This window comes from Molossus molossus, unplaced genomic scaffold (genome assembly GCF_014108415.1).
Source record: "Molossus molossus isolate mMolMol1 unplaced genomic scaffold, mMolMol1.p scaffold_m16_p_13, whole genome shotgun sequence".
In the NCBI taxonomy this organism is placed as follows: domain Eukaryota; kingdom Metazoa; phylum Chordata; class Mammalia; order Chiroptera; family Molossidae; genus Molossus; species Molossus molossus.
Genome location: NW_023425348.1, coordinates 68,919,278 through 68,991,366, shown reverse-complemented (window position 1 = coordinate 68,991,366; position 72,089 = coordinate 68,919,278).

The window sequence follows — 72,089 nt, the reverse complement described above, 5'->3', positions numbered from 1 at the left end:
TTACACTGAGTCATTCCCACCAAATTGTAAAGTCCAGTAAATTTCCTTTTGTATTTCTATACATGTAGTCATTATTGATTAATAAAATACAGCAGGTCCTCAAATAACATCACTTCATTTAACATTCTCATTATAATGTTGATGAGATGCTGCAGGAACTTAACTCTTCTTTGTATCAATTAACCTATGGTAAAGCTGGTATCATATATTGTTTCACTTAAAGTTGCAGAGCCCATTGATGATGTTAAGTGACGATGTATATCTTATTCTCTGAACAATATTGGAGTATTGTTGTCAATTTCTTGCTTTTTAAGTCTCCTACTGTATGTAGAAAAAGTCACTTATTCATTAACTCAGCAAATCCCTATTGGATTCCTTTGTTGTGCCAGGTACATGGCTAGACCGCAGGGTACAGTGATTAGCCAGACAATTCAGGGCCCCTGCAATCATGGGACTTACTGTTTAGGGGAACAAAAATATATTAAATAAACATTTGCACAATTCTGTATACAATTTTGAAGATCTTAGGTGCTGTGAACAAGGTTAATGGATATGCAGAGCATGAACTACAGAGGTCTGGATTTGTCAGTGGTCAAGGAAGTGCTACCTGACCAGATATTGGAATGGGTTGTAGCTGCCACTAAGGAACCCACTGTTGAAGCACTCCAGGCTTAGGGAACAGCAGATGTAAAAGTCTTCCGGCTGGAGAGAAAATACGATGCATTCGCTGAAAGTCAGTCATTAAAATGTGACCTTGTAATTTATGTGTACCACTTCTAAGATAATATATTCTACATGTAAATTTATAATAATTCACTTGACAATTTATGTTTTAAATCGAGAACACACTATGTATCAAGCACTGTGCCAAGGATACAAGGATCAAAATGGAATGTTCATTTCTTAAAAGCACATTTTAATGGAAAACCAAACCAACACAATGATGCTAATTATTGAGGACCATAGAAGCATAAATAAAAGGCAGATGATCCAGATGGCAGATTGTGAGCTAAGCCTAAGAGAACGTGACATTTCAGTTGGGATGTGAATGTAGATTAAATACTCAGCATCAGAGAAGTTCTCAAAACTCTTCATAGTCATAGGCAGACCTCTACTCTTAAGAACAGTCTTAAAAATCACATTTTAGGTAGAATTTTTATTAGATTTCCCCAGAGAATGTCTTATAAATAATTTTATGAATGTAACGTTGATTTTTGATAGCTTTAGGCTTGGCTAGAGATATTTTTCTAACTTTGTCTCTAAAAATGTAGCCCAAAGTTACACACACACACGCACACACGCACACACGCACACATGTATGCATATGATATAGAAATAGATACACATATATATATAGACAGAGACATATTGTCAAAAACATGTTTCAATCCACAAAATGTCTCTCTAAAATAGTCAAAACTCCATTTTGGAAATGTTGAGATACTGCTGATTAATGGTAGAGCCAAGACTAGAACACTTGGTCAGGTGTTGCTGTTTATTGGGTCTTTTCATTGAATCACTTAGAAACTGAAATTGCTAGCTGAGAAGTTATGAAGGATTTGCTGGAATCAACTTTGGTGAGATTTTCTTGGGAGAGATTTTGCAGCATATTTAATCAGGCGACCAAGAAACAACAGCTGCTTGTGTATGAAGCATCAGTAAAGCTGCTAAGATTTATATAATCTTTAGTGTTCAACAGATTGCTAGCATTTATAGGACAGTCAATGTCTGCCTATGCTCATATGCAGTCATATATGCTACCTTTCACTCTGCCTCTGAACAGAGGGGGCTTCCTAAGAGGGACATGTTTTGGAGAGAGATGGAATAAGAACTCGAGGACAGAGGACTTGGTGATCAAGTTCCTGGAATATGGTGATAATAAACTTTGCCCAATGGGAGGCAATGATGGTTGTACTCACTTATAATGGAAAACAATAGTTTTTCAGTATAGCCTATTGACGGGTTCAGCAGAATCATTTCTCTGACTATATGCCTTGTGGCCAAAGCAGTGTCCAAATATTTGTATGGTATGATCTAAGTATGGGGACATTTGTAACTCTATAATTATTTGCCACTCCATTGAAAAGCTGATGAATGTCAAATATCATTGGTTTTACTTTTCCCTTAACAGCACAACTAACGGATCCACACAAAAGAACTTTGAGATGTGGAACTGAAGAAACACAGATGGGACGGGATCTTAGAGATGATGCAAGCTGCACCACACACTTTGAAAGGAGGTCCTCATGGTCAGCAGAGACGACGCTGATAATAGCATGAAAAATCCAATGCTATCAACGCTTGGCCCAGTGCCTTCTCCACCATCTTCTACGGTCTTAAATCTCAGTTTGGTCTTAAATCTCAGTTCCTCAGTCTGGCATCGAGATTCTCAAGAAAATAGCTCTTTTTCTGTTCTAACTTTATATTTCGTGGTTTCCTAATATATACATCTCATCCTCAAATAGGTCATTTTTGTGTCCACCTCTAAGATTGGTTTCATATAGCCTCCCTTTCTTTTTATTGACAGCCCTCCACCTGCTCCACCATTCATTTCAAGATCCAAGTCAAAGCCCACCTACAATCATGAGCCTGAGTTAAAAATGATATCTACTTTATTCTGAATTTATAGGGCATATAGAGTGTGAGTCACCACACCAGCAGTGGTTTTAGATTGCTTATTAAAAACAGTATGATAAAGTGAAAAGAGCTTGGTCTTTGGAGTCAGGCAAGTATAGATTTTAATATCTAACTCTACCCTTTGCCCACTGTATATTATATATCAGTATATTAATAAGGACAGGCTTTGCTTTTCTGTAGTAGTAAATAAATCCCGAAATCTCAGTGACTTACTGCAAGGAATATTTATTTCTCACTCATACTAAGTCCACTGTGAATTGAGCAGCTTTTGAGGCTCAGAAACCTCTTCTAAAACAATGACTCAGGCATGAAGGTGGTTCATGTCCTGTGTCTCTACCATCTTCATATGTGGCCTCCACGTGTTTTCAGAAGAGAAAAGGATGTGGAGGTGTCATACAAGCTTATGACTGCCTTGTTCAGAAAGTATCTCTTCTCATTTCTGTTCCTATTTCATTGGCTAGAACTGGCTGGATGACTCTTCCTGACTTCAAGGCATCTGGGAACTAGAGCATGCCTGTGTGCCAAGAAGGAAATGAAAGCTGAATATGGGTGATCCTTAATGATTTTCCTTACAACAGTCATTTAAATTCACTAATATGCCCCTGATTGTTTCAGTCAAAACAAAGTGAGATAATACATTGTGGGATGCTGGTATCTGGCACACAGAAGTTCAATAAATGACAGTTGATCTAATCTTCTCTAAAAGAGTGTAAGACCCCCATACTTCTCTTTGGTACTGAGCACATGACTGGCTGAATATCATTAAGTTTATCAATTAAAATAAGAGAGTCCTCTGGGAATGCCTCCCCTGATACCAATCCTTGACTTGGTCTCATCTTCTCTTTAAATTTCTGTTGCTTCTACCCGACCAGTGTGGCTCAGTGGTTGAGTGTCGACCCAGGCAGGCACCAAGAGGTCACCGGCTTGATTCCGGGTCAGGAAACATGCCCAAGTTGTGGGCCTGATCCCCAGTGTGGGGCATGCAGGAGGCGGCCAATCGATGTTCTCTCTCATCGATGTTTCTATCTCTCTCTCCCTCTCCCTTCCTCTCTCTCTAAAATCAATAAAAAAATAAGAAAATAAGAAAGAGAGAGAGAGAAAGAAAGAAAGAAAGAAAGAAAGAAAGAAAGAAAGAAAGAAAGAGAGAAAGAGAGAAAAAGAAAAGGAAGGAAGGAAGGAAGGAAGGAAGGAAGGAAGGAAGGAAGGAAGGAAGGAAGGAAGGGAGAGAAAGACATTTCTGTTGCTTCTTTCCAAGATACAACATACATGATTTTGAGATGCTTTATTTAATGAATGTCCTACAACCTTATTCCCGTGTAATATGTCTTCTTAAGATTGCACACGGAATTTTATAGTTTTCGTGTATCTGAATTTATTCTTATCTGCTTACCTTGGAAACCAGAGTTATACATGGGCTATTCTTTGTTTTAGACTTTGGTGATAAATTCCTTAGGGTTGTAATCTCCTAAATAGATTATCTGCTCTGTCCTTGTGTTATATATACCTGGTGCTATGCATACTGTATGTTTATATACCTATGTAACATCCCATTAATTATAAATCCACTTAACTGAACTAAATGTAAACTATATTCTACAATAAATTGGGTTCCATCAACATGCATCTCTCTGTATGTTGATTCTATTCTATTTAAAGCATAATAATAAAGGCAGAAAAGAAAATGTAAATAAAAAATAATTTCATCCTGTTACAACTGTTTTAAACTGTTAACAATATGTTTGATTTTATTTTTCCCCCCACTTTCTATTTCTAAGAAGAAATAACTTCACACTCTGATCAGAGTGGGACAGTGGCAGGCTCATAGAGAACATGGGGTCCAAGGAAATTAGGAAAACACTGTGCTTATAACTTCTCCTTTCCTTTCTTTATGTCTTTGCCTTTTTCATCCACGGATCCCACCTCATCCCTGTTTTGAGGAATTAATTCTTCAGTTAGAGATAGAACTGGAAATGTCCTGGCTTTTCTCCATCTCCACCAGAGGGACTGAGCTTTAGCCACATCCTTGCTACGTGGAATCCTCCCTCACCTTCACTTCATCTTTCTTTCCTCCTTTATTCTTTACTTTCATTACCTCCCCACCCCTTTCTCTCTTTTTCCTGTCATTTTCGCTTTTTTAGTCTTTCTTAGCACCTATGCTTCAGACAGCATGAAGCCCAGTGGGGTGATGCACAGCACCAAAGACTTAGATTTTAGGAATTTTGCTCTTACAGTTTAGACTGAACACACGTCCATTTGGAGGAAGTCATTCCTAGCCACGAAGGGGTAGATGTCTCCATTTGGGCCAAAAGATAAGGACATTTTCTTAGCTGAGAGAAATTGCTTTGGGACTTTCCAGGAAACTCACCAAAATAAAAGACATTAACAGAGAAAGTGTAGTGAGAAAAATCTCCAGTATTTCTGCAGAATAAAGAGCTCTTGGGCTCGAATCATATCAGCGGATCACATTGGTGCCCTCAGTTCAGAATGGCTGAGAGGTGACTAATGGGTCACGCCAGAGTCTGGGACTCTTAGCTGTATCAACAAAACCATTGTAGTTTACTCGAGCATTTTCCTCTATGGAAAGACTGCTCCAGGTTCTTAACAAACAGAGAAGCCCGAAGGCCCTTACAAATATTATTCTTCATATATCCTTAGAAATATTGTTGAGAGCAGGGGAAACTTGTGCTGAGAATTTTCGGACTCTGACATTCAGAATTGCTTGGACTGATGGGAAGTCTGTGCAGCCTTCAGTGTTTCTGAATTGAGAGAAAAGAGTAAGCCTTCTCAGTAACATGAATGCCTACTTATTTCAATACCATAACTAACCCGGATCACATGGTTCTCCTGATTACATCCCTCCAAAGGCTTCCATCACCCTGAAAAGTGTAGTCTCGTTACCAGACTTCAAGGGAGGCACATTATCTGGCTCAACCTTACCTCCCTAAACTCATCTCCCACCACTTTGTCCACTCTTTATCCACTCTGGTCAAGGTGGCTTTCCTAGCAGGATGAGCAACTTACACCTGTTCTTCTGAGGTTTTCTGTTTTCAGATCCCAGGAGTCCTCAGCCCAACAACTGGTCCAGTTGGTCACTCCACTTTGAGAAGTTCTTGAAACACACCTCGTTCTTCCTCTGGGTCTTGGCACTTGTGCTTTTCTCTGCCTGGATTGGCATTTCCTGTTTCCAGGTGGCATGTGCTCTCACTTGTTTTTGAACTTTCCTTTCTTACCAGTTTACCTTGACTGGCCTTTGCTCCTGGGATCCCCTAAATCTGCCCGTCTTGAACTTCATAACACCTATTGCTCCCTGAAGTTGTGCTCTGTTTATCTTTATTTGTTGTTGAGTTCCTCTATCCGAACACAAGTCCTAGGACTTCAGAGACTTAGTGTATTTTGTTCATCTGTGTGTTCCTGGTGCCTAGAGAGGTGCTTTGACTTTAGTGGATGCTCAACAAATATTAGTTGAGAGGATCAATGAATAACGTTGAGAAGAAATTTAATTTGCAATTTGGTAACTAAAAATAGTTTATTGTGCTCAATTCACTTTCTAAATGCTTTGTTGTTAATTTGGATTCATTATATTATTATCAATGAATAGAAAACTAGAACTAATTGACAAAACAATAGGTAGAACTCCTGAACAATTTTAGAATATAAAGAATTCTGAAATGTCTTACATGCATTTTCTTTTTTCTTCAAGCAATTTGTCACGCTGGTAGAATGAATGGCCTTTATGGTATTTCTGAGATTACAAATGGCAACAGTGAAGCCATATAAGGCATTGACGTTGTGTCCATAGTCAGTTTCCCATTCTGAGTCATATTTTGACCAGTGAAGAGGGAAAAAATGCTAATTGTATATAATTCACTGGGTAGAAGAGCCTGGAGGAGATTAGTGAAAGAAAATTATATATGGATACTTTTGTTCTAAGTGCCTTGGCAAATTTTCTTTAATTGCAAAGCTGGGATCCTGATAAATTGATTTTAAAAATGTGGTAATGGTAGTGATTAATCTCTTCCTCCCCACGGTCCGTAGCACTGGGAGTGTGCCTTTATCAGAGCACTTAATCTATCTTGAATGAGAGATACGGATGAGAGGGTCTTCCTCATCCAACAGCTTGTGCAGCCCAGAGAACTGATAGGACTCTGATGCACTGAGCTTTTGTTTGTTTGCTTTTTAACATTTATATATATTTTTTTCTGTAACAATTATAATTGAGAGGCCATAAGTAGTCAACACATTTTGGTTGAATTGATAGGAGTAATTGCAGTCAATGGGAAAGAATGGCATCGTTGTCTAAAAGAGAAAAGTGAAGAGGAGAGTGCTTCTTCCATGCCCCTCTTATTTTCGTTCTCCTCTCATTTAGAGAGAAATAAAAACAAAACCCCAAAAAACCTGAGCTTTTGAGCCTTCTGGGTCCATAGGCAATATTCAAAAGAGAGTGGCAGCGGGGTTGAGTCATTAAATGAATGGCTTCAAAAAGTATTCACCTGTTACCCTGGGGTGCATGATACATTTTCCTACATCTTTGTTGAAACTCCATGTTGGCAGTCTTTAAAACATTTATATCAGCTAGATGCGTAAAAAAAAAAAAAATTCTCTCTTTCAGTTTTGATTTATCTGATTATCTGTAAGATTAAGTCTTTTCATATTTATTTGTCTTTGTTTTTCTTATTCTATAATCTATATTTTCATATATTTTGTCCTCTGTAAACTTGTCTTTTTTTTTTTTAAACTGATTTGAAGCAACTCTTTATATATCCTGGATATTCAAGCAGAAAGTTAAGGATGCTTATGCTAACCTATTTTTAAAAATTATTTGTATTAAGTTTTATGAGGGCAGAGGGCATAATTTATTTCTTAGACTTTCTGGAGTGTGTATTTTTCTTAAGGATGCTGTTGTCTACTGTAAAAGTGTAAGGTATTCTCCTGCGTTTTTCACAATATTAAGGTAATTTAGTTTTAGCTCTTTGATCCATCAGAAATTTAACTTAATGTATGTCTGCATTAAAGTCTTACTTTATTTATTTTCCTAATAAATAGCCAATTATCTGAACATAATTTATTTAATAGCCCATCTTTTCCTAAGAGATTTGAAATATCATTCCTGTACTAATTATATATGCATATATATTTAACTTTTAGTAGAAGACTAATGAATATACTTAAATATTTTTCTTCCATCTGAAGTTGAAATACACTCTCAAATTCTATGAAATTTCTTTTTTTTATTTTGATTGAAGTCATAATTACTTTGGGAAAAAGTTTCTGTCTATAATAATATGTCTTCCTGTTTATGAACTTGACATGCTACTCTATTTATGATGTTCTGTTTGATACTTTTCTTAATGTAAGCCTTGAACCTTTCACATTAGGTGCATTTCTATTCTGTTCTTTTTTTTTTTCTAAATTAAAAATTGGATTGATTTTTGTTCATAAATTTATATTTGGTCACTTCTGGCATATATAAATTCATTATTTTTTAAAATATATATATTTAGCAAGACTTTGTTGTTACTGAATTCTCTCATTAGTTCTTTGATCTCTTTAGGTGACTTTCTGGATTTTATAGGTAGATAGATAATCATATTATATGCAAATAGCCACAAGAGTTCTTTCTATTATTTATAACATTTCTTTTCCTTGTCTTCCTGCTTTGACTTGGATACCCAGTATATACTGAGTAGTAGCAATGATAGAAGACAACCTTGACCTGCCCCTGTCTTTAGGAGGAAGTGTCACTTATTCAGTGAATATTTATTAACATTTTATGGGCCAGAAACTTTTCTAGTTATTGTTAAATAAAACAATAACAGTTCACGTATTAATGGAGCTTCTATTCTCGTGGGAGAGGTACACAATACATAATAAATACACAAATTAGATTAGATGTTAGAAATTTCTATAGTTAGGAAAAAGGCAGCCAAGAATAAATAGATCAGGAGGCTTGGGAGTGTCAGGTGGTTGTGGGGTGGTGCAGGATACACCTCCCTGAGGCAGTGACGTTTGAGCAGGGCCCACAGGTAGTAGAGTTAGCCATGCCCATGTCTGGGGAAAGAGCATTGCAGGGAGGAAATGCCAGGTGGGATATGCCTGGTCCGTCTGCAGAGCCATCAGCAGGCCAGTGTGGCCCAGGCAGAGCAGAGCGAGTGACGGGCAGAGAAGAAGATGAGGTTAGGCAGGCCATGGGGAAGGCCACACGAAGCCACGAAGAAAAGGACGTTGGCTATAACTTTGTGAGAGACACGACAGTGTTTGGAGAGAAAAGTGACATAATATAACTTACATTTTAAAAAGACCACACTGATTGCTGTTTGAAGATTAGGTGACGGGGGCCAAGGTGTTATAAGATCAGGGAGACCACCTAGGAGATTGTTTCACTGATGCAGGCAGAGATGATGTGGGTCCGGGCCCAGTGGTGACAGTGAAAGTATGGAGAAATAGCCAGAGTATGGATGTGTAGGAGTCTTTCCTTATCCTTGGTTTCTCTTCTTGCAGTTTTAGGTCCTCATGGGAAACCATGGTCTGAAAACACTAAGCGGAAAATTTCACCTCAGTTCATCTCCTCCCTAGACAACGCATCACCTCACATATCACAAGAAGAAGGGTGAGTATGTTATCCTCATAATTAGCTAGTGATTAATATTAATAATGGAAAGACAGTAAAAGGGGAGGCCAGACATTGTAAGGATGGTCATCTGGCAGCTTCATCAGGAAGCTACAACTTCACACTCCACAGGAAACCGCGAGTACATTTCCTGTAGACCGCTGGGGGAAGGGATCGAACAAAGGGGGAGATGGATGCACGGGAATGAAGTCAGGGTGACCTGGTGAAGACGCTTGCCTTTCAGTCTAACCTGGAAAAAAGATAATTTGCTAGGGGAGTGAAGCTACTGAAAGTGGGTGAAATATTGAAGGGTTAATCTGTTACACTCCTGTTTATAATCCCTAGTCAAAGATTCTCTTTCTCTCCCTCTCTCTCGTGCTCTGTGACCAGCACTCCCCTGCCACGTGGCTTGAAGCAGCGGCATGGCCCATGGCCCATGGCCGTGCAGATCCTACGCACAATGGGCTGCAGCTGGGAACACAAGCTAAGCTAGCCAGATGCTGGGCTGGGTTGGGCTTCAGTATGAAGCAGAGACTCTGGGACTTAATTCTAGCCCTGCTGAGGACAAGATTGGACTTCTTCCATGTTGGGACAGAGGGAAATAAGACATGGGAAACCCAGAGGTTTAATTCCATGGAAATAAAGATTACTCGTCCTCTGAGAGTCTCAGGAAATTCCTTTCCTTGCAACATCGCAAGAATTCCACTAACAGGGGGGGGATACAAAAGGCACCCCACCAATAACAAGTAGTATACAATGAGATATTTTGAGAGACAGAAACCACATAACTTAAAAAAAATTTTATTAATGTATATTGTTATAATTGCTCTATTTTAATTTCAGTTATTGTTAATATCTTACTGTGTCTAATTGATAAATTAAACTTTATCATAAGTATGTATGTATAGGAAAAAATGTAGCTTATATCAGGTTTGGTATTATCTGTGGTTTCAGGCATCCACCAGGTGTTTTGAAACATCCTAAGTAGAAAAGGGGGCCTACTGTGCCTTGAAGGTGGAGCACACAGGGGTCCTGCTGAGCCAACAGTATAATGTGAAAGAGAGGCTTCTAAGCTGACATCCTAATGTCACTTTTTTCTTTCACAGCTGGAAGCTTGAGTTGTAATCAGCTGAGATTATGCAAGTCTGGAGATGGGACAGACATTCATGCGGTGAACTTGTGATGCTCGTGGACAGCCAATAACATGGTCAGGGAGGCAGTTGGATACATGGGTCTGGATTATAGCTGGGGATGCAAAACTGGGAGTCATCAGCATGGCTGGTATTCAGAACTACACGTACGAGTGAAATCCCCAAAGGAGAGCAGGTAGGACAGGCAAGTGACCCTAGGAATGAGTGACGAATATTCTAATGAGCAAAAGGGACCACGAGGAAGTGACCAGTGAGGGAGGAAGAAAACAAACAGAATGTGGGATCCTGGAGCCAGATGAAAAAAGTGTATCAATGTGCCAAATACTGTTTGGGTTTAAAATGTATTAGGAATTTAAATCCCTATTTCAAAAGAAACTTTATCATTTTTTTGTTTTTACAGAAACTTCTCATGGCATAGGAGGTGCCAACAGCCAGATGAAGACACCTGTCTCTGTCTGCATGTGGCGTCATAAGCAGTCATTTCCTAACCTGGCAGCGCTCCCTTGAGTGACATTTCCAACACCACCTAGAGGACCAGGAAGTTCAGTCAGGCTGGTGGTGCCACAGGGGGTCCGATCAAATCGCTCTTGGCAAATTCTTATTCAAGAAATAAGAGAAAATGGAAGATCCTGGGCATATGTCCCACGATACTATAGATAATTTTTTGGAAGTAACTGCTGATTTTGCAAACATGCAAAGTTTTCAAGCTTTGAATTATTTGGATCTGGAAGAAAATTGGAAGGAAAAAAAAAAAAGGCTTACTTTTTCTCTACTATAACTATTCACCCAGAATAAGGAAGAAATTAATTTTAATGATTTAAAATTTTATCATTTAGAAACATATTTTCCTCCATTATATGGGTATTTCAAATAGACCCCCCAAAAAACAGCTTCTAGTTCTCCTTTTCATGGCTGCATAGCTTTTCTCTCTGAATTTCTTCCTTCCCTCCTCCCTCCCCCTCCCTCTCTTCCTCTCTTCCTTCCTTCCTCCCTCCCCCCTCCCTCCTTCCTTCCTTTCTTCCTTTTTTTCTTCCTTCCTTTCTTTCTTCATCCCTCTTTCCCTCCTTCCTTCTTCCCACCTAATAATTAGTCAATACATAGAATATTCCAGGTCCTTAGCATACATCAGTACATTTTACAGACATGGTCCTGCCCTCATGGAAATCAGTCTGGTGGGAGGATCAGGTATTAAATTAAAACTTAGACAAAATGCTATAGGCAATGGAAATGGCCTATATAAAGTCGTAGAAAATGAACAAGCGTGTCTACTCTATTCTAGCTTTAGGTTCACAGCCCGTGCTCTATCACACAATGAATGATGCTCTTTCCGCAAGCTCCTGTTGGCCTCCTGTTCCCAAAGAAAAGGGCCTGCTGTTAAACACCACACAAAAAAATGTCGATGACATAAATAAATAACCCAATGTATTTTTACCCTACATCTTAGGTGATCTGTAAGCTAATAGAGCAAAAATGATGAATAATGGCCAGAGAGGCATTCATGTGTCTGCATTAATTAATAAACATCTGTTTCAATTTATATTATGCAAACATGATTATATTCTGTCCAAAAATGATCACTTGCACCCCCAGTGTAGAAGTACATTTGTGGGGGTATACGTTTGACTACCGTGACAGAGACCCAAAGTAGTAGACGTTTGAACAGAGAAGTCTGATTTCCTTTCATCAGACAGTCCGAGTATGAGCACACCAGAAGTATGAGCACACCGGAACAGGGATGGTGGCTCCACGTTGGGGACACAGTCTCTCTAGAGCCTGTTGCTCCCTGCTCTCTAGAATATTGTCTTGATCTGCATATTTCAAGAGGACTCATAGGGAATGGAAAATAAATAGGAGAAAATTATAACATTTCCCTTTAACAGAAGCAATCCAGAATGTTCTTACGTAATTCCTGCTCTTAAATCAGTACTTAGATGATTTGCCACAAGGCCACACCAAAATTGGGAAATATAGTCTTTATCTGCAGTTTTCGTATCAGCTGATTCAAACAACCATGGATCAAAAACAATTTTTTTTTTTAAATCCCAGAAAATTTTCAAAAGCAGAAGTTGAATTTGCCACACGCCTCGTACTATACGGAGTCCATGCGAGCGAGGTGACGTGGGGGCCTCCCGGGTGGTGGCCTCTGTGCCAGAGCCTATTTTATATAAGGGACTTGAGCATCTTGGCTTCGGGTGTTCCTGGAACCAATCCCCGGTGGACACTGAGGAGCGACGCAGCTGGGGAAAGCTAACACTCCCCACCACAGGAGAAAGGATGAAAACACTCTGATAGCTCAAAGGATACAAGAAGAGTGACACTAGGTTCTGAGCTCAAGGATACCAGGGTCCAGTGGGTTAAGAGGCAGCACAGATGTTGTAGAAGAAAGGCGATGTTTTGGGGATGGGGAGAGACCAGAAATGGAGTCTGTTCGGGGGATTACCATTATAGAAGAGATAACAGCTGAGCTAACTCTGAAGTATGTGTCAGATTTCAATAGGAAAAGGGGGTAAGAACCTTCCAGAAAGAAGAAGCCATGTTAATGCCGTATCCACACTTCATCTGTAGTCAGGTGGTTTAAAGAGTAATCTTAGTTACAAGTCTCAGTTAGAGCAATCAGTTTATTCATTTTTATGTGAAAGTGAATTCTCCAAGTTTTTGGATAATAACTAGCGCATTCCTGAGTGGTGAGATCCCACTTGATTGACCTAACAAAAGAGATAAAGCCAAGATTCTTCTTAGAACCATTAATCCACAAAGTATGTAGCCATACACATAACATTTCCTTTTATATTCTAAAGACATCCACAGAGTAAGGTAAACAGTGAAGTAGTATCTGTAAAATAATCCAGCTCAAGAATATCACAATTTATAAAAGTTGAATTAACTAGGCTCGGGCATGATTAGACTATACTAATCATAATTTTCAATAGTATATCAGTTTATGGTTTTTAAATGTATATTTTAACACATTATTAGTTGATCCTTGACATAAATTTTTTATGTAGATACAATTAGTCTTGTTATCTCCATTTTGAGGGTGAGGAAACCAGAGCTAAAAGACATTACGAAATCGATATCAAATATGAAGAGCTTCAGAAATGAGACTCAAACCCAAGACATACATGGACATAATGCATTCACTGTTGTGCAAAAATAAAATGGCCCAAGCATGTTTTCTCAGGGGGTGGGCAAAAGTCAAAACTAAACATCAAAAGTTAAATATTGATCATCTAAATATAGTTCCTGTTGGCTCTTTCCTAACCTTGCCATCATAAAAGGCATCTACACTTTCTTTTGTTCTCATTAACACACACACAAATGTTACTTAAGCAAAACAATGTAGTTCCTGGGAATTCTAGAGAAATTGGTACCACTCTCTCATTGTTTTAATTTATGTATAGATTTTTCTCAGGAATGAAATGCTAAAATATTCTGATATAGGATTCGTTCTATAAGGAGGTAGTTTAACAATTCATTCAATTTAGTCATAATATTTCAAAAATTGTGTCACTACAAAAGGCTATTGATAGAAGTATAGTAATAATTCATTTAAACACTATTAAGTCGGATTAACTTGAGATTTGGGTAAATTAGTTCAAAGTCTGAATTTAGATCATTTCAATAAAATATCTCTTCTTGAACATTTTAGTAAATAACAATGTGCATTCTAGTTGGAAATTCTGCTAGGTATATTTTAACACATGTTTTCAATTTGTAGCTCATACAAGCAATGCCTAAAGGGTTACTAAGCCAATCTTCTATATCCTGATTTAAAATATCCATTTGCTTAAAAGTCATTATTTTTCAGACTCATAATCACTGAAAAGACAAATTTTAGCCAAGACAAATGTTTATAATTTAAATTACCGAAATGAGTCAAGTTGTCATGTATTGAAGCCAATATGTGATGCCTTTGAAGCGTGGGTGATTTCTTATAATAATTATTGTTCCCTGTGCAACTGTATATGCTCCCACACACACCTCTCTACATCTACACGTGTTTGTGTACACAGACCGACTTCACAGCGACACTGAAATGTGGGTTTTGCATTCCCATTTACAGATGTCGGTGCTGAAGGTTCAAAGAGATTAAGTGACTTGGTAGAAGTCACACAGTTTGTAAGTGAGGGAAACAAATCAATCCCATGCCTGTGTGTGTTTAGAGTCTATGTATTTTCTACTATATCACAGTGTCTTCCTATATATGTGGATGACAATCTCAAAGGAAAGCTGTACCCTTATAAGAAAATCTAGGTTGGTTAGAAGTGTTCTATTTTTTGAGTGTTAATTACACAATTGTCTGAATTATAACTATTATTATGGACTTTTCTTTTGTTTTTTCACTTCTCTGTAGGTGAGGTGTAATTTCACAATAAAATGGTAAAATAAAGTTTGTGTCTTCTAAAGCAAGATCTTTGTGGCAAAGTAACGTATAAATCAGTTGGGTTTGGGTGATGCTCTGCTCTTAAGTAAACAGTCGTGGGTCTCAGTTTCCAGCAAGTCATTGCCTATGGGGTGAAGCAGAATAATGTGGAAAGATCTCATTATGTTGATTGAGGAGATGGAGATCTAAGGGAGGGAAAATGGGAGTGGCTGAAATAGGAAAACATTTATTGATCCTCAATGATTCGCAGCCAGGTGGGTTGCCGGGCATTTACTCCTAAAAACAACCATTAACAGTAATTTTAAGAGGCCTGCTTTTAGAGGATTTTAGTACATTTCTCACAACTAAGTGGCTTTATTTCGATTTACTTATAGATCTACCTGATAATCAAGTCTAAATAATTATTGAGGAAGCAAGGATTCAAGAGTCGAGAGCAGTCAAACAAATGGACGGTGAGGGGCACTAGTCACCGGTCCCAGGGTATCCACACTGCATTTTGTTCTGAGATTTGACCTACAATAAGTCCAAAAACCTATTATCTAGAGTGGCAAAGCGGGATTAAAACAACACCAAAGGCAGAAATGTTGGCTGCAAAATGATGCCAAAGATAAAACAGTCATCTGTATGTGGGCTGCCACTAATATGAGCAGGAATACATTGGCGGTCTGAGTAAACTGTGTTCTATCACCAGCTCTGTGTATCACTTCGATTCCCTTCCTGATAATTCGATTCTTCTTCATGTAAAAACAGGAGATGACTGTACGTGAAGATGCTATGGACAATGTGAAGACCTTTATAAACACGAGACGTTATTATTGTACGATTACAGTGCCCGATTGACAACAGGGCCAGCCGTTTCAACTACACCATTGCTTTTTCATTGAGATTCATTTCACTTGTAACTTCAGTTATATTGAAGATAATAAAAGGAAAATGGGGCTTGCTGTATCTGAATTAACTTTGGAGCAATCTTGCTGAAATATATACACTGGCTAAAATGAAGAGTGGAAATATAAAGTTTGAAAGCTAAATTTCCAATTGTGTATCCAGCCAATTTGATATTGTTGAGGTTTATTGAGTTCTAATGGGGGGGAGGGATTTTTGTGTAAAAATCCAACATAATTGGTACTATGATCTCTACATCTCTGATCAATTCTTGTTCATAATTTGTAATGGTGATTTTTCTTTCTAGAATAGGATCAGTTTTTATTATTTATTTATTTATTTCCCAGAGTTCTCCAGACAGGGTGTAAATAGAATTCTCAGAATGTCAAATGATGGGAAAAGAAATAAGGAGTGAGCACCTTAATTCTAGCTAAAGCAAAGCAGCTACAAAAGCAGTTATGTTGTTGTCAACTTCCTTTTGACTCAGTGCCCGTGGAAAATAACCATGCACTGTGACTAAGATGTCATGAAATAAAGCTTAGAAAGTCACTTGTTCAGTAAACTGACAACTGGACAAGTAGGCTGAGACCATAAAACGCAGACACCCGCAGAACAAATTTGCTTTCTGAATCAGAAACCAGCATTCAAACACACTGATCCTCTGAAGCATCTCTAATATTTACACAGTAATCCGATTTGGGAGCATCCTTATTTTTCTCTTTTCCACTGATTTAGTCACCTATTGGCAACTTCACGAGCTCCAGCAGGGGTCAGGAACCCCCCCGAAAGTAATTTGTGCTGAAATCACAGAGAATCAAGACGGAAAGTCTTCATTGGTGTGGCCAGTGCACACCCATGAACCTGGGGAAGCCATGATGTACTTTCTATCGCCCTGTGCAACCTGGGTTCATATGCCTCCTGAGAAGCTGGCTGAATCATTTTCTTGGAAGGAGTCATCATTTTGATAGACTTTCCTGCCAGGAAGTTTTATTTTCAACCAACATTTTGTTTTCTTTGTTTTCTGGTTAAGTCTTGTTTGATTATTCTTTGGGTCTGGGCAAAGAGGCTGATATTTGTAATAGTTATCCCTTCGATGCAGATCTTAGTTCAGATTGGCATCATTCTCGTTCTTCTGTGCTCCAAACTTTTTGCACACATGTTCTATGTAGAATTTTTTCCTTTAGTTTGAGTGTTGTTCTCTTGGTAATAAATGTCATTAGTTTTTTAAACGAAATCCAAGCTTTCTTGAACTTAGTGTTGCCAAAGCTATATAAGGATATATGATGACTATTTCCTTAATGTGACAGCAGACCCTGTGACTGACTGCCTGGTCACACGTTAAATGTCCCTTCTTACCTCATGGACATCTCCATTATAGCTTATGCTCCAGACATGCCCTTCATTAGGATTTTCTATTCCTAAGGAACAACATAATAATAAATTTCAACAAATAAGTCATTGGTAATAAATTGATTAGTTTTTTTTCACTATTCACACATTCGCAAGATGATGACTATTAATAAAATTGGAAGAAGACCCATTATCTTTGGGCAGAAGAAGCTGAGAGAGAGCAGTGCAGAACAACTAGCCAACAGAGAGTTCCCACTGTGTGCCAAACACAGGGAACTGTGGAGCAATTCTTTGACAACCCCAAGGAATTAGGGTACAACAGTGAATAAGACAGACAGGGTCCCATGTCATTAACCCCATGATAATTCAAGCTAGTTATTACCATTGTCCCCCATTCTCTCCATTTTATAGCTGAGCAAATTAAGCCATTTGTGCAAGACCATATAGCTGGAGAGGTAGATTAGATCCCCTATCTGCCTTATTTCAAAGAGAGAGTTGTTTCTTTTATACAACATAGTGCTCTGTCTGCTTTCACGTCCAGGTCAGCAAAGCTGGAATGGGACGTGTCTCTGACCTTCCATGGGTGCCATGCGTTCGTCCATATTCAAATTCCCTTCATCTCCCCCCTATTCCTGTGTGCTTGGAGGGACCTCCAAGCAATCATTGTGCCCAGTTTCCATGTGCTGCTCCTGGATCCCTGGCCATTTTGTGTTTCTTCCTACACTTCAGATGAGTCACAAAAGTAACACAAAAAGTATTCAGGGGAAATCACACCAGGATTTAGGATTTATATCTTAAGGACAAATGTTGGCTTATGATCTGTGCTAGGATGATTCAGAACACCCACTTCTACCAGCTCAAACAGAGACGTGGACTAACCTAGTGTGGCATAACCTAGGAAGCACTGGTCAATGAATGCGGATCTCTTGGTTCTACATATAAAGTGTGTGAACAGGAAAAGTCCCTTCACCTCACTTGGTCTCAGATGAGGCATTTTGATCACATTACTAATAAAACTAGACCTTCTCCTGAGTAACTACCTGTCCCTGTGATCCTAGACCTGCATTCATAATACAAGAAGCACAGTCAGAAAATTTTATTAAGGCCAAGAGATTTGTTAAGTAACAGGACAGGAGATCCACGAAGTAGAATAGAAATGGCCTGGATGGATAGTCCTATCATTTTGGTACAAAATGAGGAAGAATATCTCCTTTCCACTTTCCTGGAGCTTCGTGGGAATAGCTGTCACCTACAGTCATTGAAGAAACGGCCGCCATCACTTCTGGGATTGGGAACCAAGGGGGAAACAGAAGAAAACAAATCTTGTGGTTCCTCTTTTGTTCAGGGTAAGCATGTCTTTCGCGATAAGAGAACTTTTGTTTTATCTGCTTTGTCAGCCTCGTGATTTTTTAATTCAGTTATTGTGTGCTTTCTATCATGAAAGAGTTCTAGGCGAAGTATTGTGGATTTTGTAGAATCACAGACCTAATTTTAATTTAAACTCAGCTAAATAAAACTTCTCAAAACAAAGATATGTTTCTGCCAACATCTCTTTCTTACTTGGATTATTTATTGTGTATAGTCAGAATTAAAAAAAAAAAAATGGACCAATTTGATAAAACAGTCATGATCCTAGGTAGATATTAGAGAGATTAATGCTGCTTTCTTATTACAATATTCAAGTCTTCTTTTACATAAATTGTGAGAGGGGGAACTACGTGGAGGAGTTGGTTACATGTACATAGAAACATATGTCAATACAAATCTATGTGTATGCCTGTCTCTATGTATTGACCTACATTTATTAGTCAAACAGCAAAAGAAAATAGATTCCTGTTATAAAAGGCTCAACCAAAATTTGTCACACGGAGGGCTCTCTTTGTTCTTTGACTCATCCCCGAATGACCTGGGTACAAATGACAAAACTCTAAAGAGTTAAAAGTGTTTGTTTCACAGGAAATTGGAAGAAATTTATGTGCGCAAGTAAAGCTGAAAGGTCAAATGTGTGACTCACGTCTATTGACAGATGGAACGAGCATAACATAAGCAGACAGTGACTAGAAAACAAGCTGGTTGTGTGAAAGTATTTTTAGAGACTGATTTCTACCCAGCTGTGTCATCTATGAATGGGAGAAGTTTGAGAAAGTTACCTAGGGATGTCTGAGCTCAACCAAGTGAAAGTTAATGATACCAATTGGGCTGAAATAGTCACTTCGAACTTGGATATGCAAATGGAGCTGGTATTTGAACTAATTTGCAGGAAAGCTGTGTTGCTCTTTTATGACATCATCTTCTGTAGTAGGACCTCCTTTTAGTGTGGAAACCTCATGTTCAGAGTCCCTACTTCACTGATAATTCCAGAATGCACCAAAAAAAAAAAATTTTTTTTCTTTGGCAAATAGTATAATGACTAAGTGTGTGATCTATGATTTTGGACACTTCTTACATTTATTTCTGTGCCTCAGTTTTCTTTCTTTATCTATAAAAGGTGAATAATACCATGTTTCTCAAAGAGCTATTCATTAATGAGCCCTTCCTAAATGTCATGCACTTTTCTAGGCCAGGGGATAAAAATCCCTGCTCTCAAGCTGCTTGGGTTCTAGTTGAGGAGGAACAGAAAATCAATAAACAAATATGTAAAAATAAGTATATCAGGTAGTGACAGGTGCTATGGAGAATAATAAAGCTGGAAATTACTTTAATTATGGAGAATGCCATGCAGGGGCTGTTGTAGTGTTAAATCATTTTGAGGATCAGACACATGTTAGATTGGAAACAGTCAAGTTCATGAGAATTACTATTTGTCTCTTAATATGCCTGGTCAGTTAGGGTACGTCACCTCCCAGGCAAGGGTGATTAATGGGAGGATAAAGCCAAAAGGCTCCAATCTTTGTGCATTCTGGGAGTTGTAGTAGAGATACTCTAAGGTCTAAGGGACTCTGAATCTGGACTAACTCATGCCTGAAGAGTTCGGTAGCCCTGTGAACACCTCGAGTGACATGAAAGTAAATGCAATATAGAGACACACAGAGTAAAAAAGAGACATTATGTCCTTAGGGCACCTTTTGCGTTTCCACCTCAAATCTTATCTTCCTTTGGCCTTTTTTATTATGTAAGCCAATAGGTTTCCTTCATAGATTACTTTGGTTTAAATTGTGTTTTCTGTCATTTGCCACTAAAAAGTATTCTGAGAAGTGCCATGAGGTGTGGGCGGAAATCCCTGAGTACAGTAGTTCACTTTCATCCATCTTTCCCTTCAGGGTTTCCCCTGAGCTATGGTTGGAGAAAAGAGCTTCTGGATATGGTGATGGAACCCTCTCCTCATCTCCCCACCCTACACACAAACAACCAGGCTTGGAAACTCTGCACGGATCCCAGTCTCTTTGCTTAGAAGACGATGAAACTGAGCCTTAAAGAAGATTGTGCAGAGGAGGTAAGAAAGACAACACTTGAAACATTGTAGAAGAATTGCTTCTTATAGTCTCTCCTTATGATTGAACTTCTCAATGTAAACTTCATGTGGGCAAAGAACTTACTTGTTTTGTTTACTGTTATATTTCCTGGGCCTGTCATGGCTTCTGGCATATAATAGGGAGTCTGTATATATTTGATAAACACATAGAAGCACAAATAAATAATTATCATTAGATAATTTATGTTTATTTTTTGTGATACCCACAAAAAATCCTATTGAAATAGTGATACCCACTATTTCAATGGGATTTAGAGTAGAGTTGATCTTATATTTGCAAAGAACATCTCCCTAATCTTTCAGTTATGATCTTCCAGTTTATTGGATATTTCTTCTAATTGTGAGACAGATGTTTAACTAGCAAATTTCAACCTAGGATACTAAGTCCTCACTTTTAAAATTTTTTCTCCTGTGAAAAGTCCACTTGGAACACTATCACCTATATGCAGCATTTACTGATGTCACTTCACCTTGAACTGTCTGGACAGGATTAATTTATGGGCCAAAGTGTCAAAGTTCACCATAAGATTCCCTACTTATAAATGTGTACACAGCGTATGTCCTGTACTATTTCAGAAAAATAAAATAAGAGCTATATTCTTCATCCTTTTAGCTTTGTTCTGAAATGATCTTTAGCCACTTTCAAAGAAATGCCTTCCCTTATACAGAGATGAAGAGGAAAAGCAATGACTTATGTGTAAAAAGTTTGGTTTTATTATATAAACTCCAGGCTTCCTGAAGTTGAAACAATGGACACTTTTAGTGGTCTCTGTAAAAGGAGGGATCTGATCTATTATAAAAGTAAAATAACTTGTACTGACGAATAGTAACCTAATTTTAACCAATTTATAAACAACAATCTTATGTAATTAATTATCTTATTTCATTTTCCTTGTTCACAGTTTGCAATATTTAACCAAAAGTCCCTTGTAGTTTAGGGAAGTGGCTTTCATACCATTTTGACTGAATATTGCGAAGACATTTAACTCATAGCCACACATGTGCACACACACAATTAAAATGAAAATGTCTCGGAGCAATGCTGATTATGTGTAAAGCATTCTCATAGTTCCCATTTTATTCTAACATATGGCATTTCAATGATTGAAAAATACGAGTCCTGAAGTTTCTATCTACTCAATTTAGTGAGTTATAAAAAGCACGTGTAGAGAAATTCTCATAGTCAAGGTATAAAAATAATAGTAGTTATTAGTGTTGTTATTTATTATGCACAGTAAATTATGCATATATTATATATAATTATATTACTATATATTGCATACCCTATTATTATTTATTATTATTACCATGAAAGTCCTTCACTCCCCAAAAAGGGATACAGTACAACATAAAGCTCATAAATAAGACATGTGATGAGAAACAGTAGGCTTTAATTTTTAGTTGCCTCTGTGGCAGGTTGAGCTTTCCGACACGGCCACAGTGAGCTCTCTCATTCTCCGTGTTCTTTTTACAGGGTATTACACTCCCCTTATTAAAATATAGTATCTCTGGTCCCCTTGACGCTGTGTAGGCCTGTGTCTATGGTGAAAGTGACACTATGCAACTAGGTCATATTAAGCGATACAGTTTCTGCCTAGGGGCTCACCCTTAGAACACAGTCACAGGCTGTGAAGGGAAAGAAAGATGACAGAGAAAAGCCACATGGAGCTATTCTGGCCGGCAGCCCTCGTGCGGTCCAGCCACACTGACATCGTTGTCTGGAGCTGTGAATGGTGAGCTCTTAGCCCATTCCAGTCCTAGCCTTGAGTCACTTCAAGTCTTTGAGTCTCTCAGCTGAGACCTCAGACAGGGTCGAGCAGAGACAAGCCATCTGCGCTGTGCCTTTTCCAAATTCCTGACCCACAGAATACATGCGCGCGATAAAATACTTTTTGTTTTATACAGTTAAGTTTGGTTTTGTCTATTATGCAGCAATAACAACTTCTGATTCTAGTCACCTTTCAAAACATTACAAATTGCCAGTATTTCTGAAATAACACTAAGAGTGTGTATGAAATAAATTATCATTTTGAACCAAACTTTAGGAGTAGACCATGTATAAGCTAAGCCTAGCCCATCATTAACTGTAATTATTCCTTTTCAAATGTTGTTAAATTTTCTCATTTGAATTAATCAATTATCTTTGGAAGGACCTTCTAGCTTTCATAGAATAATGGAATGATAGAGACAGCAGGGCACACGTAATGTGTGCTGAAAGAGTTAATGCATAGCCAATTTTATTGTTAGAAATAAAATGTATGTGTACTCATGTGTTTCTAGTATGCACATCTAAGAACAATCAGTAAATTCAAAATCAAGAAACTGTCTATATACAGTTTGATGAGTAATCATTATTAATTTCATAATGGCCTGGGTGTCATTGTATGAGGGCTTAGACTGTGCCTGTTTATTCTCAGCTACATGTCTACTAACTAACAGAATACATATTTATTGAACGAATGAGGAAAATACTTCCTGGAGCAACCCACAAACCATTCTTCTTGCTCCCCCAGCACTGTCTCGTTCCTTCAAAGGAGTGAGACATGAATGAAATGCAAATTTAATTATAAAAATTAAACTGTGTAATCATTTTTATGAGTATGAGTGATTCGTAAAGAAACTAGGATAGCTTTATAAAAAATGAGTAGGTTTTCTTATCGATAGATGTATAAACACAAACCTTAATTAATTTTTAGTGATTTACTAGCCTTATTTTACTTTATGTAAGTTTGCTTAGTGTTATCCCTCTCTATAAAAATAATCAATAAGCATAATTTCCACATCTACATATCCTCGGGAAAACAATCACAGCTTAATTCTTGTGACTCCAGCATTTAAACAAAACATTCTACATTATTGTTTAAAACATCATGAATTTGATAGTAATTCTGTATAGAATGATTTATAAGTATAAACACTTTTAAAATATAAAGAAATCAGGAAGTATTATATTATTCTAGTATCTGTACCATCTCTGGTGTTTTTAGCTCCTAATTCCTGCTATGCAAATATATTGTATTTTTTCTTTATGTTGAAGAATATTTTTGAATATGATGGGAAATATAAAAACACAAGATGTTGCATTACAGAAATATGCTATTTAAAGCATCTCTGTGGATTTAAAAACTGTACTCACTGTACAGTTTGCGTGTTAAAAAAATCCTGTTTATAGCAACTGTACAAGGCTATTTTAACAACCACGCTTCCTTTTCCCTACTGTGAGTCTTTCAGATACTTAGTATCCAGTATCAAATGATCTTTTAAAAAGGGGTAAGTAAAATAAGCCAGTCAGAGAAAAACAAATACCGTATGATTTTACTTATATGCGGAATTTAAAGAACAACATAAATGAACAAAGAAAACAGAAACAGACACATAGACACAGAGAACAGACTGATGGTTGCCAAAGGGAAGGGGCTGGGAGCTGGGTGGAAAAGGTGAAGAGATTAAGTACAAATTGGTAGTTACAAAATAGTTATGGGGATATAAAATACAGCAAAGGGGATATAGTTAATGATATTGCAGTAACTATGTATGGTGCCAGGTGGGTACTAGAAATACTGGGGAAAACACTTTGTAAAATATCTGATTGTCTAACCACTATGCTGTACACTTGAAACTAATATAAAATAATATTAAATGTAAACTCTAATTAAAAATACAAAATTAAAAAAAGGATATGTGCCCTGGCTGGATTGGCTCAGTGGTAGAGTGTCGGCCCACGGACCAATGAGTTTCGAGTTTGATTCTGGCCAAGAGCATATACCCTGGTTGCAGTTCATCTCTGGCCCTGGTCAGGTCATGCGGGAGGCAACTAGTCGATGTGGCTCTATCACATCAATGTTTCTCTCTCTCTCTCTCTCTCTCTCTCTCTCTCCCTCCCTCCCACTTTATCTGATGACAAATAGAAAAGTACCCTTGGCTGAGGAATAAAAACAAAAACAAAAACAAAAAAAACACATTTAAAAAAAAAAAAGCTGGTGTGGCTCAGTGGTTCAGCATCAACCCTTGTACCAAGAGGTCACCGGTTCGATTCCTGGTCAGGGCACATGACCAGGTTGTGGGCCCAATCCCTAGTGGGGGGCATGTAGGAGGCAGCCAGTCGATGTTCTCTCTCATCCATGTTTCTATCTCTCTCTCCCTCTCCCTTCCTCTCTCTCTATAAATAAATAAATAAATAAATAAATAAATAAATAAATAAATGGGATATGTGTACCTGATACCAGTTTGTTTTTTAAATTAATTACCTGGGCATTGACGTTCAGCGCCATGCTAACCTAGCGCATAGTCATGTTTGTATGGCATTGCTAAATGGAGTACACTGCTTCACAAACTGCAGAATGCGGTAAGTGAAAAATAAACTTTAAAAATATACAGAGTAGCAGTGGGGTAAAGATGGGGGTGCGGGAACAGGGAGGAGGATCTCAATGGGAGAAAAAGGAGAAACATCTGTAACACTTTCAACAATAAAGATAAATTTTTAAAAAATTTAAAATTTATTTTTAGAGTTGAACAAATAATGATACAGTATAAAAGTTCTGCATGTAACAGAAGAAGTGCATAACAAAAAATGCTTTGTTTCTAAAGGCCAAGGAGGAGGACGGTGAGGGGGACATAGGGGAGACAGTGCTTTGAATAGGGGAGGTGGAAATTTCCATCCCAGAGCAAAAGTTTTAGCTCCTCCCTAGATGGGGGAGGAGACAGACTGGGGTGGCAGAGACTGTGGGCATGCCCAGAACCCTGGGTAAGAGAAATGCTGTGGGACCTCAAGTCAATAGGGGAGTTTGTATGGGGGTCATCTCAGAGCAAGCTTACAGCAGCAGCTTTAAGGAGCAAGATGGTAGGACTGGTTGTTCACAACAGCTTCATTTTTCATTAAAAAAATGACAGCCTCCCTGGATTAAGACTTCAGCCTCCTCCATATTTAAATCTCTGTAGGTAGAGTGTCCCCAAATAACTCAAACTGAAATTGCTAGATTCCACGGGTGGACACTTTGAAGCAATTAAATCTGATTTAGAGCCCAGCCTGTGTGGCTCAGTAGACTGAGCATCATCCCATGGACCGATCCCCAGTAGGGGGCACACAGAAGACAGCCAATCAATGTTTCTCTCTCACATTGATGTTACTATCTCTCTCTCCCTTCCTCTCTCTCTCTAAAAAATCAATAAAAATATATTTTAAATCTGGTTTAGAGAAAAAGATTTTCTTTTGCATTATTTGATTGTGAACTAAATTTCACACTTGTTCATATATTTATACACATATCTACAACTATATCCTTCTGAAAATATGATGAAGAGGAAGGGAGGGAGGGAGGGAGGGAGGGAGGGAGGGAGGGAGGGAGGGAGGGAGGGAGGGAGATATCCCTGACTATAGGTATTTGAAATGTAGGTAATTATTACTTCAATGATTCTTCAGAACATAAAATACAGAAACTATTTCAGCTTATAAATCTGGTCATTTGTCTTACTGTGGTTGCTAGTTCATTTTCACCACAGCAAAATTACATGTACATATTTCTTTAGATTTATTTTGATATAGTGTAAGGAATGATACTTATTCCTGCTCAACTGTCTCAAGGTAATTGTTCCTATAATTTTATTGCTCTGGGAGAACTATAAGTCCCATCTAGGCTACCAAGAAATCAAAACTTAAATATCATGCCAAACATGCACAAATATGACCATTCTTATGATTAATATATTTATCATATATCATCTTTGAAACATAACATAAATATGTTTTTCAAACTCTGGTTTAGAGAAGAGAAGCACTTAAAGGCTTTTTCCCCCCTTAGTAGAATGTTTTATATAGCAGTGAATTAATACAAATTATTCTACTTTCAAAGAGAATAAGTTATTCTCCACATTTCCAGACTGTTGAAAATGCAGCGACGCATTTTGTAATAACCAGCACTGGCATTTTTCAATCTGGCACCTTACAGCTCTTACTATTCCACATGGGTCTTGTTCAACAACCTGAGGCTTCTTTATGTACCAGAATTGGGATTTCCATAGTCAACTTCAGAATGTACATTTAATACATGCAAGTGCTGTTTTTCTGGCCAATAACATAATTTTACTAGTATCACTATCCTTGGTTTTGATGTCTGCAATTATTTAAATACTTCACTCATGTTTTTCTCTTAAATTAAGAAAAAAAATCACAAAGGCAAAAGGAAGGTTGAGGCTAGTGATAAAACAATAGTTTCCTTAACTTAATGAAACAGAGACAACGGTAATGTCATTAGGTTTCCAGAAAGAGGTGTTTCTTTAGCCTAAATTTAACCCTCACTGAACTCAAGCTGATTGCTGCTGACTATTTCATTTTGGAAACAAAACCAAAAATGATAGCATGTTAGAAAAAAAAATGTTGCTAAATGTTGAAGGAAAGATTCTATATTTTAATCCTATGCACACATAAATTCTCTGATGTGCAAGTCTTGTACCTGTTTGACTTTGCTACATGTCTTTGAGTCATGGGAAAAGTAGATACTGTGTTTCTCAATGTATCTTCCTTATCCTCGCATGTGCAGTGTAGACAGCATGGGTTTTGAATTTAGGAAATAATTTGGTTGCAAATCCTGATCTTCTACTCATGAGTAACCTTGGTCATCTTAGACTGTCTCATACCAGGGAGTTGTAAAGATGAAAGACAGATTTTAACGTGGCTTGTGTGGTGCTTACTTCTCTGCTCTTCAGGCCAACCTGTGTCCCACTGAGAATAGAATATCTTCCTTCTTCTTTTCTGCCTGTTTCAATATTATACATTTTGAAGGGCTTTGAGATCATCCCATCTCAGGTTTAAAATATATCTCAGACTACACACGCACACATCTTATAAATGTATATATTTATATAGATGATGTAGATATATTTTTGTTATCTATTTTTCCAGCTTTTTGAAATATAATTGATATATATAACATTCAGTAAGTTGAAGGTGTATAACATGTTGATTTGACACACTTATATGCTGCAATATGATTCCACTGTAGTATTATCTAATACTCCATAAGGTCGTATAATTGACTTTTCATAGTACAAACACCGAACAGCTACTCTCTGAGCAACTTTCAAGAACACAACACATTATCAATTACAATCACTATGCTGCACATTAGATCCCCAAAACCTATTCATCTTATAACTGGAGATTTGTACTCTTTGACCAACAATATAGATATATTTTAATAACCTTTATCCTTGAGATGCCTGTAAATTTGTATACTCACCTTGCTTCTCCCTTATAAACTTGATTCTCCCTTATTTTATTATGTTTGAAAGGTATATGTTTACTTAATTTATCTTACCTAAAAGACTATTAGTTCAGTGAGGGCAGTGACTAGGTCTTAGCCAACGACTTGTGTTAGACACGATGGATGACTAAGCCCACATTAAACATCGTAGTCAGAGCCTGCAGAGGGCTCTTCAGGGAACAGGACCTGCTCCAGGAGGCGAAATAAAGGTGTTCTGTGTACACAGACTCTTACTCACCCAATAGCAGTGATTTGGCCAGATGGGCATGTGGGTAATTCCACACATTAATTATAGAGGATTCCTCAGAGTGTGCTAACTACCATCATGGGTATAGTTTCTCCCCAATCTAGACACCAGCCTGGATAGCTTAGGGGAAGGAAAAGAAGAACTAAGAGGCCAACTTGGCAAATTCAGGGGGAAAAATTATACTGAAGAAAACTCCTTTTCAAAAATTCTTAACTGCCAGCTTCTTTACCCACACAGCCAAATGTCCATAGGAGGCGCAGCTAAGTGTCCCTTACGCCGGCACCGTCCAGGGAGCTGAACAGGAGGCAGGGATGTGAATTCGGATCTTATCCTCCTATGACTCAGCCCCAGCCTCGGTCTTGGCTTTCGTGGTGATGTCTGAGTGACTCATTTTCCTGGCTCTGACTTTGTGAACTCCTGGGATCAGAAGAAGTGCCCTGTTTACATAGCCTCACATATGGCTGCTCACCCAGTTTTGTTTGTTTGGAAGGAGATGGGAGATGCCTGCTTCCGTCCCTGAGGTTGTTTGGTGGTGTGCACTGACCAGAAAAATGACCTGGCAGGCTCCTTCCCACTCGATGCCTCATCACCTTCCTGTCAACCAGCCAACCCTTCCCGGCTTCCCCACCATCTCTCGAGGTGCAGCCTTGCCTTTTCCCCTGCAGAGAGAAGGATGAAGGCCTGGACTCTTTACCTGCGCTCCCCTAGCCCGTTTTTAAATATATGATCCTTTCCTAATTGTAGCACCGTTTCCAATCCCTGTAGACTGAACAGCATTTTATTGTATTTTGAGATGATTCTTAGGCTTCTATTCAGAGGTCACCTAAACTGGGGGTCTCTCCCGAAGTAATATTCACTCGGGAATGAGTAAGGGGCTGGCAGCACGGGGGTCTCTAAGGACAGCATCACCAAAGACTCCAGTCAGAAAATAATTAGGATCCCCCCCACCCCCCGCCGCAACCTGCCTTCCCCCAGGCATTCGGAGCGTAGGGTGCTTTGCCCCCACACAGACGCCCGGGTGGAAAGAAAGCGACAAGCAGAACGGTGCTCACAGGCCCGCCTAACTGCCTCTGATCGTGCTAGCTCAGCCACACTGGTCCCCGGGGACTTGCTCCCTCTCGCAATGTCATTATGTGGACCCCCTGTCGCAGCGTTTCCAAGGTAAAGAATAGCTTTCTCCCTGATGCTTTGGACAAGCTGTCCTGATTCAGCAGGAGAAATCTGAAAATCGTGATGTTTGTGCACTTCCTAATCCATTATTCAAATCCGTAGACACTCCTAACATTCAGAGAGGAGCCTCCTCCTTGCACCCTCTGGGGAGAATCACTCATTCAAGTGACTGATGTAAAAAAATCAATCCTTTTGCTCTTTTTTAAAGATGTCACCCCCCCCCCCCACCTTTTCTGGCTTCCTTTGCATTCTGCTGGTTGCCAGCTGCAGTGAGTAAAAGAAATAACTTAAATAGCACGATGTGTTTGTGGCTCTGGGATACCTCGACATTCTAAAATCAACTCTCTGCCCCTCCTCCCACCCCACGGCACTACCCCACCACTGACATCCATGGCCCTTTAATTAAAATGCTCTTTCAGAATAAGAGAGTGCACGTGTAAATGACAGCCTGGGTTCAGCATTACAGTCTGAGGAATGAAGCTACACATTTGTGATCACACGGCAACTCCAAACAGCCCCTGCATTGTAAAAGGAAAAAGAGATTATTGATCAAAATCAGGGTCCTGATGAGTTAGTCCTCTCTGCGAATATAGCTCGGAGAGGATAGTACGGTCAAGCGTGCTGTCATTGTCAGTACCCACACGCAGGTACATCTCTCACGCACGCAGCCATTCACAGGCACAGGCACAGGCACAGGCACAGGCACAGGCACAGGCACAGGCACAGGCACAGGCACACAGATTTGGCAATTGCTAGGATACTGGCTGGTGTGCTTTAAAGAATTGAAAAAATAAAAAAGAAAGGGGGAAAACAGTTACACTCCCACCTAGTCATAAAACAATACCACCTGCTGCCTTGGCCAGTGTGGTTCATTTTGTTGGGCCTTGTCCCATGCACCGAAAGGTCGCCGGTTGGATTCCCGGTCAGGTCACATGCTTGCCGGTTGCAGGCTGGATCCCTGGTTGGGGGCGTGCAGGAGGCAGCCAATGAATATTTAGCTCTCAAATCAATGTTTCTCTCTTTCTCCCTCTCCCTTTCTCTCTCTCTAAAAGTCGATAAAGATATATTTAAAAAATACCACCTGCCAATTACTGTGCAACCAGGGGGTGCATTTCTCTGGTGAGAATCCTAGAGCTAGCCACCTCTCTCTGTCTCCTCCAGCCCAGCTCCTGCAAGGCCAGGACCCTGAGAACTCAAATTCGAACAGGCTTTAAAAAAGACCTCCTGCTTAAGGAACCTCAGGCTTTGTCCTGACTTGGCTTCTCTACCTACTAATCCCTGTCCCTTTACCCTGACCATGAATGTTGCTGGAAAACATTATAAATGACAGACAGTCACATGCCAGGGCCTTTTCAGTCCTGCTGGTGCTTCTTCCCTGATTCATGTCATCATATTTTTTATTAGGATGACCAGCTTTTGCTGGGGGAGGGGTACTGCCTTCTCAGCTAATATTTTTTTCCCAGCCTTTGCTGCTACCCTCCCCCGTGGAAATAATTAAATGTCTTGCATTTACTCCACTGACAAGCACTACTCTGAGCTGAACGGGCAGGGCAGATGCTCTGCTTGCTCTGGGCCATTCCCAAGGGGAAGGAAAAGCTTACATGCAATATTTATCTTCTGAGTACTGAGAATTCCGCAGTTGGCTCTTCATTTCACACGCAAGGCTTTGTTGAACTCAAACAATCTTATTTTCTTGAGAGGAAAATGAAGACAGTGGTACGATTTGAATGTCATAATTATATCCATTCGATAGAAGGGATCCTTGGCGGGGACCTAGAGGAAGCTGGGGTGTAAGTTGCGGGCTGCCCGGAGAAGTAACACGGGCGCAGTGAGAATGTGCAAGGGGACGTGTGAGTGTGAAAACAGACACATGGCCCTGGCCGGTTTGGCTCAGCGGTTAGAGCGTCGGCCTGCGGTCCGGAGAGACCCGGGTTCGGTTCCCGCTAAGGGCATGTACCTCGGCTGCAGTTTGTCCCCGGCCCTGGTTGGTCGTGTGGGTGGCAGCCACTCGATGTGTTCCTTTCACATCGATGTTTCTCTCTCTCTCTCTGTTCCTCTCTCTCCCTCCCACTCTACCTGAACAAAAAATAGAAAAATGTCCTCAGGTGAGGATAAAAAAAAAAAAAAAAAGTAAAGAAAAAAGAAAACAGACACATGCACAGCCTCCTGTGCATCATGGTCAGGTTTTTGTTGCTGTTGAGTATCAGCTGAATATCAATGTCAGCTTGCTTGGCTGAACAGGTCCTGCTTATGAGCCTATGCAGGAGTATTGTTATTTCTGTCACTAATTTTTTTACAATCAGGTAATTCAATGCATTCCTTTTGTTTCTTTTAAGTGTTTTATACACTCCGCTATTAGTCCAATCTAAACATACTGTTGAGTTTTCTCTCCTAATATCTTATCACGGCGTTTTCTTTAGTATCTGATTGTGAATTTCTTTCTGATCTAACATAGCTAATTTATGCTAACCAAAATTTCAAATACATATACACCACACACACGTACACAATTCCCTGATTTTTTTCCCCCCATGAAAATAGAATTGCAAAGACAAGGACTTAGGGACATTGGCTACAAATGATAGTTGAAAAGAAAACTTGAACATTTTAGAAGTGGTTAAACAGCTAAGTCTGGCAATGGTGTAGAAAATGGGCAGTCTCCTACCTTGCTGATAGGAATGAAAATTGTTACAGCATTTCTGAAGAAAAATGTAGCATTAATTATCAGTGTATTTGAACTTGCATGTTCCTTGACTCAGCAATTCGGTTTCTAGGAATCATTCCTAAAGAGGAAAGGGGCCTTTTGGTATACAGAGACATGGCTATAAGAATCTCATGGTTTAATCTTATAGTAATGCAACAATGAAAAGAAACTTAGTATCTAGCCATAGAAAATTATTTCCGCCCTGGTCAGTTTGGCTGAGTGGTTGGAGCGTCTGCTTGCGGACCAGAGAGTCCTGGGTTTGGTTCCCGCTAGGGGCATGTACCAAAAAAAAAAAAAAAAAAAAAAAAAAGAAAAGAAAAGAATTTCCTTAAATTACAGCAGTTCCATATCATGGAATATTATGAAGCCTTTAAAAATTATTCCATAAAAAATATGTAATGATATAAAAAGATAAACAGTATATCTTATTCCAGAAAAAGTTTATCAGATAATATTACTGTTTAATCCAGTTTTATTTATACAAAAGATTAAATTCACATAAAGCATGTGATAAAATGATATAAGCCAAAACAAAATGTTAGTAATGGCTATTTTTGAATAATACATGTACGTACAAAATTTTTCTTCTTTAACCCTGTCTATATTTTTAAATTTCTAAATAAATAATTCACATTATAATTATAATAAGAAAATGTTATTTTAAAAAACAACTAGTTGGATAACAAAATGGTTTATAAGTTTAGCTTTTTAAGACACAATTTTCTGTTAGCCTAACACATTCATCACTTTTTTGTTATATGTATACATGTGATTATTTCAATTGCAGTAATTGTACTCTATGCTATATAACTTCAGAATATATTAACATGTAGTTAAAATGTATTGTTGAAACAATAAAGGATACAATGAAGATACAGCATCACTTACTAGCACTTGATCCTGACTGATTGAACATTGCAGGTCCTCCACAAGTATTGCATGTGTTTATGTATGTTTTTAAATTGGAAATATATTTCTAAATTCTCTGTCCCCTAAAAGAAGTAATTGCACAAGTTTTCAATTTCTTAGATCTGTTTTCTATTCACGCTTATAACAGTGAGCATATTTTTTAGACGTGGCTTTGCATCTCAGTAGCATAGTGGTTAGCATCTCAATGGCTCAGAAGTTAGCATGCTAAGCAATGGAAAATGTTTGCATGACATGAAAACTTCCTATCCTGACTTAGGAAACTATATTCTATTTATTGGTTTAGATTTATGGTTAATGTGGGCATATGGTAAGGGAGGAGGCTAAAGGAGGATCAGGAGGGGTGACATCATGTAGCTATTAGTAAGCCTTTCTGAATTTGGATCCTATGAAAGTAATGAGTTTTAAGCCAAGAGTAATTAGATCATATTTATGTTCTAGAAATATCATTCTGGCTACAGCAAGAGTCATTTGATAACTGAACAGAGGGAAATCTATAAATCAATTAAATAAATATAGCTTTAAAATGACGGGACCCATGTAAAGCAGTGCAGATTGAGGATAGGGTACAGAGTTAAGAGAAATTAAGAGGTATAATGATCTGCTTTGGTGTCCTTATGATGCAAGGTGATAAAGGAGAAGGAGTTTGGTGATAATTGCCAGTTTTCGGGCTTAGGTAAATAGCTTGGGTAGATAGGAACTTTTCTCATAGTCAAACTATTTTATGAATATAATTTAGAAAAGGATTTAGGATTATATACCTCTTTGATTTTCTACTGCACCTTTTGCTAATACCAAGAGGTGTGTAAATTCCACTAACTACTTTATCCAAGAAGAAAGTAGTAAAGTAGGTCAACTGATTGCACAATATTTGTGCTCCATAAAATATCTGGGACATCACTGCTTTTCAAAAAGCATGTGACGTACCTCATTCATTTTCCCATGGTAGCTACTCCAAACTTTCCTTGCTTTCCTCAAGTTCTTAACCCAGAATTTCTCAAAATGCTTTCCATATAATACAAATTTCATAGAATTCTTTGCAACAAAAGGTTTCATGGTAAAAATAAGTTTGAGAAACAGTGTATATGGTGATGCACATAGTAACTGTTGGAGTCATTTCTACATTATAAATATAAACTTATCCCAATGTTTATCATATTTAATTTTAGTGTGTGTGTGCATGTGTGCGTGTGTGTGTGTGTGTCTGTGGGGAGGGAGGGAGGAAGAGGGGGGAGAGAGAGAGAGAGAGAGAGAGAGATTTTAAGGAATGTGCTCACTCAATTGATAGAAATGTCAGGTCCAAAATCTGTAAGGCAAGATGACAGGCAGGAAACTTAGGCAGGATTTCTATGGTATAATCTTGAGGCCAATTTCCTTCTGCTTCAGGAAACTAGTTTTTGCTCTTAATGCCTTCAACGTATTGAATGAGACCCACCCTGTTATTGAGAGTCATCTTTACTTACTGTAAACTGACTGTAGATGTTAATCACATCAAGCAGTACCTTTACACCAACGTCTAGACAAACATCTAACCATTGCAATGTGTGCAAATGCACATACAATTTGTGTCGACTTTATGGGAAGTACTATTTTTTTAGAGCATAATTTGAAAAGCACAATTCAAACATAACTGCACCTTGATTGTAAAAGTCATTTTTACTTGTTCAGATGAAGACTTGGAATAAAGGATTTTTTTTTTTTTCAGTTTCTTTGTTAACTTCAAAACTTTTCTCTTTATTTATTTTCTCATTTGTCCTTTATCCATATCTCTGAGAACTCACCATCCCCTTTCCTCCTGCCTCTTAGGAAATTTCTATTGGGAGTGACTAGGTTTCCTTTGAACAATGGCCCAACCTGAACACTTTGATGGCCAAGTAGTTTTCTAAAGTATCAGGCTAAAATAGTTAACAAATAAGCTATATTCTAGAAAAGGTTTCTCCTATTTTAACCAGGTTAAAACTTATTAAACTTTCTGGTTATCTCAGGTATTTTCCATTATTAACTATTAGAGAGAAGGACCCAGAGGCAATGGACCAGCATATATGCAATGTCCCAATTATCTATTGACAATAACAAACCACTAAAAAATATAGTGCTATAAAATGATAGCATTTTATTATACTCATAGTTTCTGTGGTTCAGAATCCAGATTAAGAAAAGTGGAGATGTTTTGTCTCTGCTCCACAGTGTCTGGGACATGAGCTACACAGTCTAAGAGATGGGGGTGAATGACATAGCTATGGAATAAAACATCTCAGATGAAATCTCAAGAAGGAGTGTCCAGAAACTGCATTCTGTGATACAAAGGCAGACACTGCATAGCCTATCACTTCGCTTCAGAAATCCTCTGGCATCCCTTCCGCCAAATCTATCAGTCAAAACAGTCAGGTTCAAGGGGAGAGGACAACGACCCCGAGCTTGATGAGAGGACAATCATACATTTAGATGAAAACTTCCCCATACATTTTCATTGTCATTAAGTTCAAGGTCAGAGTATAGGTTACTAAAGGTGAGCAAATTTGCAGAGGAGGAGGTTGTTGAGAGACTTTGAAAAGTATGAGGATCCTGGATCCTTTTAGGAAAATGAGCAGAGGGATTCTGTTTTGTCATTTCTAATGTGTTCCTGCAAATGTCTTGTCTATTGCATTTTCAGATAGATATTACAAATGGGAAAATAATAGTGTTCCCAATCCACCCCCAAACCCTAAATAAGTTCCCCAAATAGTATTAAAACACTCTCAAGCAGGGATTTAGCATAAAACACAGCATTTATAAGGTCAATTATCAAATTACTTAACACTAAGGGAACTCATATATCTGTGTAGTAAGTTACAATATTGAATAGTACCAAGTATATACTAGGCTTCCACCCCCCCCCACACACACACACATACGTTGAGGAGGTTTAAGGAATTAAGGAATGTTTAAGTAAAGAAACAATGAGATAATATTAAAGATCTTAAGGTATTATAAAAATTAGAACTGACTGATAATGTCCCAGGCCCAGCAGAAAGAAACACTTTGGATCTGTAGAGAGATAAACCTTAAAAAAAGGTGGAGGAGATGATAGCAACAATGCAAACATGTCAAACAACAGAACAGGAGCTAATACCCATTGGGAAACAACAATTGTGTTATAACTGTAGAGGACTTAATATCCTCTTGCCAAAACTGGAGGGCAAATGAATTATTTTTTCTACTGTGATCATGTGAATCCATTAGAGCTGATTTTCAAGTTAGCAAATATTCAATAATAACTTTTGCAAGTCCTTATAGTGATTTTGTAAAAATATTGAAGGATATTTGTATTGGATTCAAACTTGGATTACCCACACATAAGTCTTAGTAAGTCAATTCAGTAGTTGGGAGTTTGGGGGCATGATATGGTCCTCAGTTCTTCAGTAGTAAATTAAGAATAGTGAGGATTCTCCTACAAGGATCTCTTTTGTATATGAAAAGATCCTGGCACAGCCCAGTTAGTGTGGTTCAGTGGTTGAGCATTGACCCATGAATCAAGAGGTCGCCGGTTTGATTCCCAGTCAGGGCAAATGCCCAGTTGTGGGCCCAATCCCCAGTATGGGGACATGCAGGAGGCGGCCAATCAATATTTATCTCCTTCTTTCTCTCCACCTTCCTCTCTCTCTAACATCAATAAAGAAAAAAATTTAAAAATAAAATAAAAGATCCTGGTACACAGTATATGTTCATCAAATATTGCCTACTTAAGCAACTCACATATTCTTCTGAGGCTTTAGTTATTTTATTAGCAAAACGAGAGAATAGGATCTTCAAGACCTGTGCTAGTTTCAGAAGCCCAAGAGAATACACAGAGAGGCAAGTCTTGATGAGCAGACATTCTCAGTAGAAGTATTTTGCTCCCCAAGAGGACATTACCATGTCTGGAGACGTTTTTGACAATTGTCTCTACACGGGGTGGGAAGAGGATGGAGGATGCTACTGGCATGTAGTGGATAGAGGACAAGGATGCCACTCAACAGCCTGCAGTGCACAAGATTGTCCCAACACAGTGACCCATCCCAAATGTGAACAGTCCTGAGGGTGAGAACCTCAGGTTAGAGGGCCCTGAACAGGGCACGTGGACAATGTTTAAAGCAAATTTGATTGTACAAATCTGTGGTTCATTCCTATTGGTGTAGTTTCCAAGTCCAAAAAGATGAATGAATCTTGACTTCAGTTAGAGTTCAGCTTGTTTCCAGGTTTTCTCTTTGAACATCAAAGCTTCACTATCTGCCATCAAGAAGGCTGCTGGTGGTGTGGAAAGAGACATTAACTGAGTCCTCTTTATGTTCCTGTTAATTTGTGAAGTAGATGGAAACCAACAAGGCGGAAAATGGTTGTAAATGTAAGTGCCAATGTGCTTAATGATCCGGGGAAACAAGTTCAATTGGAGCTTGTCAGATGAAAATTATTCTGCTGGTTGACCTGTCCATAAACACAGTGAGGCTGAGAGACTGTGGAAGGTTGGCCAAACACTAATACCAGCTGAGTAATGACTTAATTAAATGAATGAAGAAAAAATTGAGTAATGAATCTTGAAAGTGATAAAAATTCTTTGCTAATCACCTGGTCTGGGAAGCACTCATGGAGTTACTCAAAGAAAAACTTGCTTTGGAGAGCTACTGTCTTTGGATGTGTCTTCCAGCACAAGGACAAAGGACCTGGGTTTGAATTCTACCTTCATGGCTGTCCAAATTCACTTTTCGCACCATAAAATGAGGTTAATAATGAGGCACGCCAAAGAAAAGTTCATTGTCCATATCCAAGGGTATGATATGCATAGAATGCTTAGCATTTCTCATGTTTCTGGCACTTATAAAACAATTAAATAGCCCAGCTGGTGTGGCTCAGTGGTTGAGCGTAGACCCATGCACCAAGAAGTCTCCAGTTCAATTTCTGGTTAGGGCACATGCTCGGGTTGTGGGCGTAATCCCCAGTGTGGCGCATGCAGGAAGGGGCCAATCAATGTTCTCTCTCATCAATGTTTCTATCTCTCTCTCTCCCTTCCTCTCTCTCTAAAAGTAATACAGAAAAAATATTTTTAATAAAACTTTGAAAAAAAGTTAAATAAATATTAGTGTCTCACACCTACCAAGAGTTTGATCAACATTAGTTTTACCCCCTCTCTGAGAAACCTTGCTTCCTCAGGTTACAAATTATTAATTTAAGATTTTCAGATTTGCATAGAGCTTTCTAAATTATGCTGGAATAAGTGGTGCATTGTAATACTTTCATTCATAGCCATTTTTATTTAATCTATTGAAGAGTGTGTGCCCTTTGCTCACCTACTATGTAGTCAAAAGATCTTTATAAAATGATTGAAAAATAAATTTGGAAAATTTAGTTCAGAGTAATCTCAGAAACGTGGTTTTCCAGCATTGCATTGGCACAGTGGGAGAAGCATAGTTTTGAAGCTCTGCAGATGAAACCTTAAACCCAACTCCACATTTAATTAACACTGTTGATGAATTCTTTATGATCTTAAACTTTTCATTTGTAAGTTGTGGATAACATCAACATCATAGTGTATTTTTATCAAGTGTTCAACAACTCTCAATCTTTTTTTTCCTCACGTCTAGATGTTATTTAAAAAAGGCTATAGTAACTCTACATATTTCAAATACCCTACAAGATGGAAATCAATCTATAGCTGGGTTTATACTGTGCCAGTGTGACCAACTCATAGATTTGGTGAATCCAGACATAGGACAAACAAATCAAAAAACAAAGACTCAATGTATTGACTCAAGAGCTATTAATTGTCTAAACTTCTCACATACAGCCAGATATTTTAGCATCCTATTGACCTAGATGAGCATTTTTGTTTTTGCTTAATATTGTTTTTGTTAGCCTTTTCATAACACCAGAATAATTGTAATTCTTTCTCTTTTTGAAATTTATAAAAACAAAGGTGGGACTAAATAAATCAAGGGCCACACAAGTAAGTAGGTAAGTCAATAAAGCCACAGGTAAACCAGCGGTATCTCACAAGAGGACACAGCAGAATTCCAAATGACTCACAAATGAGGAAGTGAAAATATGGGGCGAAGATTTTAAATGTTTACATTCTATTCCCTGAGTGTCTTAACAAGTCCGGTTTACACAGGGACAGGAAAACATGAGATTTTAGACAACTGCAACCAAATACTGAAATACTGAATCATTAGAAACTTGAGAGCGTCTGCAAGGAGCCAGTGATCCCATTCTGGCCAACAAGAGAGGTGTGAAGCCGATGATGGGACATTTACAATATGCTTTTAGGGGAGAGAGGCACCCACCATGCGGAGGCCTAATGTGCCCCATGTATAAATAGATCAGATGTGTTCTCTCCCTCTCTCTTTCTTTTTCTACTCTCCACCCCCTTCCTTCTCTAGGCTGAGGCTGGGGAGTGGTACACAATCTGTCCCAGCATCTGTCACTCTGCCTCCCCTTTGTTCATTGTTTTTCGGTTTTCCTTTAACCTTGTGAGATAGAAAGCGCTTTTTGCATCCTTTCTCAGTCCTGGGAATGATTTATTTTATGAACCCACTCTATTTATGTTAAAGAACAGAGACTCAGCAAGATGACTTTACTTCCTACCTCTTTCCTCTTGTGCAGACGCAGTGGAAATGAGATGGGGTAAGGATGGCTGTGCTCCGAATCACCAAATGGAACAACAGGACTTGGAAATTCTGGCTTTATCACTTAATAGCTGTGTGACAAGCAACTTCCTTAACCAAGCTGAAATTTGGTTTCTGCGTCAGTCACCTGGTGGCAATAGTTCTTATCTCTTAGTTTTACTATAAAGAATAAAAAAAAAATGTAAATGGTCTTGCTTTGTACTTATAATAAAGCAGATGTCTAATACAACATTCTTTATCATTTTTATCTGATAATAAGTGGCCAACATTTAAAAATTCTTATCTTTAAATAAATAAAAATATATTTATATTCCAACTGATAGTAAGCTGGTCCCTGCAGAGTTGAGAAAATCAGTTGGCAGTAGTATCTAGGTGCATAAATGTTAAGGAATTAACAACTCAGGTATATTCATTTTCAGGTGATGTTACATGTCTTAACATTTTATTATCTGTCTATATTGGTTTAGCTATTTTCCCTAAGTGGAGATGCAAATATTACTCTCTGTTTCAATTCTGTACACCATCCTTCACAAAAACTTTAGGAAAAATGTCTAGGCATATATAGCAGATTTTCTGTAAATTAATTGTTATTAATTGGCACAGGATTACAGTTTGGGAAAGGAAATGTCTTCGGTTGGAAGAGTGCCTGGCTGGGTGAGTTTGGATATGAAATTGAAAATTATAATTTTTTAGAGAGAGAGGGAGGGAGATGGAGATAGAAACATTAATGAAAACTTCAATTGGGTGCCTCCTGCATGCCCCCTGGTGGGGATGGAACCCGCAACCCGGGTATGTGCCCTGGTGACCTCTTGGTGCCTGGTATGATGCTCAACCACTGAGCCACACCAGCTGGGCTAGAGACATAATATTAAAAATTAGTTTGCTTAGTATATTTCAAGTACTATGTATAATAAATATTAATAAAATTTAGAAAGGAGAAGGTGAACTAGGAGAAGGAATGCGAGAGTGTATAGTGGAAACCAACAAGACAGATGAATAATCCTGCAAAGCAACATGGTCCATATGAAATGTCTGGTGGCAGGGTGATAGAAGGCCTTTTATCAAAAATTATCCAGTATTAATTTTGTTTCCTTCATTGCTTAAGGAAAACCTTTTCAATCACTCCAAAACCTTAGCAACATCTTCTATGCATCCCATAGAAGTCTATCCTCAGAGAGTGGCACAAATATCACAATGAGGTCAATTTCTGCATCTGAGTTGACATTAACCAAAAAAGAAGTAAGAGATAACTCATGGAAGTGATAGAATCCAGAAGTGTCAGTAAGTGAAAGACAGAAATATACCATGAGAAATCTTGGAGAGGGCATAGAATTCTCAGAGAAAGGAAAATTGGGGATTCAAGTCATTTTAATTTAAAAACACAAACAAACAAACATGAGAAACCTTAGCTGGTATCCAAAATACAGACACAATTCTTAAAAAAATGGTTACCAGTGGGGAGTGAATACTCCATATTCAGATGAATAGATATACAGTGGAAATAGTCCTTTGTATTTTCAACATTAATACCACTAATGTAAGAGAAATTATTATTTTTTTTTTATAAAAAGTAATTTAATACTGAGTCACAGACTTTGTTTGAACTTAGGTAAGTTCTTTAAAGTTCACTGAACCTAAAACCTTCTTTCAAAGGGGAATACAATTCCACACTGCTAAATGGAAATGATTACAGTACATAAATCCAGGACTAACACAAAATTATTTGTGTAAAGTGTTTAGTGTGATACCTGGCATACAGTCAAAGTTCAGTAAGTTTTCATTGTAGAAGGAATGATAATTTTTAGGTTTATTTTAAGAAATGATATCTAAACACATCTTAGGAAAGAATTTGGGAATATTTTTAAAAATATCTTGATAACATTCTAGAAGTAGAAAATGAAATCTGGCCTGGCCAGAGTGGCTCAGTGGTTGAGCATCAACCCATACACCAAGAGATCACTGGTTCAATTCCCGGTCAGGGCACATGCCCAGGTTGTGGGCCTGATCCCTAGTGGGGGGCATGCAGGAGGCAGCCAGTCGATGTTCTCTCTCATCAATGTTTCTATCTCTCTCTCCTCCTCCCTTACTCTCTCTCTAAAATCAATAAAGGAGAAAAAAATATTTAAAAAAAGAAAGAAAGAAAATGAGATCCATAGGACATGAGAGAATTGCAAATAAACAATTAGAGACTGTGGTGACAGAGTTGGGTAATTCAGCAGCTCTATAAAGTCTTCGGAGACTCAGATTATTTCTATTTTCCTTCATGGCAACCTCAGGATGTTGGCCATTTTCTTAGGTTGCATAATGGTTATTAATTTGTATCAAAAACTGAAGTGTCTTTTTAAGCTCCCTACACCCTGCAAAGAGATGTGCACCAGTTGTGTTTTCTTTTAAGCAATATTTAATTTAAATACAAAAGTCAAATTATGAATGTATGTAAACTGAAGTTTATTTTCTGTGTCAAAATGATTGCTCTTGACTAATTATTACCGTTTGAAAATGTGAAAATTATTACCGTTTTCTCTGTCTATGAAACATCCAAAATGTTACATCTGCTTTCCCAAAGCTAAAGGTCAAAATCAAGAGAAATGATGTATCTAATACTCTGGAAATTACTAAATTTAGTTGTAACCCACTTCAGGAAGATTTTATTTTATTTTGATTTAGTTATTTATTTATTTTTTAGGGAAGTAAAATTTTTCTTCTTATTATGAAAATATGATGAAGACCAATACATAATAGAATGTTGTGTTATTCCATTTAATTAATTATTTTTTTATTAATTATTAAATGTCCTTCCTTTTTCTCCCCATTGATCCTTCCCTCCTTCCCGCTCTCGCCCTCTCTATCCCTCCATCTTCACTGCACTGTTGTCTGTGTCTCTTGGTTATGCATATGTATATAAGTTCTTGGATTCATCTCTTTCTGCCCATTTCGCTTCCCTTCCCTCTGAGGTTTGTTAGTCTATTCCCTACTTCCATGTCTCTGGGTCTATTTTGTTCATCAGCTTATTTTGTTCATTATATTCCATAAATAAGTAAGATTATGTGGTGCTTATCTTTCTCTGACTGACTTATTTCATTTACATAATACTCTCCAGGTGCCTCCAGGTCATTGCAAAGGGTAAGATAACTTTTCTTTCGTATAGCTGCATAGTATTCCATTATGTAAATATACCACAGCTTTTTTATCCACTCACCTACTGATAGACACTTGGGCTGTTTTCAGGTCTTAGATATTGTAAATAGTGCTGCTATAAACATAGGGTCATACATATTCTTTCTGATTGGTGTTTTAGGCTTCTTAAGATGTATTTCTAGAAGTGGAATCACTGGGTCACATGGCAGCTCCATTTTTAATTTTTTGAGGAAACTCCATGTTGTTTTCCACAGTGGCTGCACCACTGATTCCCACCATCAGTGTACTAGGGTCCCCTTTTCTCCACATCCTCACTAGTACTTGTTGTTTGAATATTTGTTGATGGCCGCCATTCTGGCAGGTGTGAGGTGATACCTCATAGTTATTTTATTATTATTTTATTAATTAATTAATTTATTTTTAATCCTTGTCTGAGCACATTTTTTGCATTTATTTCCAGATAGAGCAAGAGAGAAAGGCGGGGTGGGGGGCATTGATGGGAGAGAGACACATCTAGTGGTTGCCATCCACACGACCCCAACCAGGGCCAGGAACAAACTGCAACCGAGGTACATGTCCTTAGCAGGAACCGAACCCAGGACTCTGTTCTGCAGGCCGACGCTCTAACCCCTGAGCCAAACCAGCCAGGGCCCTCATAGTCATTTTAATTTGCATCTTTCTGATGATTAGTCATGTTGAGCATTTGTTTACATGTCTCCTGGCCATTTGTACGTCCTGTTTGGAGAAGTGTCTATTCAGATCCACTGCCCATTTTTTAATTGGATTGTTTGTCTTCCTTTTGTTGAGTTGTGTGAGTATTCTAAATATTTTGTATATTAACCCTTTATCTGATGTATCGTTGGCAAATTTGTTCTCCCATACAGTGGGTTCTCTTTTCATTTTGATGCTGGTTTCTTTTGCTGTGCAGAAGCTTTTTAGTTTGATGTGGTCCCATTTCAGGGAGATTAAAAAAATTTTTTTTTCTCTATTGATTTTTTTAGAGAGAGGAAGGGAGAGGGAGAGAGAGGTAGAAACATTGATGAGAGAAGACATTGATTGGTTGTTTCTTGCATGCCCCTAACTGGTGATTTGGCCGATAACCTGGGCATGTGCCCTGACTGGGAATCAAACTGGTGACCTCTTGGTGCATGGGTCAACACTCAACCACTGAGCCACACCGGCTGGGCCCATTTCAGGAAGATTTTAATTCAGCATCTTCTGAAGAAAGAAAATAACAAAACAAAAACACAAAACAAAAACACAAAACAAAGAGGAACTTGACAACGCATTGCTATTCACAGTAATAACGGCAAAGGAACACTATATGAAACACTCCTGCAGCTTAATCAATGATCAATCCTTGCACATAAATCAAAGATTCACACAATTGCTACAAATTAGGAATAACTGACGTCAAGAACTGGCTTGATTTCTTACTGACTTCACACCCTGTTGCCTGCAGTGGCAAACTAATAACAAATACTGTTTCTTCCCAGGCACAAACTTTATTTTGTATCTTTTTTTTCTACTTGTATGCTTCCCGAATTTATGCCAAAGGCAAGCAAATACGTCCAGAGGGACTTTAACAGCAGAGTTGATCTCCATGTTGTTATTAGCTAGAGATGACAATAGTGCAGTAATTAATCTTGTATCATTCAGTTCCTCTTCTCCGCTCAACTTGGAATACATGGTGTTGTCTATACTACCACAAAGGAAAAACAGTTATTTTATATAAAATTGGGCAAAGAATGTTGTACTTTTATAAAAAAATATATGTTTTTATTGATTTTTTTAGAGAGATAGAAACATCGGTGTGAGAGAGAACCATTGATCACTGCCTCCTGCACACCCCCTACTGGATATTGAGCCCTCAACCCAGGCGTGTGCGCTGAATGGGAATCAAACCAGAACCTCTCAGTTTATGGAACGATATTCCATCCACTGAGCCACACTGGCTGGGCAAGAATGTTATACTTTTATTTTATCTTTTTAAATCCTCACCCGAGGATATTTTTTTCTATTTATCATCAGATAGAGTGGGAGGGAGGGAGAGAGAGAGAGAGAAACATCGACGTAAGAGAGACACATGGACTGGTGCCTCCTGCATGACTCAACCAGGGCGGGGGAGGTACGTGCCCTTGGCTGGAATCAAACCCGCGATTCATTGGTCCATGGGCTGTTGCTCCAACCACTGAGCCAAACCAGCCAGGGCAAGAATGTTAGACTTTTAATTCTTAGTTTCTTGATCTTTGAATGCCTTTGTAGTAGACATGCCCATATCTTTGAATATGTCAACCATAGAAATGAAATAATAATTATTTCTGGAATTTGAACTTTTGGAACAGTCTTTTAGTAAAAACAAACGATGAAAATTGGACAGGTTGGGTGAGGTTCACTGATTTTTGCATTAAAAAGAAAATAATTATAGCTTTTTACTTCAAATATTTTTCAAAATTGAGTATGAAAATTAATGCTCTCTCCTTGTCCCTAAGGAATAAATAGATGTAGAAACACTAATTTCCAAAATAATATATAATATCACACCTGTCAGAATGGCTATTATAAAAAAGACAACAAAGAATAAGTGCTTGTGAGGATGTAGATAAAAAGGAAACAATTGTACACTGTTGGTGGGATTGTAAATTGGTGCAACCACTATGAAAAACAGTATGAAGGTTTTTCAAAAAATTAAAAATAGAATTACCACAGGACCAAGACATTCCACTTCTGCATATTTCTCCAAAGAAAGCAAAAACATGAATCCAAAAAGTAGTATGTAGCCCTATGTTCACTACAGCATTATTCACAATGGTCAAGATATTGTGTGTGTGTGTGTGTGTGTGGATACACACACAATGGAATATTACACAAATGCCATTTGTAACATGGATGGACCTAGAGGCAATTATGCTAAGTGAAGTAAGTAAGACAGAGAAAGGGGGAGGGGATTATGAAGTACAAACTTCCAGTTACAAAATAAGTCATGGTGATGTAATGTACAGCATGCGGTATACGTATAATCCATAACTTTGTATGGAGAAAGATGGTTACAAGACTTACCACAGTGATCACTTCCTAAGCTGCATAAATGTCAAATCACTGTGTTGTATACCTAAAACTAATATAATATTGAATGCCAACTACAATTAAACATAAATATACAAAAATTTAAAAATAAATAAAATAAAAACAAATTTGACTCACGCAAAAAATAGGTATGTAGCCAGGGATATTGTATGTTAAGTAACAGAGGCAGAATAATTCTGTAATCATTGTATAGTTATTTCTTTCATATTTTCTCAAGTTGCTAAATAGCATTGACCAGAATAGAGCAACACGTGCAACTTGTTCTTCATGGTAGCAAGGGAAAGTTGTGTTAGGACAGAAGTTGTGAATTGGATGGGAATAGAGTATTCCCTGCACACCAGTCATTCCTCTTCTTACTTCCAACTTCTCACCTATAGCGTTTAATTTACAAGAAGTCTTACAGTGGGATTTTTTAATCTTTGGAAAGAGGATTCTGTTCCATAATTTTTTAAAAAATGTCTTAAGAAAAAACAAAGAACCCAATTAAAAAATGGGCAGAGGAGCTGAATAGACACCTCTCCAACCAGGACATACAAATGGCCAAGAGACATATGAAGAAATGCTCAACATCACTAATCATCAGATTAAATTAATTAATCATCAGCAAATTAAAACAACAATGAGGTATCACCTCACACCTGTCAGAATGGCCGCCATCAACAAATCATCAAACAACAAGTGTTGGCGAGGGTGTGGAGAAAAGGGGACTCTAATACACTGCTGGTGGGAATGCAGACTGGTGCAGCCACTATGGAAAACAATATGGTGTTACCTCAAAAAATTAAAAATTGAACTTCCATTTGACCCAGTGATCCCACTTCTAGGAATATACCCTAAGAAGCCTGAAACACCAATCAGGAAGAATATATGTACCCCCATGTTTGTAGCAGCACTATTTACAATAGCTAAGATCTGGAAACAGCCCAAATGTCCATCAGTAGACGAATGGATAAAAAAGCAGTGGTACATATACACAATGGAGTACTGTGCAGCTGTAAGAAAGAAAGATCTCTTATCCTTTGAGATGACATGGGGGGGACCTGGAAAGTATCATCCTAAGGAAAACAAGCCAAACAGAGAAAGACAAGTATTATATGATCTCACTTATTTGTGGAATATAATGAACATAACAGTCTGAGGAATGGGGTAGTCCCAGAGACGTGGAACTGGGGTACAGTCTGACAACCCCCAGAAGAGGGGGTGGTGGAGGAGAGATAAACCACAGAACTTATATGCATGTATGCATGACCAATGGACATGGACAACTAAGCCGGGGACGGGGCGGGGGTGGGGTGGGGAGGGGGGGTGCCAATGGGGTAAAAACGGTGAAATATCTGTAACAAAAAAATAAATAAATAATTAAAAAAAAAAAAAAGAAAGAAAAAACTTTTGAGAAAAGACAGGAGCTAGTGCAGAATGTTGTCTGGGAGTCTGATGTAGTGTTTCGGAGAAATTGTCGATTCTTGAAAGTTGATGCTCTAGAACAGAACTTTCATGTTTTCTATATGCTGAGTACTGATGCTCCTAAAATACTAGTGATTCCAAGTGGTCAAACTGATTAGTGTTGCCATGATGCATGTCTTTTGTTTATACCCCAATCAGATTGTGAATTACTTGAAAATAGGTCAATCTTGCGCATAGTTCTAGATTCCCAAATAACTACCACTTTGTATGAAACATGGCTAAATAATAAATATCTATTGAGTGAATATATGTGTGTGTGTTTTAAAAAATATTTTTCTTTATTTATTTTAGAGAGAGAGGAAAAGAGAGGGAGAGAGAGAAAGAAACATTGACGAGAGAGAACATCGATTGGTCGCCTCCTGCATGCCCCCCACGGGGGATCGGACCCACAACATGGACATGTGCCCTGATCAAGAATTGAACCAGCAACCTCTTGGTGCAGGGTTCAACCATTGAACCACACTGGCCGGGCGAGTGAATATATGTTTGAATTAAGAGGGAAAAGTTTAATTACATTAAGTAGAATGTTCATGTTGAGTGTAGCTGATGTATTCCTAATCTTGGAAGGATGCGAAACCTCATATAACATCTGTGGCAACGTAGTCAAAATGTTGACCAACCAGGATGCCCCATTAGCTTGCCAGAGAACAGAGTTAGACAGATTTTACACACTGGTGACCCACATGCCACATTTGGCCTACAGATATATTTTGTGTGGCCTAAAGAGAGTTTTTTAAAAAATTCAAAGTAGTTTTTACATTTGAAAGATCCAGATTTCCTACTTCTCCTGGAGAAATCAGAATAACTGGCAGTTCTGGGCTCCATTTCTACAGAGCAGCAATGGCTGCATGCCCGTGGCCACCACACACTTAAGCAGGACAAGAAACCCTGAGTTCTCAACGGCCTTCTTCGGGCATTATTTCTCTAGGTCACACCCCCCTGTGTAATGCAGGCCGTTGAGTTTGCAAACCCCTCAGGTAAAGGCTGTATATTTCACACAAAAATGGAAAATGGTAGCAAAGAAAGGAAGAAAAGAATGAAAGGATATTTTTTTTAATTATAGTTTAGTATCATGTAAAAGTTCCATTCAAAATGTATTTGAACTGTTTTGTTTAGGAAGGTATTTTGATATGTATGTTCATTTTATTTCCCGTTACGTCTAATAGAGTGAAGTTCTGTACATTCAGCTTGCATTATGTAGAAATCTTTTAGCTGATGTTTCTACTTCCTGTTTCTTCCCTCTACAACCTGTTCTACAAGAGAGGTCTTCCCAAAGGCCCGGAGAGAGTCCCCATTGCTGACTTCATAACGTTTATAAAGGCTTGCTATTTAAGTTCTTTCATAATTTGCCTTAACTTATATATGTAACACTATATACTCATTGTGTCTTTGCTTAAACCAATGGTGGACCTATCCACAGTTTATGCATAATTTTGTTCACATTCTTTCATCTGTTCACAGGTCTTTTCCCTTTACCTATCAACTTTGCTTTTCTCAATATATTTTATTTCCTTGAAAAATATCATCTTTCTGCCTGAATATTCCACTTTTTACAAAATCTTATAGTAACTTCTCTTTAAATAGGTAACAGAGCTCACCATTTTCAATACTATTTCACAGTAATTTGTGTCAAGATCATATTAATGAATAATAATAAAAATGGATACTTTTTCTCATTTATAAAAATGGTAGAAACATGTAGGTAGCACTAATTATGGGCAAAGCACTATTTTAAGTCCTTTGCATAACTCATCTCATTTAGTACTCACAACTTGTCTGTGAACTGGTATTGTTACTGTCTTCATTGTACAGAGGAGGAAATGCAAACATAAAGAGGATATATATATTTTTTTCCTCCAGCTTTGAGATATAATTGACATATAATATTGTGTAAGCCTTAAATGTACAATGTGATGATTTGATATATGTATGCATTGTGAAATGATTACCACAATAAGGTGAGTTAACACATTCATCACCTCACATAAGTTACCGTTTTGTGTGTGATGAGAGCATTTCAGATCTACTCCCTTGGCAACTTAAAAGTCTACAACAGTATCGTGGGCTAGTTACCACGATACACTGTAGACTGTCAGAATTTATGCATAGTGCAACTAGACATTTGTACACTTTGACCAACATCTGCCTATTTCTCCCCTGCCCATGGAAACCACAGATCTCTTCTTTGTTTCTGATTTTGGCTTTTCTAGGTTTCACGTATGAGATCATATAGTGTTTGTTTTTCTCCATCTGATTTATTTCACTTATCACAAAGTCCTCAAGTTTCATCCACATTGTAGCAAATAGCAGAACTTCCTTTTTTTAAAACAGATGAATAATATTCTATTATATATATAAAAAGACATTTTCCACTGATCTGTTGATGGACACTTAGGTTGTTTCCATGTCTCGGCTATTGTGAATAATGTTACAATAAACACGGGTGTGGAGATATCTCTTTGAGATAGTGAATTTATTTCCTTCAGACATATACCCAGGAGAGGGGTTGCCAGATCATATGGTAGTTCTATTTTTAATTTTTTGAGGAGCCTCCATAATGGCTATACTGATTTACATGGCCACCAACAGTGCACAAGGGTTCATTTTTCTGCACATCCTAGCTGACCCTTCCTAACTCTTGTCTTTTTGATAATAGCCATCCTAAGAGGTGTGAGGTAATATTATGGTTTTGATTTGCCTTTCCTTGGTAATTAGTGATGTTAGGCACTTTTCATGCACCTGCTGGCCATTTCTATGTTTTTTTTTGTTGTTGTTGTTGTTGTTGTTGTGTGTGGGGGGGGAAAGGCCTATTCAGGTTCTTCGTACAATTTTTTTTTTTTTTTTATCCTCACCCGAGGACATTTTTACATTTTTTGTTCAGATAGAGCGGGAGGGAGAGAGAGGAAGAGAGAGAGAGAGAGAAACATCGATGTGAAAGGGACACATCGAGTGGCTGCCAACCGCACGACCCAACCAGGGCCGGGGACAAACTGCAACCGAGGTACGTGCCCTTAGCGGGAACCGAACCTGGGTCTCTCTGGACCGCAGGCCGACGCTCTAACCGCTGAGCCAAACCGGCCAGGGCTCTTCGTACAATTTTAATTGAAATTTTTGCTTTTATTTTATATTGAGCTATAGAAATTTCTTATGTATTTTGGATATCGACTCTTTGTCAGTTATATGTTGTAGGAATATTTTCTCCTGTTTTGTAGGCTGCCTTTTCATTTTGTTGTTTCCTTTGCTGTGCAGAAGGTTTTTGGTTTGATATAGTCCCACTTGATTTGTGCCTGTGTTGCTTGTGTTTTTAGTGCCAAAGCCAAAAAAACGGTAACTGCCAATGCAATGTCAAAGAGCTTTTGCCCCATGTTTTTTCTAGGAGTTTTACAGGTTCTGATCTTACATTTAAATCTCCATTTTGAGCTAATTTTTGTGAGAGGATAATTATCTTGTTCAAGGTCAAGAGGTGGAGGGTAGATTTAGACCCATGCAGTCTGACTCTGAATTCTCTACTCTTTATCACTAGACTATAATTTTTATTCACAAAACCCAATGTACCAGATATCACTGCTCGCTTATTTGTTTTTGTTAATCTTCACCCGATGATATTTTTCTTTTTCTTTTTTTAGACAGAGTGGAAGGGAGGGAGGGAGAGGGAGGTGGGGGAAGAGAGAGAAAGAGAAACACTGATGTGAAAGAGACACATCAATTGGTTGCCTGCTGCATGACCTTGACCAGGACCAGGGATTTAACTTGCAACCCAGGTATGTGCCCTTGACTGGGAATCAAACCTGAGACCCTTTGGTCTGTGGGTCAGTGCTCTAACCCCTGAGCCAAACCAGCCCAAGCATCACTGATTTATATAGTTTACCTAATGTATCTTCCATAAAGCTATAAGATATCAGTCTCAGCAAAGTCATCATTTGCCCAAATGCTCATAATCTTAATTGATAGAGTTTGTCTTTGAACTCAAGTTTGGACTCATTAGTCTGAATTATAGTAAGTTCCTTCAGGAAATGCTGTCCATTGCCTCAGTATATCTGAATATCTAGCAGAGTTCAAAGATATTTTTAAGTTAATAAATGACCAAATAAATAGCCAAACAAATACATAAACACCTAAAAATTTCTTAGGGTCCCCATTGGCTGTCTAGGTGGGCTAGAATGGCAATTAGTCTAAATATTATGATTTTTGAAAGTTTGCCCCTCACCTTTTACTGTTGTTTTCCTAGTTTTCAGCAACACAAAAAGAGTGTGATAGAGAGGTGTCGTCTTCATTGACTTCCAATCCGGGCTTAGATTCATGCCTATTTTTGTGTGTGTGTGCAGATTCTGAACAGTTTTAGAGGGTCTGCTGTCACTATAGTATCAGATTCATTCTTCACAGCTGCCAAAGCGACAGAACTACCTCACATAATTTTTGAGAAGAAATTCTAGTTAACAGATAAAGATGGGTAAGTATATAACAAATATCAAGCTTACTGCTAAAAGTTCAACATAAAAAAGAAATCTCAGAAGTCAAGACTATTTACTATCCTTGTTGTCTGATCTCCTGAGTTGAGGCAGAATTAGCAAAGAAAGTATTAAAAGTAGTATCATGAAAGTTGTAGTCTGATGTGTACATAATATAAGTCTTTCTAACAGTACATTTCTTCCTGGCTATTTAGAATGACAACATTAGGAATACATTTCAGACTTTAAAATACCTTTGTCTAGCCCTAGCCGGCTTTGTTCAGTGGTTAGAGCGTCGGCCTGTGGACCAAAGAGTCATGGGTTTTATTTCAGTCAAGGGCACATACCTTGGCTGCAGTTCAGGCCCCGGCCCTGGTCGGTGTCATGCAAGAGGCAACGAGTCGATGTATTCCTCTCACATCGATGTTTCTCTCTCTTTCTCTCTTCCTCTCCCTTCCTCTCTCCCACTCTATCTGAAGATAAATAGAAAAATATCCTGTGGTGAGGATTAAAAAAAAGAATAGCTTTGTCCAATATAAATACCCTAAGAGATTTCTGAGCCAATTTTAATGATTGGCAGATTCTAAATGAACGGTGCATGAGGGAGAGGTATTGATTTGGCTCAGAGAGCTATTCAAGCATATTGGTCTTGAGTGAAGTAACACTCAATAAGGAGGGTGGGCATCATGAAGATAATGAATATTTTAGTTGAGGAATGCTATAAAATGGAGAAAATGGGTGACAAGCACCAGAAGGAATGCCAAAGGCAAGCCTGGTTGATTGTCCAAATTTGCACAAGGTAAGAGTCCAAAGGAAAGACAGTGTACGTGAACCAAAGTCTGTGGTGGTTCACATGTGAGCAAATTGACTTTTATCTCTCTTACCATTTGGGCTCTCAGAGTCTTCAGTGATACACAAAAATAGATTCTATTTCAGTACATTGAAAAAGTTAATACTTTCAAATAGAAAGGTATTATTATTATTTTTTCCTGGATTCATATATGAGTTCAAGGATCACATGTTTTGTTCTTTCCCTGGCTTCCACCTCCTGCCTTGTCTTCCAGGGAGAAGCCCATTAGCAGTTGGGTGCTTTCATGTTACAAAATGTGCATATAGTTCACTCATGGTCCTTTCTGTTATTTTTGCTGCGAACTTTCCTAAAGACTAATAGAGAGCTTGGGGGATTTATCATGTGTGATAAACCTATTGCCTCTTAATCACAGGTTCAAATGCTGCCCAGCCTCTGGGGGAGGGCAAACCAGCAGTAACAGGTGCTATTTTCATTCCACTCATTCCAGTTTTGATGCAATGTTCCCGATTGTGCTAAATGTTAACCATGACCTCACCTCCTTTACAAATGAATGGTAAGAACATCAGACTCCATTCTTTATTAAGCAATTTTTTTGTGTGTAAGCTAGGTTCTCACACTCTCCATTGGGAGGAGACAAAATGCTACTAAGACTTCATGCTTTTCTTTCCTACATTGCAATGGTCTTTCCTTAGAATTCTGTCAAGTTCCACTCCATGAAAACCTGTCTTTCAGTTTAGAAACCAGCAAGTAGAAATGTAGTTGTATTGCATTCGACATTAAGTTCAAGGTGAAAATCAAAGGACATAGATAATAGTGAGGTGAGGGCCTGGGGTAGCATGGGAACAGGGTGGATGGGGAAAAAGGGGGGAAAGGAGGGCATCTGTAATACTTTCAACAATAAAAATATTTTTTTAAAAAGAAAATAAGACAACCTCACAATCACAGGGGATTTAGTATTACAGTATGTTGGACATATTTCATTTTGATCTTACATTTCTATATTCCATACTTTCTCACCACACTCTATGCCCCAGGATGGGCTGCCCCAGGAGGCTCACCCTTATGGACTGATTCTGTGGACTCATTTGTCTCTGGCTTTTGGTTGAGATTAGCTAATGGGAAGTACAAACAAGGCATTAGAGTATTGGAAGACATGAGGTAGGGGTAATTATTTCCACTGGAATTCCTTCTGCTTGTTTACCATGGGATGGCTATATCCTTTTCCCAAAATAACATTTGTTATTTTGGTAATGGCTACATTTATGCAATAAAAAACATTTATTTCCCTTATTAAACTCTATGCACCTTTGTCTCAAAACCTTGCCTTCACCTAGCTGTTACATTGGAAAGCTATATAACAAGTTAATAAGTTATTCACCCATAATGTCAAAATCTTTATAGCCTGATAACTTTGGGGAGTCTCATCTTCTCAAGCACAGAATTTAAGAGTAGGGTGGAAGTTGTCTAGACCATCTAGCATTAAGATTGCAGGGCTCTTGTTTAATCCTTAAGCATTCACCTAATATGGGTCTATGCACTATGCTAAAGCTATCAGGACAGAGGGACACAAGCCTGGGTGCTACCATAGGATTCTCTTGTTACATGCAGAATCTGAGGATGAATTTCTTAGAACATTCACTTTTTATGTTATTTTTTTTGTATTATTCATGGTGAAAATGATTAGTTAAGGCCATTCCTTGGTGAGAGTTACAGCTGGGCTTAACTTCACAGATATTTTTCAAATATACCAGATGAAATTCATTTGACTACATCATAATCCAATTTGACTATTACATTATGAATCCAGTGGCAAAACATTAGATTCTATCAGAAGAAGAGCAAGAAAGATAGTCCAGGTTTTTGGGGAATTCAGAGAAATCCTTGCTAGAAAACTGTCCCATAAAGTTGGACTTTGTGTAGGCTACACAAATTTCATTGTATAATAAAGTATGATATTGGCCCTCTGCCTAAAATAGATATGTTACAAGATATGTTGGAAGACTCTCAAATTTATTTTATTGGTTTATGTAAAGATTTTGGCAAATGGGTTTTCAATTTAAAAAATAAACAGCATTTGTGACACAGAAGCAGAATATAAGTGTTTCCCTTTTTATTGAAAGGTTTAATTATGTCTTTTATTGGATAGTAGCTGATTTTGTGGAAATAGAGGTGTATCTCAATCATAGCATATTAGGAATAAAAGCTCTTATCATAGTAATTTTAGGCAATAATTAGTATTTTAGCCTCCTATACACTATCCCTGCTTAATAATTATATACTAAAAGTTTGTATAGGTCAAGATTGACGAGCGCTCCAAGCCAAATGTCCAGTGATGAATCCTTTTAGGTGGACTATAGATGAACTTCTAGAAAATCTGTGCCCTATTCAAGAACAAAGTAAGTCAGTTGCAGTTTGATGCATGTCAATGTGTTCTTGATTGGGAAAAATCACTAGGAAACATGAAGGGAATATACATACTCGCTGCTCTGGAGAAGTGTCTGTAGATGCTATTCCAATGAGAAAATGTCTGTGACTAAGAGGAATGGCATGTGTTCTTGTAAATTAAATAAAAATACATTGGTCATTTTCTCAGCATCACTTTCTCTTATACATGTCACACTGGACTTATTTTTTGATCATGTTTTAAAAACAAGGCATAAACCCAACCAGTTGTTTGGAGGGTATATCTTATCCAAATGGACAACACTGGGTCTAGATTTAGACATATTTTTAAATATAATACCTTAAATTACTTCTTCATATTCTAGTCAAATCATCTTGGACAGATTTCTTAAACTCCCTACCCTTCAGTTACACCTTCTGCGAAATAGCCATGTCAGTTGTACCTACCTGATAGAATATTCTGAATATTAATTGAGAAAATGCACATAAGCATGAAAGATCATAATACTTGGCACATAATAATAAGACAAAATATTGGTTGTTGCTGCTGTTTTGTTCTGTTAACTTGGTCCTCATAATATAAACAGATTTTTAGAAATTAAAAGTAGCTTTATTTCCTTACCAGTCTAGAAACCCAAGATTATTGAAAATTCTTAGTGTATCAGCTCACACATTTGATACTGAATAGAGTGCAGTTTTCTTACTGGCCAGGAAAAATGTAACATATTATGCAATATATCTTAGAGGAAAATTAGTTTCAAAGGAAAGATCTGTCTTTTATGCATAAAGAAGATCTGGCCAGCATTTGGGCTCTGTGTAAATTGTATTCATATATCTTCAGCTAGGACAAAGACTATGGAAAATGTTAATAGCAAACTGCAAGGTCATGGAAACTTTAAGACTTGTACATAAATATGCAAAATGTTCCTGAAAGACAAAGTGTTTGGTGATTTCAGTTTTTTGAGAACAAGGAAAAAGTGTAAATATATGTATACCTTGCAGATGTAAGTGGGCCTTGGGAGTTTTATTTCTGCTGCTAGAGTAAAGGGTAGTCATAAGATTAGACTTTTCTCTATTGATCATTTTTGTTCAATTAGACGGTTTAGAAGATTCCTCCTCTAAGAAGTTTTAGAACCCCTTTGGAGTCACTGAGGTTTCTGGAGAAAAATAAACCCAAGAGATGGTCTTAAGAGATTTACCTTAAGGTCAGAAAAAAAAGAGCTCTATTGTGTAAAAATAAAAATAAAAATTGTTATGCTAATAAAGTATTGAACCTTGTAATTTTGGAAGGATTATAGGCATTGTGGATTTCGTCCCTGAGTAGAGAGATTACTAGATGATGAGATTCATGCAGCTTCTCTCAAGAGTGAAGAAAACAGAGAAGGGAAGAAACACTTATTCTATTGTCTGTGTTGGGATCTGAGAGAAGAAATGTAATGCTATCTCATTTAAACTTATAAATAACCCTGCTTGGTACCTCCTAATGCTGTCAGTGGAAATTAGGCTCTTCCATGGGATCTTGAGGAAAGCACTCCAAGGACCCAGGCTTGGGAGATTGTGGTGTGGTGGCAAGGTGATTTATCTGTGATGGCTGCACCTGGGCTTCCAATGTCCTGTCTCCCTCTGTCCCACCATGGAAGAAGTCCAATTGTGTTTTCAGCAGGGCCAAAATAACAGCCAGTGTCCAGAGTTTCTGCCTCATATTCTTTTGGAGCCTAGGCAGTCTTTCTCGAGCCCTAGGTAGTCACTAGACCCACAGGGTCATGGTTCCAGGGCAGGAGAGAACACAAACGAATGAGGCAGGTGGCGTCATACAGAGAGGAAGAGGTTCACTTGAGGCAGGTGGCATCAGTCAGAGAGGGAGAGGTTCACCTGAGGCAGGTGGCGTCAGACAGAGAGGAAGAGGTTCACCTGAGGCAGGTGGCGTCAGACAGAGAGGGAGAGGTTCACCTGAGGCAGGTGGTGTCAGACAGAGAGGGAGAGGTTCACCTGAGGCAGGTGGCATCAGACAGAGAGGGAGAGGTTCACCTGGCATTACGTATTCTTGGGCTTGGAAGGAACCAGGCGCTTTTTCAAAATCACCAACCCACTTCCCAAGCTTTGGCAGGCTTACATTGGGGTCCACCTCCAGCCAATGATGATCTCCAGTCCTCTATGGTTAAGTACCTCCCCCTGTGCCATTTTGACTTTATTGGGCATATCCTTATCTCCCCTGACTCCCCCTCACACAATCCATACCTGGGAAGGGGAAGAGATGGGTGTAAATCCCCTTGGAGGGAAAATGCTGCGATTCCTTGGGGTATGAAGCTATAGCTTTCTGGTGAAGCAAACAGCTCAGTGTCCCTAGCTGACCATGCTTAACAATTTCTGACTTCCCTTGCTCTCTTCCTTTTAATAACCAGCTAATGACAGTACCACTATAATTACTATTCAGAAAGATATTCCTACAGATAGGGAGATGAAAGAATTTGCCTCGGGCACATGGCTAGAGAGTGTCTGAGTTTGGATTCACTTGATTTTATTTTTATTTCATAAACCATTTCTATTAAAAAACTTTACACTTTATTCAGGATCATGTAGCTCAATCTCCCTGAGGAAAACTTTGATAAATACCATTTTGGTCTTCCAAACTTATGTTGGAAAACATGGTGAAACTATATACAGAAACACACACACACGCACACACAAACACACACACACACTTATACATCAGTAAAATCTGTTCAAATTGGCAAATTTCTACGAGTAGGAGAAAAGTTTATTTCCAAAAAAACCTCCATTGGGCATCCTTTATATCATTCTGGTTAAGAGATGGTGATAGTAAAAATAAACTTTAGAGAGCGACTGAGAAGGAATGACAGGGACCATCAGTCCCTGAGATGATCCAGGCACCTGCCCTGTAAAGAGTTTGCCCTGAGATCATGACTGTCTGCTGTCAGCAGGCTTTTGGCTACAAGTGACAGAAAACTCAAATTAAATTGGCTAAAATAATTAGGACTGTTTTGACTAATTGAACAGAAAGTTGGCAGGTAGATCTGATGGTAGAAGTTAGAAGAGACGTAATCAAGTGGCCCTGACCCAATTACTGCTAATTCCTCTGCTTTGCTCTCTTCTGTGTGTGGACTTGATCATCAGGAGGAGAGATACCTTTGCAATTCACATTCACTCCTCACAATAAGCAGGAGAAAGGTGTTCCTTTCCTGTGTTTTTCTTAAGAATGTTTCTCCCAAAAGCTCCTGGCAAATTCCAGGCTCTGGTTGACTCCAGTTGGGTCAAGTCGTTTTCTGAATCTATGGGCATTATCAGCAGAAGAAAATGTCAAGTGTATACATTACATGGGACTACTCTGTAACAAAATTAGGATTCTTTTAGGGTGGAGAAAGCAATTCGATGGTCAATGTTTTTCCACTGTACCCGATCTAAGACTCAGAACACATTATTAATTATCATAACACGCTACATTGTTTTGAGACCAGAGCCCACATTCTGAAACTTAGGTACCTTCTAGTGGCAACACACTTAAATTTTAGGAACAGCACTTGGAAAGTAAATAAAACATATGATGGCAACATTTACAAACTCAGAAGTGAAATCTTTATTGCAAAATAATAACCTAGCAAATAAAATTTACAATGCTGAAATTGATACTGTTGTAATTAGCTAACTATTAATAATAGGGAAGGAGCAAAGGGAAGCCCAGATATTATAGGCATGTTCCCTACAAAACATTGGGCGAAGGGCACTAGACACAGTGAAGAGAGACACCTGTCTAGTAAAGTTAGTATTACTTAAGAAAGTCACACCTGGGAACAAAGGCAATTGGCCAGAATGGGCGTGCCCTCTGCAAGTCCTAGAAGATTTGGGATAGTTAATACCCTGAACAAAGAAGTTTACTCTCCTGTTTCCTCTTGGCATGCTTGGCTCATGGCTCACACTTGGCTTCCTGGCAGTCTTCCATGTGGCCCACGGTCATGCAGAGCTCCCCCTACCCCACAATCAACTAATGGACTATAGCTAACCTGATGCTGTACCAGACCTGGATCCCCCGTGGAAAGGAGACTCTGGACACAGTAGACTCTAGCTCTACTGAAACCCAAGGCACACTTCTTCTATGACTGGACTAAGGGAAATGGGACTTTAGAAACACAGGGATTTAATTCCACACAAATAAAAACCACTCATTCTCTTGTGTGAGTCTCAGAAAAGTCTTTTTCTTGGGATATTGTAAGAAGCCCACCCCCAGCAGCACACAGTGAGGAAGATATCAGAATCATCCCCAAGTTTAGGAAGACCAGTTTGTTGGGATGCTTTTTTACAACATGATGATCCAATAAATTACAAGGCATTTTAAAATATAATTTTCTTTACAAAGAAGTTTCCATCATATTTATTTTTTGTTTTTTAAAATTTAATTATATTATAATCATTTTCTCAAACAATAAAATATTTGAAAATATATTTTAATTGTTGTAGTGCAGAGTTTTTCAATTTGTCTTTTTGTTAGATCATTACATTCTCAACAACACGGAACCTACCCTGAATCGGTAAAACATTCTTCTAAGGGCCAAAGGGTATTGCCACTGATAATAGAATATGATAATAATAACACCATAGGGTGGGCCTAATTTTACATTTAAGCATTTCTTTAAGAAATAATCTAATTGTTAGACTGTTTTCCTTCTTAGCAACAGGGTGGATTCACCTCAGAAATATTAATTTACACTCATAACTCCCGTGAAGTATGAAAATAATTAAATGGCAGGTGATAATTCCCATGACCATGATATCTTTGACATATCTCGTAACTTAGTAACCAGAAAACAGTTTCTGGACCACATTGAGTATTATGAACTCATTCAAAGAATAACCCACAGATATTTTCATAATTGTATTCTGTCTAAAAGAGTGTTTTAGGCAATTAGTTGATATACCACACTTACCAAGACATCCCAAATAAAGTAACCATTATCAAGACAATTTATGAGTTCCACTACATGTTCCTACCTTACTCTAATTATTTGCTCCATCCTCTGCTCAGGCTCTGCTTCTTGCAAGTAAGCAATTAGAAATATTTCTAGAAAGAATCTCAGCACCTTTATATCAATTATAGAAAATAAAAGTTAGAGTTTCTAATGAAAAATATTTAGTTTTGCCTTGATTCTCAGACTGATTCTAGTCAGGAGTCATGAAAAGGTCTTTCAAACAAAGTAAAACAAAATGCTGTGATATGTTATCCATATACTTTTGTGACACTAATTTCACTTCACCTTGTGTGTTTGTTGTTTCCTTAAATCTCATCTTTCTGCTTGCCTGTGAATTACTGTAAGGCGACACTGTTTTAGGTACATTCCTATCCCTGACAGTGGTTTGCACCCAAGATACCATTTGTTAAATTAATTGAGATCAGGGGAACAAAATTTGTAGTCACAGAAGTATAACGAATCACTGGCGATTCTATATCTCTTCTGTAAGAGGGATCAACAGATCTATTCCATCTAAAAGCTCATCATTTCATTGGTCTGATTTATTGTTTAGGATCCTTTCTACCGTATTTTAATTAGAAACATAGACTCCAACAATTTTGGAAGACAGTTTGAGGACCCTTCAAGTAAACCTGCTGATTACACTGCATAAGACTTGAACTTCCAGTCAGAATGGAGGTATGAAGACTGGATTTATTCCTGAAAACAGGAACACTACATAGGAAATCAAAGTCAATAAAAGCTGCTTCTTTGAAAAGATCAATGAAATAGACAAATCTTTAACCAGACTGATAAAAAACAAACAAACAAATATAACAAGTCCAATTACTAATGCAGAAATGAAAGAGAACTCTACTGCAGATCCTGTAGTTGTTAAAAGAATAAAGCATTAACACGATGAACAACTTCCTGCCATATATGTGAAATAGACCAGCTTCTTGAAAGATACAAACTATTGAATCTCCTTAAAGAAAAAAGAGATGATCAGAAAAGATCTATACGTACTAACAAGATAAATTTGTAGTTTAAAACTTTTATTTCCAGAAAACTCTAGGCGTAGATGGTTTCACTGGTGATTTCTCTCACAATTTTAGAAAGAAACTATTTAAATTCTATACACTTTATTCCAGAAAATTGAAGAGAACACATTCTGTTTCATTATAAAGCCAGGATTTCCCTGATATATAAATTAGACAACAATACTATGCAAAGTAAATCCACGAACAGTATCTCTCACAAACCCAGACACAAAAATACTTCACCAACTGAATTCAGAAATATACTATATTAACAAAGTAAAGAAGAAACACTATATCATATTTTTAATAAATGCATAAATAGAATTTGACAAATTCAACACCCATTTGTAATAATAATGAAAATCTCTTAAAGTTGAAATAATAGGAAATTTCTTCAAATTGGTTAAGGGTGTCTAGGAAAGATATATACCTAACATCATACTTACTAGAAATAAATGGAATCATTTCCTACAAGATCACAAACATAGTAAAATTAAAACAATAACAATAACTAAAGATTGTTTTGGAGATCTTAGCCAACACAATAAATTAAAAAATACAGACACACAAATTAGAAAGTAGGAACGAAGTTATTATATGCAGAGGGGATGATCACTCGTACAGAATAAGAAATCTAAAAAATGTTTCTAGACCTAATAAGTAGATTTAACAAAGTTAGAAGATAAGCATTTATAACAGGAATATCTGCAAAGCAAATATTGTATAAAGGTACTGCATCTAACATATAAAGAGCTCACAAAATTAAATAAGAAAGCAAACACCCAATTTTTAAAAAAAAATGGGTAAAAGATTATAAAAGATGCTTTACCAAAGAGGGTATACAAATGATAACCAATCTAGAAAAAAAGGCTTAACACTGTTAATGACTACAAAAATTCAAATGAAAACACAGTGAGGTATCACTATACACTCATTAAAATGACAATTTTTTTTTTAATTGACAGACCAAGTGCTGAAACAGATTTGGAGCAACTGAAACTTTCGTAATTGCTGGTGGGAATGCAAAGTGTTACAGCCACTTGGAAAAATAATTTGACAGTTTTTTCTCTATATATTTAAATATACATCTACCAGATGACCTAGTAATTCCATTCCTAGGCATTTACCCAAGGGAAATGAAAATATTTCTCCACATAAAGATATGTGCTCCAATGTTTATAGCAGCTTACTTATAACTGCCAAAAGAACCTAAATATCCTACAACTGCTGAGTGGGAAAACAAATTGTGATATATCCATACAATGGATTACTACACAGCAATAAAAATTTATTAACAACTAATATAAAAAAACAATATGTAAAGATTTCATAAAGATTGTGCTGGGAAAAATCAGATACAAAATATTACATGTTGTATAACTGCATTTATATATCCTTTTATAAAAGGCAAATGCTGAGGACAGGAAGCAGATTAGTGATGGCTAGGAGTTGGGTCTAAGTGTAGATTGACCATGAGATACAGGAAAGAAACTCTTGGGAGTGATAGAATATTCTGCATCTTGATTACGGTTATATGTCTATAAATATTTGCTCAAATTTACTGTATTATATATATAATGTTAATGAATATTATTTTGTACAATTATACTTCTCTGAAGTTATCCTAAAACCATAAAAAAGACTGAAAAAGTAAATATTATCAGCCACCTTGCCTAATAGAATTATCATGATTGAACATAAAATTTATCTCTGAACTTCTTAGCAACCAACATAAAATAAAAAACAAATTATGTTACTCCCTGGGGTCTATTATAACACTGTATCTACCCATGGAACTAAGTTATGAAAGGAATGGTATTTTTAAAAAACTATCCGTACAATTTTATATAAACAGTCTTCATGTCACATATTAACCCTCGAAAAAGCAAAAGGTATATCATTAACAGATAAACTCCCACTTTCCCCAATTCATTAGAGAACTAGAATAGCTTTGAATTATTTAAGCTGCTGCAATTTCCAGGTGTAATGTTTTGTCTCTGAACACATAGAGTGATCCACAGAAAGTTATTCCTCAGAGTCTATACTGGGTGAGTAGGTAACATGGTTTTTTGGGTGCAATTCCATCTCTAATGAAGTCGTGTTTCCTACCATCAGAGGTAGCTCTGGAGTTTCCAGCTCCAACAGACTTCCCTTATTTATCTCGTGAATGACAGAGACTTAGGAAGGACACCCAACGTGCACTTTCACACTCACACCTATAGTTGATTAAAAGAGGCTGTTTCCAAGATCAATCACATCTGAGTTTTGCCTGCTGAGGCAAGAGTTTTGAGCTTGGTTAGAGTCCCTGAATAAGAATCATAAAAATTATTGTCACAATTTCTAAGACAAAAGAGAAAAGTTTGTGCTGCACTTGGAACATTGCTTTCACCTATGACCCAGATCTCATTAGTAAGTACTACATACGCATCCTCTAATAGCCATTTCTCCCGCCTTGTTCCAAGCACACATTGCCTTTGTTGGCAAGAAAAAGGAGGACCTAAGTCTGACCCTAACTTGCCTTTTCAAATTCCATTAGTTGGTTTTCACTTTAGTTTCCATTCTCTATCACTTCGTGTAAACAAAATTCACAAAACAAACACTTTCCACTCTTGGGAAGGAATTTCACCTGTATTCCTTCTTGTACCTCTTCTTGCTCTGGTTTTTCATTCTCAGTCAGCATTTCTGGACAGTCACAGATGGATAACATAAAGTTGTACTATTGGTGATTGATTCCTGCATTTGGCAACTACGTGTTGACATTCTTTGATCTATACACTATTCAAAGAGAAGTAAGAGCCAATCCCTGAGAACCCTACAATATAGAAAGGATAACAGACAGGTAAATAAATAATTGTGAGACCATTGTTCTAAGAGATACTTCTAATAACAGAATGCTAATAAACAAAGAGCTGTTGGAAAACGACATCTACCCTAATCCACAAGTGCCTGAGGGAGCTGGAAGTTTCTCAAAGAATGTAACAGCAGAGGTCTTGAAGCCTGAAGTGGTGGGGACTGCTTTTCAAGCAGAAGAAACTATTTGTATGAAAATAACTAATTAGAAAAATGACGAGTATGTTCAGGTAATAATGAAATTATGTGGCTAAAGCTCAGGGTAATATATTAATTCATTTGACATTTATTGAGCAACTACTGTATATCAGACATCATTCTAGTTACTGAGAGTACAATTGTGAACAAAACAGAACAAAAAATCCTTACTCCTGTGGAGATTATATTCTAACTAGCGGAGAAAAACAACAACAACAAAAATGCAGAGTGTATCAAATGATAAAATCTCTGTGGATAAAATAAAAATAGGGAAGGCGTCTAATCAGGAATGTTGAATATAGTGACTAGGATGATCTATGAAGGCCATATTGATGAAGTGACATGTTCAGAGACCTAAAGGAAATGAGAAAATGAACCATTTGCATATTTGGAGAAAAATATGCCAGAGAGAGGAAACATTCCAAAATTCTCAGGGGCTGAAACATGTTTATTGTCTTGGAAGCACAGCAAGGAGACAAGTGTAGCAGGAGCACAGTGAGAGCAAGAGAATAAGAAAGGATGAGGTCAGAGAGGTAACAGGGAGAAGATACTGAGGGCCTTGGATGACGTTGGGAAGACCCACTCTTTTACTCTGAAGGATGGGCAGTTATTGGAGGTTTTTAGGTAGGGCTATCTACCTATCTGACTAATGATTTGGGTGTCCTATGAAGAACAGAGTTAAGGGGCAAGGAGAGCCTACTAAGCAAGAAACAATGGTGGCTTAGACCAGGGTTGTAGCAGGGAGATGGAAAAAATAGTGAACCTCCTTGAACATTGAAGCTACTGGGTCTCCAGCTTTTGGACTCAGACCAAGGCTTATATCCTTGGCCACCCGATTGTCAGGATTCTGGACTGAGAATAAATGACACCACCATCTTCATTCATTCTCCAACTTGCCAAGGGCAGATTGTGGGACTTCTCAGCTTCCATTCTCTCTCTCTCTCTCTCTCTCTCTCTCTCTCTCTCTCTCTCTCTCTCTCTCTCATATACTGACAGTAATTGGGGTGAAAATGGGAAGCTAAAATAATGCTATTTGGATCCCTAACGCTCCCAAAGAAACATTTTGTTTTTATCTAATTAGTCTGCTGGTAAATACTATTTTGATAAAAAATCTTTGTTTAAAAGTGTTTGAGACTACTTGGGTAGATGCTAAGTCCAAAAAGTTCTAGCTTTGGAACTCTGCATAAGGTGATGTCCTTGAATGGAAGCATACTTGAAGATAGTTGGCAGAGCAGTCCTTTGGTTTTGCATATTATGAGACCCATCAAGGTATCACTGCAGAGGTAGTGAAATGAAGCATATCAGTGGATATCCTAATGTGATATGGTCCAGATGGTTCTTCAGGAAGTTCCCATGCCATAATGTGGGGTTGAGAAAATAAAAAAAAGGTAATGGAAAATAATGATATCAAACTCAATTTGGAAATGTTTTTACTCTGGTTCCTCTTTTCTAATTACTAATACTTTGACCCCAAACTCCTCAAAGTAATTTAAGCACATGTGTGCCCCAATTAATCAATGTTTTGGTATCATTTGTTGAAACTAACAAGTTGGCTACCATGGAAAGAGAAAAATAGAGAAAGAAAAACAAAGGAATGGAAGAAACATTGTTAAATAAATCAGGATAAACCTATCATAATACCAAAGTAGGAAAAGACAGCCTTAGGGATTTTTTTAAGGAGCCAGGATTATTAAAAAATATTCTAACAAGAGAGAAATGATGTGGCCTGGTCTATGAAAGAAAATGAGGAGTGGGCTTGGGAAAGAAAGGGTGAAGTGGTAGGTAGATAGGCCATGGGATGTTGCAAATACTTCCAGTGATTATGTAAATGTAACACTTACCCAGAATGGCCTTTCAGAGAAACTGTTTGGAAACAGAAATTTTAGTAGGTGTCAATGTTCAGGAATATAAACTTATTTTTTATAATATTGTTTAAGAAAAATTGAAATCTGAGTCCTCCTGTACCATCTAGTAGTCATTGCTTGATAGCAACAATGGTGGTTTTCAACTGCGCTGCTTATTAACATCACCTGGGGAGATAAAACAACGAAACAAACCACCACACACACACACACACACACACACACACACACACACACACACAACATTCCTCAGCCCAACTGCAGAGCTTTGAGGTGAGCAGTGCTCCCCAGGTGCTGCTAATCTGCAACCAGGTTTAGAAACAACTGGCCACCAAAGCAACTCCGCCAGTGATTTATCAGAGTGTGCTGGGTATCTGGCTGGTTTGGTTGTAGCTTCTCTCTATTTATTACTTTCAACGTTAATGACAACAAGGGAAAAATTCACCCAATTTTATTTGGGGTTGGGGAGTAAGGAAATGCACAGAAGGACAATCAACCTTCAAAATCTTTGGTGAGTTTCCTTCGTGATTACAAACCTGAACATCTAAATGGCAACCCCATTAATACCTCTGCCATTTAGGTCAGTGAATATTTTGGCGTTTTATGTGCACAGATGTGACAGGAGCAGGCAGAGAGAACAGACTCAGACAGAAGGGATGTCTCATAGCCTTTTGAGACCTAGATTTTCATCTCTAAGGTTAGAGGCAATTTCCATCAGTTGGCCAACTTCCTACCAATCCAGATGACAGCTGATGCCCACTCACTTAGCACACAAGGCTTGTTCTTTGGTATTTGGCATTTGTGGAAAGGATGTGATTGAAACAAACAAACAAAAAAATGCAGCTACAAATAATTATGTTATTAGTAGTATGTTTCCTTTGGGTTTTTTTTTTTCTTTGCAACAGGAAGAACAATATTATCTTTCTCCAATTTCAGTATGATATGACACCCATAACCTCTATGATTTCATTTCCTACCACTCTCACCCTTGTGCTCCAGGTGTACTGGCCTCCTCGATATTCCTCAAACATACCAACCATGGTTATATTCCAATGCCTTTACATGTCTCCACTTAGAAGTACTCCCACCTGATGCCTTTGTCCTCAAGACTTATTCCTGCCCCTTCCTTCAGGTGTCTGCTCAAAAGTCACCTTATGGAGGCTGTTTCCCAGACCATCCTTTGTAAAACAGTATTTCTCCAATTCTCACTATTCCTTTTCCCCATTGCATTGCTTTATGTTTCTCTCTTACACTTATTATTATGATGGATATTTAATTGTTTTTCTCCTGATTCCTTGCACTGGAATATTAGCCCCATCAGGGCAAGGACTTTGTGTATTTTCTTTACTGCTTCATTCCCTATGCTGGCACATAGTGTACATTCAATAAATAAATATCTGTTACATGAATGAATGAATGAATGAATGAATGAATGAATGAATGAATTGATGTATCTTTCTAACTGTTTGGAAATAATAACTGACTGTGGTAGATTGCTCTCTCTAAAAATGGCCACAACAGCATCTCCCTTTTTATATATACTCTCCTTACAAGGAGGTTTGGACATCCCTGCCGTCAACACTAGGCTCTGTGTTCTTACCCATGTATCTGATTGGCAGAAGTGACACTGTGACTTCCAGAGTTAGGTAATGAAAAGCAATATAGTTTTCAGTAGGCTCTTTTGAGATCGTTTGCATTTAGAACACAGCCACCATGTAGTAAGGAAGCTCAATCAGCCATGGCGAAGCCCACATAACAAGGAACTGAGGTTGATCCTCCACAGTAATGTGAAGTCCTCACATGACAATCAGCACCAGTTTGCCAGCCATGAGAATGAACCACTGTGAAAGCAGATTCTCCAGCTCCAATCAAGGCACCCCAGGTTAACCCTTGGAACAGGGAGGAGCTAACCCTGCTAAGCACGGGCAAAGTATCAGCTTATGAAGAAAATAATATATTGTTATTATTTTAAGATACAATGTTTTAGAATTTTTTTATTCAGAAAAAGGCCACTGATGCAATGAGGGAGCAAATATAAATGTAAACATGACTAAATATAATCATCACTATCATACATATACAAATACGCATCTCATGGTATATATTCAAGAATCTAGCTTTAGCGTTACATATACACTCCTACAGCTAGTGCTTTAATTTACATTTTATAGCTGTAGTTTTATAAATAAAAATATAAATGCTTAGTTGTATATGTTCCCTATGTAGTGAACACACACACATACATAAAAAACAGTATGGCAGTTCCTCAAAAAAATAAAAAATAGAATTACTGTATGATCCAGCAGCTCCGTTTCTGAATATATATCCAAAAGAATTGAAAGTAGGGACATGAATGAATATATATTTGCACATCCATGTTCATAGCAGCATTATTCACAATAGTCAAAATGTCAAAGAAACCCAAGTGTCCATCAACAGATAAATGGGCAAACAAAATTATTTATATATATATATATATATATATATATATTCCACAAAATGGAATATTGCTTGGCTTTGAAAAAAAAGGAAATTCTGACATGCTACAATGTGGAGGAAACTTTTAGACATTATGTTAAGTGAAATAAACTAGTCACAAAAGAACAAATACTGCATAATTCTCCTGATTGGAGGTACTTAGACTAGTCCAGAGATAGAAAGTTGACTGGTAGATTCTAGGACATGACAACAGGGAAGAACAGAGAGTTATTGTTTAATTGGTATAGTGTTTAATTGGTATATTGTTTAATTGCAACATAAAAAATTTATAGAGATGGATGGTGGTATGGTTGTACAACAATGTGAATGTACTTAATGCCGGTGAACTGTATACTTAAAAGTGATTAAAACTGTAAAATTGATAGTATGTATATTTCACACAATTAAAAAGATTACATGCAAACACAATGTATCTGTAGTATTATGCACCCCTCCTGTGTGGTAGATATTTATACATGTATCTCTAATACAATGTATCTCTAATATAGTGGTCATGTATATCTTTAATATTTATATATATTAGAACTTCCAATGCTGAATATAAATTCACATAGTAACATTTTATGGGATTAAATGTAAAATTCATAAATACATCTCAAGTCTTCTATGCATACACCGGTATACTTAGTTGTATACCCACACATACATTGTAATGTATATTATATAATCTGTTTTCATTGTATATACAACATTACATATTATTGTATATTGAATACATATAATATATAAATTATATATCAAACACACACACACCATTTGCACATATTCAAAAAGAACTTGTATGTTCACAAAATACATACAAAAACATCTCCAGGATCAGCATAGTCCTTCTCAAAAAGTAGACACACACACACACACACACACACACACACACACACAGATGACTGATATCATACACACACACAGAGTTTGGGTCATGAGGCCCTTCTCCTCTTGTGATCTGTGGTATCAGCCTCATTGTTTTCTAATTTTAACTTGAACAGTATAAATTTTTGGCCTGTGGTAAAGGGTTTTAATTTAATCAAAATCTTGGACATTAAACAATTAAACGATCCACAATTTTTGTTGTTAATCAGCCATGGTGAGGTGCCATTGTCATAGGATGCAGGGTCCCTAAATTTAACAGTGAAATATTATATTGATCACACACAAAAACAGCCTGGAGTCTCAGGGGATAAGCTGAACGTCAGCGAGTGCACTGTGGTTGCGTCCACCCTTCACCTGACAAAGGGGGTGCTCCTGAAATTGTCAGCAACAATCTGCTTGTTCCCTGGCTGCACACAGCAACCAAAAAGCCTGCCATCCTTAACCCCTTGAGAGTCCCATGATAGCAACTCGGAGGAGGAAGATTCTTTTTTTCATCTCCAGGCTGCTTGCCTGCCTGTCTGGCTGAACTAGAGCCCATGTCCCCTGGAGAGGCAGCTGCTTCTTAGTCCAGAGCCACCGGCTCTCTCCTAACCCTTTGCTTACAGGTTGGAGAAAGGGAACCAACCAAGCCTGTTTCCTTCTCAGTATGTCAGGTCAGGTGTCTCTTTCTGCTCTTCCTTGAGAAAAGAATAAATAAAACTGATAGCATGATGTTTTCCAGCATCCCTGCTGCCATATCCTGTGGATGCATGTTCTGGGGCTGAAGACAAATCTGCTAAATATCAATATTAATCAGCACAGACACAAGATTCTGCCTAATGCTCTCTCTTCCACGTGGGCTTCACCTTAAAGTGACATCCCGCTGCACCTGAAAGAGTTAACGGCTTTGGGAACTAGTAGAGACAGATTCAGAACTCAGCTGTATCACTTATCAGAATATGATTTGCTCTTATTTTTTATTCTAGCTGAAATCTCAGTTTCCCCATTTGTAAAATAGGACTTGTGAGTATGAAGCATATTTCTACTAATTGTCTATCCGGTTCCTTTTCCCATTGCAATGAAACAGAGAAAAGTCTTTCTTTGCTAATTCTCTTATCTGTTTCTTCCTCCTTGAGATGGAGACACTTGAGTCTACCCCCCAACTGCTATCGGAACCATTTAGCAGTTGAGAGAACCCTTGGGTGCATCGATCACTGGGAATAGTGACAACATTTGATCCAGGGATAATAGTTTTGAATCATATCATTAAAGGTCACAGGTACCTTACTATAGCTTGTAGGAAGAAACCTTACTATATCTTGTAGAAATATATCTTGAAGGTATTTAAAAACTAAATATTTTTTTGGGGGGGGGGCAATGATGCATTAGCAATAGTGAAAGAATAAGGCTGTTGATGATACTTTCTTTTGTTCCTGGATATTGGAAGCACCATGGGAATGATGGCCGAGGATGGATTGCAAGGACACTGACATGAAAGGTAGGCTGGAAAGGTGAGAGTGGCCTTTGTTTTTGTGTTTCTCCCCTCGTAGTCCTCTGCAGGCTCACCTGCCTTCAGGAGGCTGCTGCCTTAGTGCACTTGCTGGATTCTCCAACTTCCATCCTGCTTAGCGTTACCCTTGGCAGTGAGAACTTGTGCCAACCTCCCCCCCCCTACACAAGCTGCCATTCATGAGCTGCTCTCTTACCTTCCGATACATCCTGAGTGCCTCCATAGGGATGATCGGCGGGTGGTAGATAATAAGCACCATATATCAGGCATGGTTTTAAACACTGGGGCTAAGTCAGTGAGCAAGGTAGTCAAGGTGCCTGGCCTCATGGCGCTTTCATGCTAGTCAGAGGGAAGTAGAATATAGACAAATCAGTGAACAAGATAATGCTGGACAATTGTAAGTTGCTACTAAGAAATAAATAGAATGGGTAGGTAAGACTGGGAGACAGTTGGAGGCTAGATCATGACAATTTATGGTCTTGTAGGCTATAGCATAAATATTTTCTCTCTCTCTTTCTCTTTTTCTAAATGACACAGGAATCTACTGCAGGGTGTAAGCAGAGTAGTGATGTGAACTCATTTGCATTTTTAACAGATTGCCTGAGGAGAAACTGCATGGAACATTGAGAGTAAGGGGATGATAGTATTATGTCTAATAAAAATAAGGGCAATTTAAAAAGAAAAAGCATATTAATTCAGATAAATAAATCTTAATGGTGATATATATATGAAAGAGTGGAATATGCATGCCCTAAATGTTTGGAAGTAAAGAAGCCTTTTTAGAGACATAGGGATAATATACAATAGCCAATTCTCTCCTGAGCCCACTTACTAAATATGCCCTATACATGGAAGATACAGGCACATTTTTTCTAAGACCTCACTGCTTACCTCTGGTGAGGTGCTTGTCCCAATCTTCATTCTAGGGTTCCATCACTCAACAGTCCTATGGGAGTTGGCCCATGTGTGATGCATAGGATAATGTAGCACACTAGGTCTATACCTTTGACTATTGTGTTTCCTTTTGTATGTTAACAGTATTTACTTAATTTAAGTACTGAAAAATAAAAGAAAGACAGAAATTGGGTGGCTATTTGTTCTAGTTAATTAGATAAATTGATATGGAGTATAGCAAGAAATGATTCAAGAATAGGAGAAAGTGGACCCAAGAGAGACCCCGAATAGCCACAGCAATCTTGAGAAAGAACCAAGTTGGAGGTATCAAACTGTACTACAACTAGTAATCAAAACAGCATGGTGCTGGCATAAAAACAACACACAGATCAATGGAACAGAATACAGAGAGAGCTCAGAAACAAATCTACGCCTATACAGTCAATGAATTTATGATAAAGGAGGCAAGAATACATAATGGAATAAAGATAGTTTCTTCAATAAATGAGTTGAAAAAACTGGACAACTACATGCTAAAGAATGAAACTAGGTCACTTTCTTATATGATTGATACACAAGAATAAACTCAAAATGGAGTAAACATTTAAATGTAAGACCCGCAACCATAAAACTCCTAGAAGAAAACT